The sequence below is a fragment of the Staurois parvus genome, unplaced genomic scaffold (genome assembly GCF_062004578.1).
Source record: "Staurois parvus isolate SC_StPar_1 unplaced genomic scaffold, SC_StPar_1.0 ptg000667l, whole genome shotgun sequence".
Classification (NCBI taxonomy): Eukaryota; Metazoa; Chordata; class Amphibia; order Anura; family Ranidae; genus Staurois; species Staurois parvus.
The window spans coordinates 688,784-760,872 of NW_028318463.1; the positions used below are offsets into that span (position 1 = coordinate 688,784).

The 72,089-nt window shown below is 43.1% G+C and overlaps 3 protein-coding genes across 3 annotated transcripts; all 3 read left to right on the forward strand.

Annotated features, from left to right (window-relative positions):
- The first annotated feature begins 2,000 nt into the window (after positions 1-2,000).
- LOC149447904 (olfactory receptor 5AP2-like) lies at positions 2,001-7,001 on the forward strand. The gene is made up of 2 exons (XM_089651893.1): positions 2,001-2,032; positions 6,095-7,001. The coding sequence occupies exons 1-2, from the start codon at positions 2,001-2,003 to the stop codon at positions 6,999-7,001; spliced, it is 939 nt and encodes a 312-aa protein (XP_089508019.1).
- Positions 7,002-24,090: 17,089 nt separating this feature from the next.
- Positions 24,091-25,014, forward strand: LOC149447905 (olfactory receptor 5G9-like). The gene has a single exon (XM_089651888.1). The coding sequence runs from the start codon at positions 24,091-24,093 to the stop codon at positions 25,012-25,014; it is 924 nt and encodes a 307-aa protein (XP_089508014.1).
- Positions 25,015-49,660: 24,646 nt separating this feature from the next.
- Positions 49,661-50,569, forward strand: LOC149447906 (olfactory receptor 5AP2-like). Its single transcript, XM_089651889.1, has one exon. It carries the CDS (start codon positions 49,661-49,663, stop codon positions 50,567-50,569), a length of 909 nt encoding a protein of 302 aa, XP_089508015.1.
- Positions 50,570-72,089: the final 21,520 nt, after the last annotated feature.

Consider the following 72,089-nt stretch of genomic DNA (forward strand, 5'->3'; position numbering starts at 1 on the left):
CATCCCCCATAGTAATTCATCCCCCATAGTAATTCATCCCCCATATAGTAATTCATCCCCCATAGTAATTCATCCCCCATATAGTAATTCATCCCCCATATAGTAATTCACCCCCATAGTAATTCATCCCCCATATAGTAATTCATCCCCCATATAGTAATTCATCCCCCATAGTAATTCATCCCCCATATAGTAATTCATCCTCCCTATAGTAATTCATCCCCCATATAGTAATTCATCCCCCATATAGTAATTCATCCCCCATAGTAATTCATCCCCCATATAGTAATTCATCGCCCACCTAACTGACAACAACCTCCTTGATCCACTACAGTCCGGCTTCCGTCCCCTACACTCCACCGAAACCGCCCTCCTCAAAATCACCAACGACCTACTTACCGCCAAAGCCAAAGGCGACTACTCTGTCCTCCTCCTCCTGGACCTCTCCGCGGCCTTCGACACAGTTGACCACCCCCTCCTCCTTAATAAACTATTCTCCCTTGGCATCAGAGACACCGCTCTCTCCTGGTTCTCCTCTTACCTATCCCGACGCTCCTTCAGCGTTTCCTACAATGGTGCCACATCCCCTTCCCTCCCCCTCTCTGTTGGGGTCCCCCAGGGCTCTGTCCTTGGACCCCTTCTCTTCTCCATCTACACCTCCTCCCTTGGCAAACTCATACACTCCCACGGCTTCAACTACCATCTCTATGCTGATGACACTCAAATTTACCTCTCCACCCCTCACCTCACCTCCACTTTCTCCGCCCGCATCACTCACCTCCTAAACGACATCTCTGACTGGATGTCGCTCCATTTCCTCAAACTCAACCTCTCCAAAACCGAGCTTCTCGTCTTCCCTCCTGCCCGCGCCCCCCCCCCATCCTATCCATCACTACTAACATCACCACCATCAATCCCGCCCCGCATGCCAAAGTCCTTGGGGTCATTCTGGACTCTAACCTCTCCTTCCAACCTCATGTCAAATCACTCACAAACACATGCAGGCTCCACCTCCGCAATATCGCCAAAATACGCACCTTCCTTACCCCAGACACCGCTAAACTACTTGTGCACTCCCTGATTATCTCACGCCTTGACTACTGCAACTCCCTCCTCACTGGCCTACCCCAGTGCAAACTCTCCCCGCTTCAGACCATCCTGAACTCAGCTGCCAGACTCATCCACCTCACCAGCCGCTCCACCTCTGCCACCCCCCTCTGCCTCTCCCTCCACTGGCTCCCTATCGCCCAACGCATCAAATTCAAACTACTCACTCTGACCTACAAAGCCATTCACAACACTGCCCCTAACTACCTCACCGACCTGATTCCCAAGTACCACCCTACCCGTACCCTTCGCTCTTCACAGGACCTCCTTCTATCTTGCTCCCTGGTCTCCTCCTCACACGCACGTCTGCAAGACTTCTCCAGGTCCTCCCCCATCCTCTGGAACTCACTACCCCAATCCATCAGACTGTCACCTTCCCTCCTCACCTTCAGGCGCTCCCTGAAAACCCACCTCTTCAGGGAAGCCTACCCCACCCTCACCTAACTGCTGCTCTCCTTCATTCCTCCTACCACTCCATCCCCCACAGCCACTTCCTCCTGTACCACTACCCCCTCCCTCCCAGATTGTAAGCTCGAAAGAGTAGGGCCCTCTTACCCCTCGTGTGCTGTTCGTAGCTGCTGTAATGTTTCATGTATTGTCCCCCCCTCTATTGTACAGCGCTGAGCAAACCCTTTGGCGCTATATAAACTCAATGTAATGTAATGTAATGTAATAGTAATTCATCCCCCTATAGTAATTCATTCCCCATATTAAGTCCCCAAGTCCCCCCTATGTCAATTCACTTACCTTTGCTCCGCGTGTTCCTCTCGCCGTGTTCCCGCGCCGTTCCGGTGTAGCATGAAAATCTGTCTCCTATGAGGATCTGTCCCCCTCGACGTATCTGCGCATGTGCCAGTTTCAGGCATTAGCAGCCGATCGGCGATCTCCGGCACATGCGCAGATACGTCGAGGGGGACAAATCCTCATAGGAGACAGATTTTCATGCTACACCGGTCTTCAGGGCGGACTGTGAGAGGAGCCTAGCTCCCCTCACGTTCTCTGCGGGCCGTAGTTTGCCCATTGCTGATCTAGTGCATATTTACATAGTGAAGCTTCACTGTATTTACTAAGCTCTAGACTAGAGCAACTGCACTTTCAAAATGCACAGTCTATTCCTACATGGAAGAAAAATATATTTTAAATATATATTAAAAATATATTTCCCAAATATATTGACATATATTTGAAGTACTACAATTTGAGCCGTATTTAATATATTTCAAAATATATTTAAGATATATATATTATATATACTGTATGTTGAAATGTGTTTTTATATATTACAAAATATATGAAAAGTATTTTTAAAAATACATTTTAAAATATACTGTATGTCTTTAAAAATACATTTAATCTACATTTTTTGGAATGCATTTATAAATATATGTAAACATATATGTTAAAATTACTTTTTTATATGTTAAAAAAATTGAAGAATATACTTAAAAAAAATATTTTTAAAAATATTTTTCATATATTTTATAATATATAAAAAACGCATTTCAACAAATATATATATATATTGAATACGGGCAAAATTTTAGTATTTAAAATATATGTCAATATATTTGGGAAGAATATTTTTAAAATTGCCTTTTGGGGGATCAGGAAGGAATTTTTTTCCCAGCAGGAACAAATTGGATCGTGCTTTGCTGGGTTTTTTTTTTTTGCCTTCCTCTAGATCAGTGGTTCTCAACCTGTGGGTCGCGACCCCTTTGGGGGTCGAACGACCCTTTCACAGGAGTCCCCTAAGACCATCAAAAAACACATATTTCCGATGTGTAAAGAGCAGCTACTGTGTAGAAAGCAGCTGCTGTGTTGAAAGCAGCTACTCTGTTAAAAGCAGCTACTGTATTGAAAGCAGCAGTATTGGAGGTAAAACGACACTTCATGAATTATAATTGCTGGGTAAATAATTTTATGGTTGGGGGTCACCACAACATGAGGAACTGTATTAAAGGGTCACGGCATTAGGAAGGTTGAGAACCACTGCTCTAGATCAACTGTGGGTGTAGGATTATAACTTTTTTTTTATGGTTGAACTGGATGGACTTTTGTCTTTTTTCAGCCAGACTAACTATGTAACTATGTAAAATATATTTTTCTTCCATGTGGGTTTGCCCTTAGTAAATCAACCCCAAAGAGTAGGCAATAGAATCAGCAACATCAGGCAAAGGGGTCAATGCATCGGAGATGGTTGATCTCCAACCAACTAATTGATGGTTGATTACACCCCAAACAGCCAATCCTGATGCTGATGACCACCAACCATTTAAATGGATATGACAGAAGGTTGATCTGTGACAGTTGCACTCTGAATATTGTATCTGCCTAGGGACTTCAGCTTTGCCCTGTTTCATCTTCTGTAGGCTTTTGAGATGCATTTTTGTGGCAGCATAAATTTGAAGCCACTGAGCAAACTGGAAAAGACTTCTCTATTCTTATGTCCATTGTTGATATTCTAAGAGGCCCCTGACAGCAACTCAGTTATGCGTTCTCCTGCTCTCCTTTCCCATAGCTAGTCTGTCTCTTCTGGGATGATCAATACTCCTGCAGGTCCACCCCATCCATTGAGCTCCAGTAGTACATTTGGCAACTGTAGCTCTTTAAGAAATGGAAGATTAGACAAATGGGTGGCAGGCAAATAAAAAAATAAAAACATTCCTTTTTTAGCAGGGTGATTTTTATTAATTTTTTTTTTTTAGCAACTTTTTTTTGGTTCAGTTTGATATATGCCACTCATTAGGATGGCTATGTCCTTGGCAGGTAACACAAGGTCTGCTGCCCTAAATTGCTGGGTTTAGCGTCCTTTAGGGCCTGTTCACACCACAAAAATGCAGTCCAGATGCGTTTCGGATGCGTTTTTGCTTACAGTTCACACCACACTCCGTTCCAATGTGTTTCTGATACATTTTGCTGTGTTCCAGTACAATTCTGGGCAGAAAAACATGCAGCATGTTCTACTTTTTTTCTGCACTGGTGTGAACTAGGACCATTGGAATACATGGAAAACACTGTGCATGCATTTTTGATGCAGAAAAAAACCGCACTGGACTGCATCTAGTGTGAAATACCCTCAAGGCACTAGATGATTTATTTTTTCTAGGTGCTCTCAATTTATCGCACAACTCCAAAAAAAGAGGCTCATTGAACTAAGCCCTAATTGTAAATCATCGTCTTTGGCAAAAAACAAATCTATACTGGACGAGGGTGCGTTTCCCTATGCACCATCTGGCCAATTGATGAATCTCAAATATATAACCTTTATTCAAATATATAAAAAATGTATGCCGAGCTGTAATTAACCCCCCGGTGGTATTCCCGAGTGTAGCTCGGGGTTAACTTTCAGTACCAGAAGCGGTAACCCCGAGCTACACTCGGGAATACACTGCAGCGCTTCTCCGGTGATCCCTTTAGCACTTACCTTGTCCTGCGCTCCCACGGTGTCCCCCCTGCAGCGTCCCCAGCCATCTCTCGCTGGCATCCGTCTTCCGGGTTCCGTTCCCTGCGACGTCGGGACGTACGGCGGACAGAACTGGCAGGAAATTCAAAAATGTCAAAAAGTGACATTCACTAAATACACTAAAATCACATCGTATAACATTCCTGTATCAAACCATTTCACATACATTTTGTCCCGAGTGCTTTGTCCTGCCTGCATTTTTACTGTTCTTTCTGCCTGGAAACTGAGAAACGTCCATGGTGTCCAAAAAGCGTCCCTTTAGGTCAAAAGCGGTTTTAGACCGGCTAGAGAACAGCGATAGTAAATCAGAACCACTTGCAGAATTGAGTGATAATGATTCGTGGGGGAAATTCCTCATCAGACACTGAAAACGATTCTGCGACTTTGCTCAGCGATGTGCGAACTTGGCGCTCTATTTCACATTTCAGTGTTTTTGGTTTGATTATATTATTGAATTACATTTATTATTATTTTTTATGATTATTTATTATATTACAATTTATGATTTCATGTTTCAAATTTTATCATCCCCGGGATGTTTACTAGACCCTTGTTCGGACAGATTTCAGTGAGTTATTCCTAAGAATTACAGGCCTACAATAAAAAAATACATATTTCCATGCAAAAAAATGTACCGCTTTGAGCACAGAAATATGGACATAATCAGACCGCTAGGGAGGTTAATGCCTATTGGGGTGGAATGTACTGCGCACAACAATATAACTGGATACGATTTCATTTATTTACCTTACATCCAGGGGCGGACTGACCATTTGGAAACTCGGGCGCTGCCCGAGGTCCCGGGTCAGTAAGGGGCCCCATGAGATGCCCCTGATACCTTTTTCATAGGCTTTTTTGAGTTTGGGCAAGGACACAGAGGCCCCATGATCCCCTACTGCCCGGGGGCCCCATGAGTTGTCAGTCTGCCCCTGCTTACATCCAAATGGTTAATAACACCAGACCAAATCAAATACCATACTGTTTTAGATGACGTGACGGAATCAGTAAGGGGCCCCATGAGATGCCCCTGGTACCTTTTTCATAGGCTTTTTTGAGTTTGGACAAGGACACAAGGGCCCCATGATCCCCTATTGCCCGGGGGCCCCATGAGTTGTCAGTCCGCCCCTGCTTACATCCAAATGGTTAATAACACCAGACCAAATCAAATACCCTACTGTTTTAGATGAAGTGACGGCATACAAAGAGGCACTGTAGTTTGATCGTACGTCTATCAACTTGAATATATAATCTCTGTTAAGGAAATGGAGTTACCCCATGGACACAACCAATAGAGGCTCATTGGCTTCAATCTATAAACTAGACTAACTGGTTTTATTAATATAGAAGACTGGGGTAGGGTCATTAGACTGTAGGTGCTTGTGGGGTGATATGAATAATACAAAGCACTGTAGAATTGGAATAAGCATCTTTTACCAGAATATCCCTTTGGTCAGGTATTCACAACATTTATCTTGCTTATTAAACAGATGGAGAACATTTACATTTATTGGAGATGAATAGGACTTCTGTAACAGAATTTATACTCACTGGGCTCACTGACAATGCCAAACTGAAAATTCCTTTGTTCGTCCTATTTCTGCATGTTTATATCACAACCGTAGTTGGTAATGTTGGCTTTATGTTCCTAAACATAGCAAACAAACGCCTTCACAAGCCAATGTACTTGTTTTTGAGCAATCTTTCCTTTGTGGACTTTTCATGTTCCTCAGTGGTCCTGCCTAAAATGTTGACGGACCTTCTAAGTGAAACCAAAGCCATCTCTTTTGCTGGCTGTGCCATGCAGTTTTTCTTTTTCGGGTCCTTCGGAAGTACAGAAAGTCTTCTTCTAGGAGTCATGGCCTACGATCGCTATGTGGCCATTTGTAGTCCATTGCTATACCAGGCTCACATGAGCAGTGTTTTGTGTCTCCAGATGTTGATTGCTGCCTATTTTGGAGGCTTTTGCAATTCTTTTGTGCACACGGTGGCCGCATTCCGTCTGAATTTTTGCGGATCCAACATTATTGATCATTTCTTCTGTGACCTTCCACCACTCTACAAGCTATCCTGTTCTGATACATCCAAGAACTTTATTGCTTTGATTATTTTAGGTAGTTTGGTCAGCGTAAGCAGTATCATACTCATCTTTGTGTCATACACCAATATTGTCAGGGCCATTCTGAATATACAATCAGCCCGTGGTAGATACAAGGCTTTTAATACGTGTACTTCTCATATAACTGCTGTCAGTGTCTTCTATATAACTGTCTTCTTTGTGTATTTTCGTCCATCCTCTAGCACTTTACATCAGGACTGGGTGGCTTCTGTCTTCTACAGTATAGGTATACCTATGTTAAATCCTCTGATATATAGCATTAGGAATGCTGAGGTCAAAGAAGCGTTAAAGAGTTCTTTGAAATGTTTTAAATAATATATATTGTTTCAGGACACAAGAACTGTGACTCCTGAGCTCAATCTAGGTTCAAACTACTGCGGGTGGTTGTAGGAATCGCAGCTGTTCCCACTCCCGCAGCCACCCGCAGCCAAAGGATGAAGTGAGGTGCTAAGAAAAAAGGCAGCTCTGGAAAGGATTGTCAGCAACAACTACCCGCTGTACTGTTATCACCCCAGCAAAATGGTGTACTTTAAATAAACGTAGCACCCTCCTACCTAGGTGCTACTAGCTGTAGGCAAATTTAGTTTGGGCTCCTCTGTAGCCTGAGGAGCAGATTGATTACTTCTGGATGTTCTGGGTTTCAAAGGTTGCACGTTTGATTGCTCCTCCCTGCATTTCAGAACTCTGTGGGTGGTTCTGGAACATAGGCATGGAGAAACCAAATGGGCAGCCTGAATATTTATGCTGCTTCCGCCAATTCCTGGTTGGGAGGGTGACCAACAAGGGGCTAAGGTGTACATAAATAGTATGGGGCCTAGAACAGCAGGGTCCTTTGCCTGGTGGAGAGAGACCAGGCCGGGAGGGTCTGTCTGCCCTCCTGGTCCATTCAGTGGAGCCTGCAAATGGTTCAACACAGTCCCAGCTCAGGGAGAGTTGGTTCCAAGCAGGGGAGAACAGTCTGGAGTAAAGTCTGCTGAGGATCTGGCTGGGAGGCTCATAGTACAGGGTCTGGCTGATACAGGAAAGAGGCGTCCATGTATACAGGGACACAGTGAATAAAGGCCTGAGAGAGATCCTGGAGAGGCTGTTGCTGATTTTCCTCTTTTGTTAGAGAATATTTCAATGTTGCTTGATCAGGGCTGTTACCAGTATGGGCTACTCCTATTATTATTATTTCAGGTGTTTATATAGTGCAGCAGTTTACATATATATATAGTACATTCACATCAGTACCTAACCCTCAAGGGGCGTACAATGTAAGGTCCCAGGCACAGGGAGAACATGCAAACTCCAGGCAGGTGGTGCCGTGGCTGGGATTCTAACCAATGACCCTAGTACTGCAAGGCGGAAGTGCTAACCATTTAGCCACTGTGCTGCCCTGTACTCCTGTAGCTGTATGTCCATATCCTCCTTTATTACAGGCCTACTTTGAAGACCTTAGTTTTACTAGTGTGCACAGTTCATGTTGCACTAGTTCTGGAGTATCCCAAGGCTCATCCCATTCACCATCCAAGTTCTTCAACCAATAAACCCACAAAAGAAACTCTGCCTGGTTATTAAGTGGAAAGACAGAGAAACTGCTGTGTGCCTGACTGTTGTGCACCCAATCAGGAATAGAACCTGGGACAAATAGCAGTAGCAGTCAGGGGTCTGTGCTACAAAAAACCCCCAAAAGGCCCCAAATAAAAGAAAAAAAAACTAGTAAATGTGCGGACAAAAATTTGTCCCTAAAAGTACAGTTGTGTTCAAAACAATAGCAGTCAGACATCACTAACCGGATCAATCACAGTTTTTGGTAGAAATGATATTTCTACATGGCAAATAATTTCCTAGCAGGTGTAGTAGAGTGATAGAAATCCAACAGACCCAACAGTCATGCCATGCATGCTGCTGATTCTGTGTCATTGAATCACTCATTGAAAGGGGCGTGTTCAAAATAATAGCAGTGTGGAGTTCTATTAGTGAGGTCATTCATTCTTTGAAAAACAGGTGGCAATTATTGCCCTTATTTAAGGAAGGAAGGCAGCAAATGTTGTACATGTTGGTTAAAGAGCATTTCTCTCTGAAATTCTGAGGAAAATGGGTCGTTCCAGACATTGTTCAGAAGAACAGCGTACCTTGATTAAAATTGGATTGGAGAGGGGAAATCATATAAAGAAGTGCAGAAAATGATCGGCTGCTCAGCTAAAATGATCGCAAATGCTTTAAAATGGCAACCAAAACCTGAAAGACGTGGAAGAAAGCGAAAAACTACCATTCAAATGGATAGAAGAAAGGCCAAAATGGCGCGGACTCAGCCAACAATCAGCTCCAGGAAGATGAAAGAAGGTGTGACGTTCCCTGTGAGGACTGTTACAATTAGAAGACGCCTATGTGAAGCCAAGCTATCTGCAAGAAATCCCCGCAAAGTCCCACTGTTGGGAAAAAGACATGCTGAAGAGGTTACAATTTGCCAAAGAGCACATTGACCGGCCTGAAGAGAAATGGCGCAACATTTTGTGGACTGATGAAAGTAAGATTGTTCTTTTTGGGTCTAGTGGGCGGAGACAGTTTGTCAGACGACCCCCAAACACCGAATTCAAGCCACAGTACACTGTGAAGACAGTGAAGCATGGTGGTGCAAGCATCATGATATGGGGATGTTTCTCATACTACGGTGTTGGGCCTATTTATCACATACCAGGGATCATGGATCAGTTTGAATCCATCAGAATACTTGAAGAGGTCATGCTGCCTTATGCTGAAGAGGAAATGCCCTTGAAATGGGAGTTCCAACAAGACAACGACCCCAAACACACCAGTAAACGTGCAACATCTTGGTTCCAGACCAACAAGATGGACGTTATGGAGCGGCCAGCCCAATCCCCGGATCTTAATCCAATAGAAAACTTGTGGGGTGACATCAAAAATGCCGTTTCTGAGGCAAAACCAAGAAATAGAGAAGAACTGTGGAATGTGGTCCAATCATCCTGGGCTGGAATACCTGATCACAGGGGCCAGAAGTTGGGTGACTCCATGCAACACAGATGTACAGCAGTTCTCAGAAACAGTGCGACTACAACCAAATATTCATGAAGTCATTCAAAGGAAAGCAAAATCTTCAAACATTTCTCGGTTTATATAGCGAATGTTTGAGTTTGTAAAGAAGAATACAAACACTGCGATTTTTTTGAATCGTCTAATATTCACTTTTCTTCCATTTTTTTAGAGGAACAACACAAATTTGATGTATTTTTCTTCATGTTTTGATTTGGAATAGAATGTGTCGTGTTCCCAATGCATTTGTGTGGATGGAAATAAAAGCTATTAGAAGGATTTTGAGCTTTATTCACTTTTTTCAACACACTGCTATTATTTTGAACACAACTGTATATTTGGGAGTACAAATCTGTGCACACAGGTAGGGCATTACAATTCAAAGAACTCAAGTATAGCTTGTTAAAGTACATGTAAACCCAACCACTAACATCTCATATAAGCGTATGCATGACAATATCATTTGGAAAGCCTATTTGTATTTTAATCTCTAGTTTTCATGAAAATCACAACTAGTGACACTGATACAAAGGTGTGTAGGCACTTTTGTGATATGGGGTGACAATAATGCTCCCTTTGCAATGGGCTGGAGCGCACACCCTTGGGAATTTGTGTTCCCAGCTATCCCAGGAGGTGCAGTGAAGTCCCCTGCATCTCCCGAATGTGTTGGAAGTCAGGGCCAAAGTAAGCAATTATACAGTGGGGCAAAAAAGTATTTAGTCAGCCACCAATTGTGCAAGTTCTCCCACTTACAAAGATGAGAGAGGCCTGTAATTGGCATCATAGGGAGATCTCAACTATGAGAGACAAAATGAGAAAACAAATCCAGACAATCACATTGGCTGATTTGGAAATAATTTATTTGCAAATTATGGTGGAAAATAAGTATTTGGTCAATATCAAAAGTTCATTTCAATACTTTGTTATATATCCTTTGTTGGCAATGACAGAGGTCAAACGTTTCCTGTAAGTCTTCACAAGGTTGGCACACACTGTTTCTGGTATGTTGGCCCATCCTCCATGCAGATCTCCTCTAGAGCAGTGATGTTTTGGGGCTGTCGCTGGGCAACATGGACCTTCAACTCCCTCCAAAGGTTTTCTATGGGGTTGAGATCTGGAGACTGGCTAGGCCACTCCAGGACCTTGAAATGCTTCTTACGAAGCCACTCCTTCGTTGCCCGGGCGGTATGTTTGGGATCATTGTCATGTTGGAAGACCCAGCCACGTTTCATCTTCAATGCCCTTGCTGGTGGAAGGAGGTTTGCACTCAAAATCTCACGATACATGGCCCCATTCATTCTGTCCTGTACATGGATCAGTCGTCCTGGTCCCTTTGCGGAGAAATAGCCCCAAAGCATGATGTTGCCACCCCCATGCTTCACAGTAGGTATGGTGTTCTTTCGATGCAACTCAGCATTCTCTCTCCTCCAAACACGACGAGTTGTGTTTCTACCAAACAGTTCTATTTTGGTTTCATCTGACCATATGACATTCTCCCAATCCTCTTCTGGATCATCCAAATGCTCTCTAGCAAACTTCAGACGGGCCCGGACATGTACTGGCTTAAGCAGGGGGACACGTCTGGCACTGCAGGATCTGAGTCCCTGGCGGCGTAGTGTGTTACTGGTGGTAGCCTTTGTTACGTTGGTCCCAGCTCTCTGCAGGTCATTCACTAGGTCCCCCGTGTGGGCCTGGGATTTTTGCTCACCGTTCTTGTGATCATTTTGACCCCACGGGGTGAGATCTTGCGTGGAGCCCCAGATCGAGGGAGATTATCAGTGCTCTTGTATGTCTTCCATTTTCTAATTATTGCTCCCACAGTTGATTTGTTCACACCAAGCTGCTTGCCTATTGCAGATTCAGTCTTCCCAGCCTTGTGCAGGTCTACAATTTTGATTCTGGTGTCCTTCGACAGCTCTTTGGTCTTCACCATAGTGGAGTTTGGAGTGTGACTGTTTGAGGTTGTGGACAGGTGTCTTTTATACTGATAACAAGTTCAAACAGGTGCCATTGATACAGGTAATGAGTGCAGGACAGAGGAGCCTCTTAAAGAAGAAGGTACAGGTCTGTGAGAGCCAGAAATCCTGCTTGTTTGTAGGTGACCAAATACTTATTTTCCACCATAATTTGCAAATAAATTCTTTCCAAATCAGCCAATGTGATTGGATTTTTTTTCTCATTTTGTCTCTCATAGTTGAGGTCTACCTATGATGCCAATTACAGGCCTCTCTCATCTTTTTAAGTGGGAGAACTTGCACAATTGGTGGCTGACTAAATACTTTTTTGCCCCACTGTATTTTTCTTTTTTTTTTTTTTAGAAAAGTTTAATTTCTACATCACTTTCGCAGGACTTTGGGGAGGGGTTCAATAGAGAGGGCCTTCCATTTTCATGCAAGGTCCACTTTAGATGCCCATCTACCACAGTCTCCTGCCTGTAAATCACCGTGTCACATGTTGTCAACATTTGAAGTGGACCTTGCACAAAAATGGAAGGCCCTCTCTATTGACAAATGTGAAATTACCTGTGAGCCACTAGAATTATAAAATATATATAATACAAAAACTATATATATATAAATAAAAAGTGAGTTCGCCAGCTCCTCTTTACATCCTCATATATGTATACTAAAATAAAATAAATATGTGGTGCCGCGCCCTCTATGTGAACAAGTGTCTAAATATTAATAATAATGGTATTAATCATCAATAATCAAAAAAAAAATACTAAAAATAAAATAAAAAATATATAACAAATTGCAATAATGAATATGAGATCTTAAAATATATAAAAGAATATTCATAAAGCAAGTACTAGCTTTATGAATATTCTTTTATATATTTTAAGATCTCATACTCATTATTGCAATTTGTTATATATTTTTAATTTTATTTTTAGTATTTTTTTTTTTAAATTGGCCCTCTCTATTGAACCACCCACCAAAGTCCTGCGAAGGTGATTTAGAAATAAAGATTTTCTAAAAAAAAAAAAAAAAAAGAGAAAAATATAATTGCTTACTTTGGCCCTGACTTCCAACACATTCGGGAGGTGCAGGGGACCTCACTGCACCTCCTGAGATGGCTAGGCACACAAAATCCCAAGGGTGTGCACTCCAGCCCATTGCAAGAGGTGCATTATCATGAATGAGTATCCAGCTATTTCAGTAGTCCGCAGTAAGTCATGGAGACACCACCCATTCCTCCTAGAAACGTCAGAAGCCTGGGCCAAGCTAAGTATTTACTCACTACGCTTTTACATTTTCATTCTGGCTTTTATAATAAGGGGAATGGCTTATCCAATGCCTATTCGGAGCCAGATGACCCAAATTCAATGACCAGACAGTCCATTATGGTTACTATGGTGAATTTCTGAATCAATTCACCAGGTCTGTTAACTATGAACCTATGATAGAGTTGAACCCAAACCTCATCCTTACAGATTAAACTTTAACTCTACACGGGGGGTAAATGCCAACTAGCACTGCCGAAAACAACTTGTAAAGTAATTGTAAACCCTCACCTTGTAAAATAACCCAATCAGTTTAAAATAGAAATGAAAGGCAAAACATTTGTGCATAGATATAAAGTGATCACATTCCCTCTGTTCTCAGCTACATAAGAGCTGGGGGAGGAGAAACAGCAGTACACTGACCTTACCAGTGAAAGGCTGTGCAGGGCGGGTGTCAAGGCAAGTCTGATCATTGGAGGAGAGCAGGCTGAGTTCCAAGCACAGCTAGATAACTGACTACACTGTGCTCTCATGTCTAGTGTAGTCAGTTTTTAATAGGAAAGCAACTGGCAGGATTACTAGGGAATTCACACAAAGGAAGTGATATAAAGATAACAGGAGACTTTTTCATACAAGTACATGGTACAGCAGGCACATAGCAGGAATATGAAATGTTGGGTTTATATATTCTTTGTCATGAAAAATATAATTAATGCTAGCTCTACTTTACATTCCACCTCCCTCCTGTTGGTTATGTGTTAGAGAAGACACTGGTAGTGATGAGGCAGAATTATGACTTTACTTGTGTGGCTTAAGTTACAAACATACAGAGCACATTTTACAGACAGATTACTTCCTGAAGATGATAGAGAAGAGGAAGAACCAACAAGTTTTCAGATATACACAACTAGTTACCTTTAGTGTATAGTGCCATCTACTGGTCAAGTGATATTAACATACAATACATGCTGTTGCATTCCCAACACCTCCCCCCCAGTATGTTGTGTGCCGTTTCAATCAGAGGGAGCCTGCAGAAAAGCAGGTTTCCTTTAGAAACCTCTGTAAATTCTATGTAATGCTTGCATCTCAGATTAATGGTTTACTAGTAAAAAAAATCTCCATAAACAGAGCTGTAGTAGAATATTGTACTGTGTCAACCATCAACTCCTTAAACTTCCAATCCTTTATACATATTAACAAAACAAATATTGGCATAAATCATATTTTAAAGCCCAATGAAACTTTCTGTATAAATTGGATAACCCTACTCCAGGTGCATCAAAACAAAAGGTATGCTAAGTCTTACAGTTTATTCAGCCACAGCCTGAGCAGTAAAGTCTGTAAAGAGTGAGAACCTTGCTTTTCATGGAGGAGCAGTGGTCTCTCTGTAGAGGTCCAACTTGCCCATGGCTAATTCAGACCCAGAGCTCTCCTGTCCCCGGAAAGCAAGAGTGTTGCTGATTGTAGAGCTATAGGTTTGAGTCAGTAGATCAGGGGTGTCAAAATGGCAGCCCTCCAGCTGTTGTGAAACTACAACTCCCATCATGCCTCTGCCTTTGGGAGTCATGCTTGGAACTGTCAATCTTGCAATGCCTCATGGGACTTGTAGTTTGACAACAGCTGGAGGGTCGCTAGTTTGACACCCATGCAGTAGAGGGTGTGAGAGACCACTGCTCCTCCAAAAAGAGCAAGGTTCCTATTCTGCACCATGCTGGCAGGGGACCGCTTTTTGACTCAGGTTGTGACCTATACCCAGTGAAGTGATTGGCCTCAGGTGAATACACAGAGATGAAACAAATCCTCCTACATAAGTTGTACCTGTTTATCTGAGGCTATTTGTCCTATCATCCTTGTAAAACTCAAAGACGAAAAGGATTTTTTTAAGACTCACAAAGCAGGGGGCAGGTTACACACTGTACAAGAGCTCTTAGAGCTGATTGGAGGGAAGCGACACCCCCCTGTTCACATGGCACACAGGAACAGAGCTGAGGCTGTCAATCACAGGCTGTGTGCTGGAGTTCCCTCCCCTGTCACCATTTTAGCTCTTGGTGTCAGAAAAACCCGTCAGAAGTGACTCAGTATCATGTACCTGGTAGCAGAGCCTAATATGATGAGGAAGGCCTCTCATACACCTCTGACTCAGGGTACATAATAGTGTAAACAGAAGGTGCAGAAGTGCAGAGTGGTTCCAGTGCATGTAACTCTTGCTAGCAGCAGAGCAGGGGTCCACGCTGGGCAGGTGAAGTCATAAAGGGTCTTCTGTAAGGCAAGCAACAGACTGAAGTAGACTGGTACTGGCGACAGTGGGCAGATGAGAGAGTTGCTGGTAGCAGAATGTAGATCAGCAGGGACAGCAGAGTAGTAGGCAGGTACTGGTGACAGCAGGCAAAGTAGCAGAATCAGACGGGCCAGGTCATACACAGGCAGGATGGATCAGGTACAGGGGCACAGGCACAAACACTGTCAGGGTACAAGCCGGTTCTGGACCAATCAGTGAAGCAGAAGCCAATGGAACAGACAGGAGCAGAGATCGGAGACAAGCCGAGGTCAGTGCAGGCAGAGTTCAGAGGGTAGTCAGGACAAGATGGGTCTGCAACTGGAATCAGGATACAGGATCACAGGATACACTGGAGGCTAAAGACAAAGCAGTACTGACCCTGAGCACTGGCACAGTTCAAATAGCCCGCCTGGTGCCAACATCTGTCATAAGTGCATGTGAGCATGCCTATGCGTGTACCATTGTGAGCATGCGCCCAATTCTTGCATGCACGGAAAGGAACAGGTATTAGCCTGTGAAGGTGCACAGATGATTGTCCAAAGGAGCCATCACATTTACTGGCATGCCCTTCCTGACAGAGGAACGTGACAGCAGATGAAAATGACTCTTAGTGCTTTGGAGAGAGGCAAGTAAACACTATAGAAATATGTGCTTCAGATTTCATGTCTGAGGTTTACAGCCACTTTAAGGAAATTAAACTGCAGGAAGCAGTGGTCTCTCTGCAGAGGTCCAACATGCCCCGGTTGAGTTATAGCCAGAGGTCTCCTGTCTCCGGAAAGCATGAGTGTTACTGATTGAAAAGCTATAGGCCTGACTCAAAAAGGGGCGTGAAAGTATATATAATGAAGCTTCCATGCTACCTGCCACTTACTTCAAAACTGTGAACTAATCAAATAATTGTGAATAATGTATTCTGCTCCCAATGTCTAAAATGAATTGCACAAATTAAAAAAATGTGAATGTGTATATAAAGGGTGATGCACACATCAAATACGTTCCTGATGAAGTCACGTGGCATGTGACATAACGGGTGGGAGGAGCCGGGTGACGCTGATGCCGCAGGAGAGCCGATTTGCAGCCGGACAGTGAGATTTTAGAGAAGTTTTTACCGTTTTTATCAGATTATTGTAAGTGCAATAGTATTAATAAAAATGCTTGGAATAGTGTTTACTACACTATGAGAGGCCATTATGTGTTTTCTTGAATATACCGGCAGCACAGAAGGCAGAGACCGATAGTCTCTCAACCACTTGCCGTCCGGCCGCTGTATATAAACGGCGGGACGGTGGCAGTCCAGGGGCGGGTTGCTGTTCACAAACGGCGCCCACATTTTTAAGCTGTGCGCGCTCACTGGAAGCGCGCAGCACTGCGATCCGGTGCCCGCTGTGTCCTCCGCACACAGTGGAACACCGATCGTCGTATGGGACCTCTGTGTGAGGTCCCAATCATGTGATCACCGATTGGCCAATCAGTGATCACATGAAGAGTGGTAAACTAGATGTCACTTCTGACATCATTGCTTACTACTAGTGAAATCTGTGAATGATCACAGAGGTCACATGGTACAAGGCTATTCACAACAGCCTTGTACCATGTGACAAGCTGTGACCAATCACAGCTCACACAGCATTTCTCAATGGCTGCAAGAATGCAGCCAGAGAGAAGGAGAAATTATTGATTTTACATCCTTTATGGGTGTAAAAGCAATCAATGTGGAAAAAAATAAATAAATCTTCATCACCCCCCACAAGTAATACAGTGTCACCATGGTGACACTGTACTGCTAGGGTGACAGTATGTAAAAAAATACCCACCCATAAATAATATAAAAAAATTAAACAAAAATTTAAAAATGTTTTTTTAAATTATAATTTTTGGTTATAAAATAATTTGGGTTATTTTTTTTTTACTAAAAAGATAACTGAATACATTTTGGCCAAGATTTATGATGAAATATTATTTATTTGCAAAATTCTATAAGAAAAACACTTTTTTTCAAAATTTTTGGATGTTTTCATTTATATAGCAAAAAAAAAATAAAAATCCCAGTGGTGAATAAATATCACCAAAATAAATCTTTATCTGTCTCAAAAAAATGCTAAAACATTCATATGGGTACAGTGTTGCATGACCGCGCAATTGTCATTCAAAGTGTGATAGCGCTGAAAGCTGAAAATTGGCCTGGACAGGAAGGGGGTGAAAGTGTCTGGACCAGGGGCGGACTGACAATTCATGGGGCTCCTGTGTCCTTGCCAAAACTCAAAAAAGCCTATGAAAAAGGTACCAGGGGCATCTCATGGGGCCCCCTACTGACCCCGGGGCCTCGGTCAGTGCCCGAGTTTCCAAATGGTCAGTCCGCCCCTGGTCCGGACTTGAAGTGGTTAAAGAGACATCCCCCAGGATTCATGAAAGGAGAAAATCAGCCATAAAGATAACCAGGAAGATAACGACCATTACACATATACCCCTCTGAGAGTAAACTATCCATCTAGACGTAATAACAAACACTATATTGCCTAGAGTATAGGGACACCGGCCTTTACATGCATATGAACTTTAATAGCATCCCAGTCTTAGTCCATAGGGTTCAATATTGAGTTGGCCCCGCCCTTTGCAGCTATAACAGCTTCAACTCTTCTGGGAAGGCCGTCCACAAGGTTTAGGAGGGTGTCTATGGGAAGGTTGGACCATTCTTCCAGAAGCACATTTTTCAGGTCAGGCACTGATGTCGGGGGAGAAGGCCTGGCTCGCAGTCTCCGCTCTAATTCATCCCAAAGGTGTTCTATGGGGTTGAGGTCAGGACTCTGTGCAGGCCAGTCAAGTTCCTCCACCCCAAACTGGCTCATCCATGTCTTTATGGACCTTGCTTTGTGCACTGGTACGCAGTCATGTTGGAACAGGAAGGGGCCATCCCCAAACTCTTCCCACAAAGTTGGGAGCATGAAATTGTCCAAAATGTCTTGGTATGCTGACGCCTTAAGTGTTCCTTTCACTGGAACTAGGGGGCCAAACCCAACCCCTGAAAGACAACCCCACACCATAATCCCACCTCCACCAAACTTTACACTTGGCACAATGCAGTCAGGCAAGTACCGTTCTCATGGCCACCGCCAAACCCAGACAAGTCAATCGGATTGCCGGAGAAGCGTGATTGGTCACTCCAGAGAACATGTCTCCACTAATCTAGAGTCCAGTAGCCGCGTGCTTTACACCACGGCATCCAATGCTTTGCATTGCACTTGGTGATGTAATGCTTGGATCCAGCTGCTCGACCATAGAAACCCATTCCATGAAGCTCTCTACTCACTGTTGTTGGGCTCATCTGAAGGCCACACCAAGTTTGGAGGTCTTTAACTATTTACTCTGCAGACAGTTGGTGACTTCTGCGCACTGTGCGCTTCAGCATGCGCTGACCCCGCTCTGTCATATGACGTGGCCTACCACTTGGTGGCTGAGTTGCTGTTGTTCCCAGTTGCTTCCACTTTGTTATAATCCCACTAACAGTTGAGCGTGGAATATTTAGTAGCCAGGAAATGTCACGGATGGACTTATTGCACAGGTGACCACCTATCACGGGACCACGCTTGGAGTCACTGAGCTCCTGAGAGCGACCCATTCTTTCACCAATGTCTGTAGAAGCAGACTGCATGCCTAGGGGCTTGATTGTATACACCTGTGTCCATGGATCGGATTGGAACACCTGAATCACATAATTTGGAGGGCGGGGCCAATACTTTTGGCAATATAGTGTATGTTCTTAGGTCAACAACTAGAGGTGAGCACATAGGAGGAAAGGTGGTGGGACCCACTTGCATGTTGGTGTGGAATTCTGTTAATTGTGCACAGAGGGAAGGAAGATTTCTATTTTTTACGTTTTTGGATTGGAACTATATTAAGTATTATTACTAAGGAATCCTGTTTAAGTTTATTGCATTGTTTTAATATATTGATTTTTACTGATTATTGGAAGTGGTTTAAGCAACATGAATTAATTAAGATATTAGTCACATATGTAGTCAGTAGGGGGTGTGCTAGACCTCTGCAGAGAGACCACTGCTTCCTTACAGAGAGCTAGGGTCCTTCTCTTCGGAATTCTGGAATTGGACAGGCTTTTCCTCACAAGGCTGTGGCTGTTTTAGAAAGGAAATTAACTGTAAGAGTTTGCCCACCTCTTGTTTTGATGCACCAGGAATATATTTGAATAATTGAAAATTAGGGTTCAGTTGGGCTTTACAAATGTGTAAAAAAAAATATATAAAATAGAACAGATCCAAAATCCATTATAGTTCTTCTTTAAATTGTTACCACATCTGTTGTCATTACAGTAAATTTTATTGTTTTGTTAAATCTCAAGTATGATTTAATAAGTCTCGGAGACCCAAAGCAATTATGCAGCAGATGTATAAAGCAACATGGACCAATCCCCGTGAGGTTTAAAAACATATATAAATAGGTTACCTGAATGGAACATTTGATACATCTCTCGACATTTCCACCACAATTACTCCAGTAGGTTCACCACTTTAGTTGTGTTACAATAGGATAGGAGGCTACATTAAAGTGTATTTTCACTTTTGCAGTCAAATTTGAGAAAACCCCACTGTATGTTTGTCGTGTGTTCCTATTCACAAATCATATAAAAAAAAATAAACACATAAGTAGATATATTACTTACCTTTCCAGGAGAAGGTGTCATGGCATTTCCCAGCTAGTTCAGAGTGGTCTGTCCCAATAGCTGGGCTGGGGGCTGACTTTGTCCAGTTCTCATTACCATACAATGAAGAAACCCAGCCCTGAAATCTTTAACCCTTTGGTAAGACACACAGTCAGGGGTGGACTGACCATTTGGAAACTCGGACACTGCCCGAGGGCCCGGGGCCAGTAGGGGGCGCCATGAGATGCCCCTGGTACCTTTTTCATAGGCTTTTTTGAGTTTGGGCAAGGACACAGGGGCCCCATGATCCCCTATTGCCCGGGGGCCCCATGAGTTGTCAGTCCGCCCCTGCACACAGTGTTCAAATCTAGCGCAACTGATGAGACGATATTTGCTTGCACAGTACAGACAGGGCTAATAATGGCAAATGCAGCTCCCCAGCCCCCACATAATAAAGAGAAATAAGTAAACACCTTTCCTTGCTAGAGGTTACAGACTAGAGCATCTAAAGAAGGTAAGCTGCAATTTTTTTTTTTGAATTTTTATGTTTTTGTTGAAGTTTTGTAAAAGATTAGTACAAACTTCAAGCGGTTCAGCCCACACAGGGAAGGTCACTTGTAAAAACAATTCTAATTTTTTTTTTTCCCTGCAGAAGCACATTGGATCGTGCTTTGCTGGGTTTTTTGCCTTCCTCTGGATCAACTGTGGGTGTAGGATTACAACTTTTTTTTTTAATGGTTGAACTGGATGGACTTTTGTCTTTTTTCAGCCAGACTAACTATGTAACTGTGTTATAACAAAGAAAACATTAGAAACAAAAAAAAAAAAAGAAAGAAAAGAATACATTACAATACAATACAACACATTACATTACTTCCGAAGTTGCATTGTGTCATACTAGAATTTTCGTAACTTTAGTAACCTATTCATTTTTTATATGAGACTAGCATGCAAAAGACGATCATTCATCCGACAAGCTCACTGTGTGTACCAGGCTTTACTCTTTTGAACTGTTGTGTCCAGCTCCTTGCTTAACCTCCCTAGCGTTCTGATTATGTCGGTATCTCTGTGCTCAAAGCGGTACTTTTTTTGCATGGAAATATGTCATTTTTTTATTGTACGCCTGTAATTCTTAGGAATAACTCACTGAAATCTGTCCGAACAAGAGTCTAGTAAACATCCCGGGGATGATAAAATTTGAAACACGAAATCATAAATTATAATTTAATAAATAATCATAAAAAATAATAATATAATAATAAATTTAATTCAATAATATAATCAAACCAAAAACACTGAAATGTGAAATATAGCGCCAAGTTCGCACATCGCTGAGCAAAGTCGCAGAATCGTTTTCAGTGTCTGATGAGGAATTTCCCCCACAAATCATTATCACTCAATTCTGCAAGTGGTTCTGATTTACTATCGCTGTTCTCTAGCCGGTCTAAAACCGCTTTTGACCTAAAGGGATGCTTTTTGGACGCCATGGACGTTTCTCGGTTTCCAGGCAGAAAGAACAGTAAAAATGCAGGCAGGGCGCCGGACAAAGCACTCGGGACAAAATGTATGTGAAATGGTTTGAAACAGGAATGTTATACTATGTGATTTTAGTGTATTTAGTGAATGTCACTTTTTTAAATTTCCCGACGGTTCTGTCCCCCGTACGTCCCGACGTCGCAGGGGACGGAACCCAGATGACAGATGCCGGCATCGGCCGGAGGACATTGCCAGGGACGCTGCACGGGGGACATCGCGGGAGCGCAGGACAAGGTAAGTGATCGAGGGATCCCGGAGCAACGCTGCAGTGTATTCCCGAGTGTAGCTCGGGGGGGGGTTACCGCTTGTGGTGCTGAAACTTTACCCCGAGCTACACTCGGGAATACCGCCAGGGGGGTTAAGCAGTTTCAAAGCAATGGAATTAGCTAGTCTTCGTCTCTTAACCTGCGAAGGTTGGAGCTGTATGCTCTGTAAAAGATGTCTAAGGTAAGTAATATAGTTCTTAAAACAGAATAATAACATCATATATAAAGGAACTTCCCCTTTTGGGTGGAGCTCAGCTTTAAGTCCTGGTAGATCACTTCATGCTGGCCCCTTTTGCAGGTGTAAAACTTTAAAAATAAGTGCTCATACTGTTTAAAATTCAGCAATACCCTGTCTCATCCTGCTCTGCACATGCTCAGTTGCTCTCCATTTTAGGCACTGTTGAATTTGTAGAGGCCTATCTGCTGACAGCCTTTAAGCGGAATTCAACCCTCCTACCCTTTACAGCCATGGAAGCTGCTTCTGTTTGATCTGCAACTGACATGATGCTGCACATGTGATCACGTATGATAACAGCTATTTGATGGTTTGACAGCTTGGTTGAGGACACAAGGAAATGTTACCGTTAACAATCTTAGCATTCCAGGAATGCAACTGTTTTTTGAAACCATGAAATTGATGGGTTTAGTTCCTCTTTATGATTTACTGCTGCTCAGGGGCTCTGGGCTTCAGCAAAATGGCAGCCTCCAGCAAGAAGAAACAGGAACAATGGTGGAGGCAATTTACATAACATACCAATTTTGGTAGCACGATTATTAATGTGGAATGTATATTCCTTAATAAAGAACATTATTTTTTGGGTAAAATTCCGCTTTAAGTGAGTTTTGCATTAACATTAGTTTCTAGTCAGACCATCTCAGCTATAACAAAACTGTTGAGTTCCGATTTACTGGAAAATATGTACAGGCGTACCTCGGTTTACGAACGCCTCGGTTAACATAATTTTCAGTTTATGAATGAAAATCCATTGAGAATAATGGCTCAGTTTACAAATTTATTTTGCAATACAAATGAATTAATTGGTTTTCAATGCATTTACTAATTTTTCTTTTACATGTCCCTGTACAGTACTATGTCTTTAAAGTGCACTTTATAAAGAGTTTTGAACAGATAAGACTTTTTTTTTACTTTTTTCTGGCCTCCGGAACAGATTAATTGGTTTTCAATGCATTTACGATTTTTTTTTAATCATGTCCCTGTACAGTATTTATGCCTTTAAAGTTCACTTTATAAAGAGTTTTGAACAGATAAAACTTTTTGGACTTTTTTCTGACCTCTGGAATGATTAATTGGTTTTCAATGCATTTACAAATTAATTTTTAAACATGTCCCTGTACAGTATTTATGCCTTTAAAGTGCACTTTATAAAGAGTTTTGAACAGATAAAATACTTTTTTTTTAACTTTTTTCTGACCTCCGGAACGGATTATTTAGTTTTCAATGCATTCCTATAGGAAACCGCGTTTTGGTTTACGAATTTTCCACAATATGAAAAGTCTTGGAGAATTAAAGCATTAAATTCGCAAACCGAGGTACCTCTGTAATCTCTAAGAAATGAGAGTATTATCAGCTAGTTTCGTTCTCACTACATATGCAAACTATTAATCTATGACTGGCTACAGCTTGGCTAACACCTTACGTTGATGTTATACAAATATGTAACTTGCCGAATAAAATTTTAATATTGAGCTGAAACACCACGCTGCTGTTTCCTGTGTCTTTTCATTATCTCGAGCTTGTGGGGGAATTGTACCCAGCAAAAGAGAAACAAACGTATGTGGCAGATTTAACCCCTGGGGGATAATCGAGTAACCCAACACCACTTGAGTTTGACAGGCAGTGAAAAGGCAATATGTTGACTGTGTTAACCCTGTACAGTCCATACCACGTGCATTGCAAGGTGGTGGTAAAAAGGCAGCTCAGCCACCTATTTTTACCATCCTTTACAAGCCCTTAGAGTGAAGATCACATGGACCTGAATTTGCTTGACCTGCCTTCTTTTTCACAAGCTGGAAGAATTTATATAAAATTTAGGGTCAAAATGATGTTTTTGAATGATGGGACAAATACTGCTTGGACCTTAAAGGAAGGATATTAAAGGAAGGGGCACCAGGTTGATGTTTTTCATATTTGACCTGAATCTGCTTGACCTGCCTTCTTTTTCACAAGCTGGAAGAATTTACATAAAATTTAGGGTCAAAATGATGTTTTTGAACGATGGGACAAATACTGCTTGGACCTTAAAGGAAGGATATTAAAGGAAGGGGCACCAGGTTGATGTTTTTCATATTTGATTGGAGAACTAGTGTCTTCAAGGGTTAGGATTACTGACAGTTATAATATACCTCTTGCTTATTATACAGATGCAGAATATTTGAATTGGTTGGAAATGAATAAGAGTTCTCCAGTGGAATTTATTCTCTCTGGACTTACTGACGAGACTGAACCCAACATTCTATTATTTGTCATATTTCTGCTTGTTTACATCACAACTATGGTTGGCAATGTTGGCCTTATTTCTCTAAGTATAGCAAAGAAGCATCTCCACAAACCCATGTACTTCTTTCTGAGCAATCTTTCCTTTGTGGATCTTGTGTATTCTTCAGCCATCACCCCTAAAATGCTGAGGGACTTTCTGAGTGAATCAAAGACCATCTCTTTTCTTGGCTGTGCCATGCAGATGTACGTCTTTGGATCCTTTGCAAGCACTGAATGTCTTCTTCTAGGAGTCATGGCCTATGATCGCTATGTGGCTATCTGTAGCCCATTGCACTACCACATCTATATGAGCAGTATGTTGTGTTTCCGCATGGTGGTTGTTGCTTACTTTGGAGGTTTTTTTAATTCTCTTGTGCATACAATTCCTGCGTTCCATCTTAACTTCTGCAGAACCAACATTATTGATCATTTCTTTTGTGACCTTCCACCACTCTTTAAGTTGTCCTGCTCTGATATATCAATGAATGTAGTAGTTTTGATTATTTTAGCTGGCCTGGTTACTATGAGCAGTATGATACTTATCCTAGTCTCATACACCAACATTGTCCTGGCCATTGTGAAGATAAGGTCAGCCCAGGGTAGATACAAGGCTTTCAATACATGTGCTTCTCATATTACTGCTGTTAGCATCTTTTATGGGACTATCTTCTTTATGTATCTTCGGCCGTCAATCAGCAATGTCTTACAGCAGGATCGCGTGGCTTCTGTGTTCTACAGTATAGTTATACCTATGTTAAATCCCTTGATATATAGTTTAAGGAATGCTGAGGTTATAGAAGCATTAAAAAGTTATTGGAAATATTTTAAATGTTAACTAATGAGTCAAGATTATTATTATTATACAGTATTTATAAAGCGCCAATAGTTCGCTCTGCGCTGTACATTACAAAGGGGGACAGAACATGTGACAGAACAATACCAATACAATGCAAAACATGAGGGGATTGAGGGCCCTGCTCTTTCGAGCTTACAATCTAGGAGGGAGGGGATGGTGGCACAGGAGGAGATAGCTGTGGGGGATGGAGTGGTAGGAAGAGTGGAGGAGGTCAGCAAGTTAGCAGGGGGTGGAGTAGGCTTCCCTGAAGAGATGGGTTTTCAGGGTGCGCCTAAAGGAGAGGAGAGTAGGGGATAATCTGATGGGTTGGGGCAGGGAGTTCCAGAGGATGGGTGACACCCTGGAGAAGTCCTGGAGGTGGGCATGGGAGGAGGAGACCAGGGAACTAGAGAGAAGGAGGTCTTGTGAGGAGCGGAGTGTGCGTGTTGGGTGGTACTTGGATATTAGGTCAGTGACGTAGTTCGGGGCAGTATGGTGGACAGCTTTGTACGTCAGTGTTAGGATTTTAAATTTGATCCGTTGCGCAATCGGAAGCCAGTGGAGGGATTGGCAGAGGGGGGTGGCGGAAACGGAGCGGTTGGAAAGGTGAATGAGTCTGGCAGCCGTATTCAGGATGGACTGAAGCGGGGATAGCCAGCGGCGAGGCAGGCCAGTGAGGAGGGAGTTGCAGTAGTCGAGTCGTGATATGATGAGGGAGTGGATGAGCTGTTTAGTGGTTTCTGGAGTTAGGAACGTGCAGATTTTGGCGATGTTGCGGAGGCGGAGTCTGCACGAGTTTGTTAAAGAGTGGACTTGGGGCTGGAAGGATAGGTTGGAGTCCAAAATGACACCAAGTACTCTGGCCTGCGGGGTGGGTTTGATGGTGGCGTTGTTTGATGTGATAGAGAAGTCAATGGGGGTGGTGTCCGGGCTGTGGGGAAGACAAGAAACTCGGTTTTGGAGATCCCGTCAAGTGCTACCCCCATGTTCTTGGTTGCTTCTACTTGAAAGTCAACTTAAGCTAACATTTTATTTGGTTTTGGATAGAACAGGGAAAGGTTAAAGAAGGGGCCTCAGATGTTTTAATAAAAAGGCCAGTTCACTGTTCTTCAAGCTGCGGCAATTGGGAGAAATGGTGTATTGGCATTGAATCGTGCCCAGGTGTCCAAGACGATTGGAGGAATGGTGCTTCTGTGTCAACGGAAGGAATGGTGCCCCATCATCGGTGTCAGAAGGAAAAATTGTTTCTCTGTTTATGGTGCCAGTGGGATTCAAAAAGCCCTCAAAAAATCGATGTTCAGTGGTCACGTACCTTTGCTTATGCTTCTTGAATGGCACTACTTCTCTACTAACCGAATAATGTTATAGCTGGAACTATGCAGGCACCATTGTGTAGGAAATAACACTGCTGGCTGTGGTCCATTGTTGGGAGCTGGAGCACTCTGTGCTGGTAGCTGCTACCACTAGATCTAAAGGGGAAACAGGATTGTGAGGGCTTTGCCCTTAAATCAGCCCTGCTACTTGAAAATAAATAATTTAAAAAAAATCATAAAAATTGTCACAATTTTTAAAAAATGAAAAAAGCCCCACAAATTTAATAAAAGATTATTATTTTTTTTATTTACACACTGTCGCCAGTCAGTGTCTCTGATCAGCACAGCGTCGGTTATATGATGACTCTGCACTGTAATGGTGAAAAATGTTAAAAAAAATTGTGAACCTATTTTTTAATTTCCTCATTTTCCACAAAATTATGACAAAAAATGACAACTTCAAAAAACATGCAATGCCTCTTACTAAATACATCAGACTGTCTACTTTCCAAAAAGCAGTCATTCTGGGGTTAGTTGTACTGTCCTGATGTTTTTGGGCTTCAGGAAACGAGATCCGGCCAAAAAGTTCAATTTTAACCTCATTGGTCCACAGAACTTGTTTCCAAAATGCATCAGGCTTGTCTATATGTTCATTTGCAAAGTTCAAACGATGATTTTTGTGGTGAGGACGTAGAAGAGGTTTTCTTCTGATGACTCTTCCATGAAGACCATATTTGTACAAGTATCTCTTTAGAGTGGAATAGTGTACCACAACTCCAGTGTCTGCCAGATCTTTCTGGAGGGATCGTGCAGTCAAACGTGGGTTTTGAATTGTTTTTTTCACAATCCTGCGAGCTGTTCTGTCTGATATTTTTCTTGGTCTTCCAGATCTTGCTTTAACTTCCACTGTTCCTGATGACTGCCATTTCTTAATTACATTCCGAACAGAGGATATTGACATCTGAAAACGCTTTGCTATCTTCTTGTAGCCTTCTCCAGCTTTGTGAGCGTCAACTATTTTCAGTTTCAGTTTTCTAGACAACTGCTTAGAAGAACCCAAGGTGCTGATTGTTGGGGCAAGGTCAGATGAGTCTGGGCATTTAAAACCTTTGAGATTGACATCACCTGGTCTTCCCAGACGATGATTGAGAACAATCCATGACACTGGCAGGTCTCAGCTTTGCAAAGGGGGCAGTGCATGCTATAAATTCTGCAGGGTGCCCAAACTTTTGCAGACGCCATTTTTGTGTTTTCTGTTATTTTGAAAGTGTAAATGATGGAAATAAAATCTAACCTTTGTTGACATATTATAAGAATGTCTAATCTGTAATTTGATGCCTTTTGGAGATTTTTCCATCTTTCCTTGGCTTCTTTATGCACATTAATACAAATTTTTAGCTGGGGTGCCCAAACTTTCGATCCCCACTGTATACCACAGTTTGTGGACTCTATAACTTTCCTGCCAACTAAATAATAAACACTGTTATAACAGAAACAAAGGAAAACGCATTTTTTTTTTCAAAATGTCTGGTCTCGTTTTGGTTATAGCACAAAAAATAAAAAACCCAGTGGTGAATAAATACTGCCAAAAGAAATCTCGATTTGTGTGATAAAAATTCTAAAAAATTCATTTGGGTACAGTGTTGCATGACCGTGCAATTGTCATTTAAACTGCAACAGTGCTGAAAGGTGAAAATTGGTCTGGGCAGGAAGGGGGTAAAAGTACCCAGTTCAAGTGGTTAAATTAGGGTCCTCATCAGAGCCCCTTTTAAATCACATTATGCCTTAGATGTCCCCCCTTACATCACGGTCCCCATCAGAGTCCTCTCTTACATCAGAATCTGCCTATATCAGAATCCGTGTATATATTAGACATGTATGCCCCAGCTGTGAGCCAATATTCATAGTGTCCAGTATATCACAGTTTATAGGTGAAAGTACCACAGCACAAATGACATTGATGGTATTATACTGTAAATAAATAGGTACAGTGTGCTGAGTGTATATCCCACTCATAGACTGCATTTAGTACGGTTTTACCAGACATTCAAGTCATAAACAGTGTTTAGAGCTTTGAGCTTCACCCATCCGAGAATGTAGAGTAACGTCCATTGTCCACATGAAGAATGTAGGATGCAAGCTCATTTAACTGAATATAAGGGAATTCCCGTGAGACGGCTGGTGAATAGACGTGCGCATGTGCACAGAAATGCACGATCACGCACGGTGAAGATTGGCCCAAGATGGACTATTTAAAAGGTGCTTCTGCCTGTGCTCAGTGCTGACTGGTCTTTAGCTGATCCCTGTTTCCTGCTCGTTCCTGTGTGATTTCCTTGTTGCTGACCCGGCTTGTTCCTGACATGACTCTGATTCCTCTCCTGCTTGATACTGGTTCCTGACTTCGGCTCTGTTCCTGACTTTGGCTTGTTTATGATTTGGTACCTCACTGTCCGCCCGTTGATGACCCTGGCTATTCCTTTGACACTGCTCCTGTCTCCTATCCCTGCTTCCTGCCTTGCTCTGGTGCACACCTGGCGATCTACCATACCAGCTCTGCATATCACTACGGTGCCTGAATCGGAGGTTCATCAGTCTTCCAAAGTCTCCAACTGCAAGAGCTGCAAACAACATCTGGAGCTCTTGTCCCCCTGGTCCCTAGACACCCTCTGTTCCAATTCCAGTGTGGTCAGGGCTAGTGACACAAGTGAGGCCGACCTCGTCATTTCAGTCTACAATCAGATACGTGACACTGAAGCTTGGCAGTAAATTTCTGGGAACTGTAACACAATAGAGTGTAGATGCAACTATAGAATTCCTGCTATGGCTGTAACGAGTTTCATTGCCACCTGTGGCATATAGGCTAGTTGGGAATATTAACCTAGAGAATAATGACCTATTTTAATATGTCTTTTTTACTTCTGCTAGTTAAAGAAATGGCAAATATATTGTGAAGTCATTTGATCAAAACCCTATAATCCAAGTGAGAGAAGAAGGGTTATCGCTTCTCTCTTTAGGATCATCTAGATCATGGGTTTCAAACTGGCGGCCCTCTAGCTGTTGCCAAACTACAAGTCCCATGAGGCATTGCAAGATTGACAGTTACAAGCATGACTGCCAAAGGTAGAAGCATGATGGGACTTGTAGTTTTGCAACAGCTGGAGGGCCGCCAGTTTGACACCCCTGATCTAGACACTGACGGACAGGCTACCTGAACCATCAAAACACATGATGATGCGCAGTCTAGCCGCCTAGCCTAGGATAGATGGGATAGAGCACCATCAGCCATTGTTACTGGAGGCAAACCGGGCAAAGATGTTTACAGTCATCCTACCGCCACTACTTACATTTTTGTTTTCACATACCCCTCCTTGTCCTGGCATGTATCGCTGAGGTTATGCATACTCCAGGTTTGTCCTCTGCTGTATTCTTTGGTCGCCCCCAATGACCTATGAACAGTGTGTTTTTTAACCTCCCTAACGGTATTCCCGAGTGTAGCTCGGGGTAAAATGTCAGTACCAAAAGCGGTAACCCCGAGCTACACTCGGGAATACCATGCGGTGCTGTATAGGGAGTCCCTGCAGCACTTACCTTGTCCTTCGCTCCTGCGATGTGTCCCCTGCAGCATCCCCGGCCATCTCCTCCGGCCAATGCCGGCATCCGCCTCCTGTGTTCCGGTCCCTGTGACGTCGGGACGTACGGCGCCGCCGGCGGCGGGAAATTTGAAAATTTTTAAAAAATTTCATTTTTTTCAAAACGATTTTACATGGTAAAACATTGCTGTTTCAATCCATTTCACATACATTTTGTCCCGAGTGCTTTGTCCTGTCTGCATTTTTACTGTTCTTTCTGCCTGGAAACTTAGAAAAGTCCATGGCGTCCAAAAAGCGTCCCTTTAGGTCAAAAGCGGTTTTAGACCGGCTAGAGAACAGCGATAGTAAATTAGAACTACTTGCAGAATTGAGTGATAATGATTCGTGGGGGAAATTCCTCATCAGACACTGAAAACGATTTTGCGACTTTGCTCAGTAATGTGCGAACTTGGCGCTCTATTTCACATTTCAGTGTTTTTGGTTTGATTATATTATTGAATTAAATGTATGATTTAGAATCTTGTTCAGACAGATTTCAGTGAGTTATTCCTAAAAATTACAGCCTACAATAAAAAAACGACATATTTCCATGCAAAATAATTGTACCGCTTTCAGCACCAAAAATATGAAATAATCAGACCGCCAGGGAGGTTAATGGACTTCCACCCAAAATCTATACCTAACATGTCTATACGGGACATTAAAAGATGTTATACTTTCAGCAGCTGTGGGTCAGGGACTTATACGAATATAATAAATAGCAAGGTGTATGACCATGTGATCATGCCTTTTATCACAGGCATTTCAAGGCAAGCCTGCACCATTCCAAGTCCAAATAAAAATTGGTGTTTGGACATACGGTTCTTCCTTTGTTCTTAAAGAGATATAGAAATATAACATTTGTTGAACATGGACAAGAGTTCTGTGTTAGAATTCATTCTCACAGGGCTCAGTGATAAGACCAAGCTCAGTATTCTAATATTTTATGATATTTCTGAATGCCTACATCACAACTGTTCTTGGCAATGTTCAAACATCTTCACAAGCCCATGTATTTGTTTTTGAGGAATCTGTCCTTTGTGGACCTCATACATTCTTCAGCCGTTACCCCTAAATTGCTGAGGGATCTTTTACATAATACAAAGGCTATCTCTTTTGTTGACTGTGCTGTTCAGATGTATGTTTTTGGTGCTTCTCATGTGACTGCAGTCAGCATCTTATATGGGACTTTTATCTTTATGCATCTTCATCCATCCACAAGCTATGCCCTACAGCAGAACCAGGTGGTTTCAGTCTTCTACAGTATACTTATACCAATGCTAAATCCCCTCATTTACAGTCTTAGGAATGCAAAGGTTAAAAATGCAATGAATGGTTCTTTTAAATATGTTAAAAGGTGATTAAAGACCAATCCTATGTAAATGTAACCCCAACCCCCCAACGTTTCACAAATAAAAAAGATTAAACTGAAAAAATTAAAACTCCTTTACTCACAAGTCTGCCATCATGTGAACCTCCCTGGTGCCTCTTCTGAGAGTGGAGACCAATGATCCACCACTGTAGTTCAGGCTTGCCATCAAGTGGTAATGTTGCCTCCCCTTCTGCTGCCTGAGGACACCATTGCTGGACAACCAATGGGATGTGTCCACATTACACAGGCAAAGACATTGGCACATGAAAAGGGACCTTCAAACCCTGAAATTCACCAGAAGGAAGATTCAGACCCTGGTGCATCACCTAACCATGGAATGCAGCTAAGGAAAGGTAGCTTTTTTAATTTTTTCAATTAAACCTAGTGATTCATTAGAGGTGGGAGGGAGATAAAGGGTGTGTGGGTGTGTGTGTTTAGGGTTCCAAAAACATGTCTTAATCTTAACAAAAAAGCCTTTCTGTAGGGTATGCCCGACATCTCCTGGAATACAGAGTGGAATAGACTCCTTCAAGAGTTGGTTCTGGCCAGCTCAGTGGATTGCTTCAAAAAAGTCCTGGATTCTTTCTTAGATACACACAATATAACTGGGTACTAACATTTATAGGTAGAGTTGATACAGGGAATATCTGATCACCTCTCGGGGGATCAGAGAGGAATTTATTTTTTTTCCCCTGCAGGTGCAAATTGGATCGTGCTTTTCTGGGTTTTTTTTGCCTTCCTCTGGATCAACTGTGGGTGTAGGATTATAATTATTTTTTTTTTCTATGGTTGAACTGGATGGACTTTTGTCTTTTTTCAGCAGGACTAACTATGTAACAGAGGTCATATGTTATAGGCCATCACTATTATTTTCGTTACGATAATAGAGAGCTCATATGCTACACCCTACCTCCGACACTAGAAAAAAAATGCATGTTTGTGTTTGGTTCAGTGACCCATGCTAAGTTCTCTTGCATCTGGTGACTGTAGGCACCTTAAACCTGGCATCACACTAGAAACACATGCATTAACAAGCATTGCATTGACATGTGCTTCATGTGTTTTTTTTCTCTAAATATTACATTTTGTTTTTGTCTAATTATTAAATGCAGGTTAACTATTCAATCATTCATGTAAAGCTTTTTCCCCCAAGGCACCACAACACAAAGCAGTGGTGCAGACAGTTTCTTTATAAAACAATGCTTTTTATTTATTTATTTTTTAGTGTAGTTTTTAGGACCCATGGGCCACAACTTAGCTACAACTCATTTCATGTAGCCACCCTTCTCCTTACCACATCCTCACTGGACTCATAGGGGTTTATTTACTAAAGCTGGAGAGTCCAAAATCAGACTCCCTTCTGCATAGAAACCAATCAAATTCCAGGTTTCATTGCCAAAGCTTCATTGAACAAGCTGAGGTTAGAAGCTGATTGGTTTCTATGCAGAAGGGAGTCTGATTTTGGACTCTCCAGCTTTAGTAAATAAACCCCATATGGTCCAACTTTCATTGTGTACTTACATTATGTGCAAAGAAAGCAGGCATTGAAGCTCTACTGCAGCCAGTGGACATGACACCACAATCTTCTGAGCTTCTGGAACCAACCCCATATGCTCTACTAATACACTGTATTGAAAACTGAGCAGGAAACTTCAAGTAGCTGGAATGTGTTCATCATATGATGTGGAATGCTCTTTGTAATGTGGTGTTCAGTTTCTAAAGTGGGAATTCAATGTGTTATGTGCAGTAAAATTAAGTTTGGGATATATTGCAGATGGAAACCCATCAGGTCAGGTTACTGGTACAAGTGAACTCAAAAAACAAATATGGGTCTACGAAAACAGACCTCACCAAAACCTCCGACCCTGCAAAGTTGGCCTATATATGAGAAACGAACAACCATGTGACAGCGGGAAAAGGAGAAATCAAGGATAAAAGGATGAGAGCTCAAGAAAGACACATGGAATGTTTGAAAGAAAAAGGAAACAAAAAGAAAAAAACTGGAAGGCCAAAGACTTACAACGCATTTGAATCCAGTAAAGTTTGTTTGCTTTTTGAAAATGTATATGTATAGCTGTTTTTCATTGTATTTCTTTCATTATCACAGTGAAGGCTGAAAAAACAAAATAATTAAAACATTTTTAGTCAGATGATGATGAAATATTGTATATGAATATTTTGTATTTTCATTATTATTAGGCAGGTTGGGTTCTCAGCTACTTTTCACATATTTACAAGTAGTCGAGCCCTACTTTCCAGAAAAAAAAAGCCTATTTGATGACAGGTCAATGTCCGCTCAGTTTATGCAGAAAGGACACAGACACAGCTTGTTCTACTCTATGGGCAGTTGGGTGTAAACAGGCCAGCTGTCCATTTTCACCAGACTGTCCTCCAATCCGATCCACCTAGACGGAGGAGAACAGATCCCTTCCATTTTTCTTTTACACCTTCCAGTCCACAGGGATACATGGACCATCTGATCAGGTCTGTCTGAAAAAACTGACAGACGGACCTAACGGATCATGTGAAAGGGACCTAATAGGTAATTTCTACAGAAAGAAATATGGTTGTGCTATGGCAGGGGTGGCGAACAAGTTAGACACAAAGAGCCAAAATTTTAAACTGTGAAAGTCAGAGAGCCACACCACGCAGTGACCGGCCAAAACAGACAAACACTCACACAAAAACACATAATTAAAACCATATTATTCACCATAACACTTTCTTCCCCTTACAAAACACAGGGATGACCAGAGACTGCGGACAGCACAGGGATGACCAGAGACTGCGGACAGCACAGGGATGACCAGAGACTGCGGACAGTACAGGAGATGACCAGAGACTGCGGACAGCACAGGGATGACCAGAGACTGCGGACAGCACAGGGATGACCAGAGACTGCGGACAGCACAGGGATGACCAGAGACTGCGGACAGCAAAGGGATGACCAGAGACTGCGGACAGTACAGATGACTGCTGACCTTTGGGGAGGTGGGGAGCAGGTACCTGAATTTGACAGGTACCCGCTCTTACTTCCGCAGAGTTTTTGTTTGATCTTACCTGTTCCTCGATCCAGCCGCGCGCTGTCTTCCCGGCTTCTGTATTGGCGTTCGGCATGACAGCCGGGTGCCCAGTGCGCATGAGCGAGAAGCACTTGCGCTTTGTGATTGGTCCGGCGGCTTCTGGGATCTGTCATGTGTCCCAGGTACCGCCTTACCATTCACAAAAAGCACCGCTTCTTGCGCATGCGCACTTGGCACCCGGCTGTCATGCCCAGTGCCCACACTACAGAATCCGGAAGACAGCGCGCCGCTGGATAGAGGAACAGGTAAGATCAAAGAACAAAGAAGTAAGAGCGGGTACCTGTCAAATTCAGGCACCCGCTCCCCACCTCCCAAAAGGTCAGCAGTAAGAGGCAAAGAGCCGCATTCATTTTGGCCGGGAGCCGCGTGTTCGCCACCCCTGTGCTATGGGATCACTTGTGTCTCCCATTGTAGGTAACCTGTACATGGCAGAGGTGGACCTTGAGGGGAATAAAACCAAGTTATTGGTTCAGGTATGTGGATGAATCATGGTTACAATAAGAACATTGTAAATTCAAGTTATTATTGAACACATAAACATAGTATAACAAAGGACCCTTTTTGGACTGTGTTACACATCAAGGGGAGGGGGTGACTTGGCCACTGCAGTGTACAGGAAATCTACCCACACATACCAATATCTGCTTTTTGACTGCCACCATCCATTGGAACATCAACTAAGGACTATAAAGACAAGGAACGCAGGCACCTTGAACGTTTGTGGCTACCCAGACTTGGCCTTCAATAAAACATCCACAAGGTCAAACAAAAACTCTGAACCATGGAACAGAAGATAGAAACAGAATACACAAGAGTAATATAGTGATGTATGTAGCATCACATCCTTGTGTCCTTCAAGCTCAGCAATACACTAAGACATAAACTGTACCCACTGACTCCAATTTCAGATAAGGTAGCGCCATAACAACAATTATCCTCAAAAAAAAAGAAAAGAAAAAAGCACCCAATATCCACACATGATTTTACTTAACCTCCTTAGCGGTTATCCCAAGTGTAGCTCGGGGTAAAATTTCAATACCAAGAGCGGTAACCCCGAGCTACACTCGGGCTTACCATGCGGCGTTGCTCAGGGGGTCCCTGCAGCACTTACCTTGTCCTTCGCTCCCGCGATGTGTCCCCTGCCATGTCCCTGGCCATCTCCTCCGGCCGATGCCGGCATCCGGCTTCCGTGTTCCGGTCTCTGTGACGTCAGAACGTACGGGCGCCGGGAAATTTGACATTTTTAAAAAATGTCATTTTTGCTGTCATTGCTGTTTCAATGCATTTCACATATATTTTGTCCCTACTGCTTTGTCCGGCGCCCTGCCTGCATTTTGAATGTTCTTTCTGCCTGGAAACTTAGAAAAGTCCATGGCGTCCAAAAAGTGTCCCTTTAGGTCAAAAGCGGTTTTAGACCGGCTAGAGAACAGCGATAGTAAATCAGAACCACTTGCAGAATTGAGTGATAATGATTTGTGGGGAAATTCCTCATCAGACACTGAAAACGATTTTGCGACTTTGCTCAGCGATGTGTGAATTTGCCTCTGTATTTCAAATTTCAGTGTTTTCGGTTTGATTATATTATTGAATTAAATTTATTATTATTATATTATTATTTTTTATGATTATTTATTAAATTATAATTTATGATTTCGTGTTTCAAGTTTTATCATATCCGGAATGTTTACTAGACTCTTGTTCAGACAGATTTCAGTGAATTATTCCTAAAAATTACAGCCTACAATAAAAAACTACATATTTCCATGCAAAATAATGGTACCGCTTTCAGCACAAAAAAATCGGAAAGAATCATACCGCCAGGGAGGTTAATAAAGTCCAAAACAAATATTAAATAAAAATAAACAAAATTCTTCATGTGTTATGTCCTCTTCTGCACTTTATCACGTTCTTCAGTGACACCCACTCCCCGCATGACAGTCACTCACCAAAATGTATTGCTTCTCATTTTCGTGATAGGCTAATTACACTTTTATCTATGTACCACCAATCATTATTTGGTGAGTGACTGTCCTTCAGGGAATGCGTCACGTGTGAACAGTGAGTGTTTTTTACTTGAGGATAAACATTGTTGTTATAGCGTTACCTTACCTGGAACTGGAGTCAGTGATTGCATTTGGAAATTTTTTTTAACTCTTCCATTTCCAGATGCTGTCCAGAGCCTTTTTTCATCATGAATAATGCATGCAAAGCGTTTTCCCGATACTCAGATGGACCCGGTACACCATACTTTGAAAGAAAATATGTTAGACGCTGCTGCAATAATTTCTGCACAAAAATGAGCCGGAACACATCCAACACCACAAAAAAGACAGCTAATCTCAACAAATACTGCTCTCTCTTTTGCGCTCTCTATTTCTCTCAAAATGTCTGAAATAGTTAATTTTGTACTGTTTTTCAGTGCATTCTGGGCATTTTGGAAGGTCTCCGGAGGTTATCTAAAAAAAGGTTTCCAAAAAAACGGTTCTAAACATAAACGCTCATAAACGTGCATAAACGCGGTATGCAAACACGGCTAAACAGACATTTTTAACCTACGTTTTCCAGCAGTCAGTTTCCATTGTTCAGAAGTGTTTTCCAAATGTCCTGTGTACATGGAGCCTAAGGCATAAGTTTGTACATCCAAAATTCCCAACACCCAAACACAAGAAAAATACCTGCAATACAAGTGAGGAATGAAAAGACCTGTACATTGGGGGGACAAAACAATCTCTCATTCAGAAAAATATTTTGAGAACAGCGAGGTGAACATTTTGGACAGAAAGTACAACTGGCTTGCAGGAGGCCTGAAAGAGGCCATCTATGTCAAAATAGAACAACCATCTGAACAGGGGCCTTTGTCATCACCTTTCTTCCACATATACAGTAATGCAGGTTTAGTATCTGTACCCTGATGATTTGACAACATTTCACACCTTTAGCCATGTATGTCAAGAAACTAACTCCTACGCAGGCTTCCTGACACCAACACTGGGGTTATACATGGAGATCATATCCCCCCTTAATCTCCTCTTCTCAGTAGAGAATACATTCAGTTCCTCTAATCTTTCCTCATAGCTGATCTCCTCCATGCCTCATCAGTTTGGTTGCCTTCTCTGTACTTTCTCCAGTTCCCCAATGTTCTTTATGTGAATTGGTGCCCAAAACTGAACTGCATATTCCAGATGAAGTCTTACTAATGATTTGTATCGGGGGGGGGGGGGGGGATGATATCTCTCTCTCTGGAGTCTATTCCTCCTTTAATAATAATAATAATAACATAAATATATTGTGTTTGATATTTTACTCAAAATACAGATTTGATAAATAGTAGCACAAATATTGTGTGACAAAAAATTGCAATTGCCACCGTTTTATTCTACAGGGTTCTCTGCTTTCAGGAAATACTGTATATGTTTTAGGCTTTTAAGTACAACTGCATGTGAAACAAATGTGTATTTTAAAATATGTGCATAAACTAAAGAGAAAAAAAAAGAAACGCTTCTAGCAGCGAAAGCGTTACATTGTTTTTGTATTTGTTGACATTTCGGAAACTAATTTCATGATTGTTTTGTTAAATCTTGAACTTAATTAAAAAGCCTCAGAGACCCAGAGCAATTATACAGCAAATCTAAAAAGCAACAAGCAAATTCCCAAGAGGCAAATAAACATATAAACATAACTGACTACCTCGACGGAATATTACAGTTTAGCATTTCTGACAAGTCTTGACTTTTCCACCCGGATCATGCCCATAGGATTACCATTGTAGTTGAGTCACAATGGAATATGGTGTGGTGTTAGAGGAAAAAATCAACTTCTACCACATTTATATGTCAGACCTATTGCTTTTAATTACTTATGTGGTTTTGGTATATTTGCGAAAAGTTTACCTTTTTTGTTGAGCAGCTTAAAAGCTATGAGATTGGTTTGCTTCCCAACCCGGGAGCTGAGGTCATGTCGGAGCTGTGAGTTTCTATAAAAGGATCATGGTAGGTTAACATTCTATTACTAACATCAACAATACTAGACATGTACTGATCCTTCCTTTTACAGTTGTGTCTTTAACCCCTCGCCCTCCTGAGGATTTCCCCCCCTTCCTGACCAGGCCTTTTTTAGCGGTACGGCGCTGCATTATTTTAGCTGACAATTGCATGGTCATGCAACGTTGCACCTAAATGAAATTTACGTCATTTTTTCCCCCACAAATAGAGCTTTCTTTCTGTGGTATTTGATTGCCTGTGTGGTTTAAATTTTTTGCGCTATAAAAAAAAAGGCCGACAATACTAAAAAAAAAAACCTATATTTTTGACTTTTTGCTATTAACCATTAGCCGCCCGGCCAATGGCCGTTTGGCGGCTTCAAATGTGTCTCTGCACTCCGGGTGCACGCCATTTGGCGTGCTCCCGCACATGCGCCGTTTGCGCTAATGCAGAGCGGCGCAGCAGCGCGATCTGTCACCGGCCGTGCACCTCGGACACGGCCGATGACAGATCCGAGTACCGGCTCCCGTTGCTGGTACCATGTGACCTGCTGTGACCAATCACAGCAGGTCACATGACAGTTGTATACAATGGATGGCTTCATTCATGATGCCATCCATTGTATACTAGTGCCTAGCTGTGAATGGTCACAGCTAATCACATGCACATGTCATGTGATTAGCTGTGACCAAATCACAGCTAAGCACAAAAAAAAAAAAAAAAAAAAAGAAAAAAAAAGCTGAATGAATCGATGTCATTCAGGTAAATGCTTGCTTGTAGCAAAGTAATTCTTTGCTATAAGCAAATTGTGTAAAAAAAAAAATACTGATCACTTCCCCAAAGTAGTACAATGTTACTATGGTAACATTGTACTACTTTGGTCATAGTAAAATATGAAAAAAAATCTTAAAAAAAATAAAAAAAAATGTAATAAAAAATTAAATATAATAATAAAAAAAAAAAATATATATATTTTTTTTTTTCATACTGTCACCAGTCAGTGTCCCTGTTCACCGCCATGCCAGTTATATGATGACGCTGTACTGCACTGGTGACAGTATGTAAAAAAAAAAATAGTGAAAATATTTTCTTTAATTTTTTCATTTTCCAAAAATTTGGACAAAAAAAATACAACTTCAAAAAACTCGCCATGCCTGTTATGAAGTACGTCGGACTGTCTACTCTGCAAAAAGTGGTCATTTGGGGATATCTGTACTGTTCTGACATTCTTGGACCTCAAGAAATTAGATTGGCTGTCAGTACTTCAGGATTGATCAATATTCAGATCTATATCATAGTTTGTGAACTCTATAACTTTCCTACAAACTAAATAATACATCCTAATTTGGGTTATTTTCACCAAAGACATGTAGCAGAATACATCTCGGCCTAAATTTATGAAGAACAATTATTTATTTGTAAACTTTTATAACAGAAACAAAGAAAAACGTGTTTTTTTTTTCAAAATTTTTGGTCTTTTTTTGTTAATTTAGCAAAAAATAAAAACCCCAGCGGTGATTAAATACCACCAAAAGAAAGCTCTAGTTGTGTGAAGAAAATGATAAAATTTTAGTTTGGGTACAGTGTTGTATGACCGCGCAATTGTCATTCAAAGTGTGAGAGCGCTGAAACCTGAAAAATGAAAAGGAAGGGGTAAAATTGCACGTTATTGAAACGGTTAAACATGTCCAGTAAAAATATTTAAAAAAATCAAATTTCGTCATAAATTTAGGCCAAAATGTATTCTGCTGCATGAGGAAAGAAAAAACAGAGGGCGCACAGGCCTAGTGCATTACCATAAAAAATGTTTAATAAAAAATAAAGTATGTGTTGTACTCACAAACAACAATATAGTCAAGGCACATCATAAAGAACAGCTGGGTCAACACCGCGCTGAGTAACAGTCCGCAATAGGGAGTATAGACATCCAAAAGGCTGACGCGCTTCGAGGACTTGCCTCTTCCTCAGAGCCCCAAGTCCTCGAAGCGCGTCAGGCTTTTGGATGTCTATACTCCCTATTGCGGACTGTTACTCAGCGCGGTGTTGACCCAGCTGTTCTTTATGATGTGCCTTGACTATATTGTCGTTTGTGAGTACAACACATACTTTATTTTTTATTAAACATTTTTTATGGTAATGCACTAGGCCTGTGTGCCCTCTGTTTTTTCTTTCCTCATTCAGTATATTTGGATTTCCCCGGTCCATTTGAGGGCAGCAAGGTGTGCATGTTCCAGGACATTCCTTATGTGGTTGTAGCATCGAGTCCATCCCCAAGCGCAGGAGCATTTGTGTTTGCTGGTTCTTTGTATTCTGCTGCATGTCTTTGCTAAAAAAAATCCCAATACATGTAAATTAATTGGTTTAAATAAAAGTTATAGCGTTTACAAATGGCAGTATATGCTGGGATTTTTCAGTTTATTTTTACTAGTAATGGTGGCGATCAGCGACTTATAGCGGGACTGTGGCGTGCATTCTGACACTGGGGGGGGGGAACTGACTTGGTGTCACTGACATCCCCAGTGACACCAATACAGTGATCAGTACTAATAAAAAGCTCTAACACTGTACTAATGGCACTGGGCAGGAAGGAGTTAACATGTGGGGCCATCAAAGGGTTAACAGTGTGCTGTTTTACTTTGGGGCGGTGTCTGTGTGCTTCACTGTAAGCACATTGCTTTGTATGGCTCTGCTATGCAGAACCATGCAAAGCAGTGTGCAGGAGCTGACTGTCAGGGATCCCCGCGATCCGTCCCTCGATGGTCCCGGCGCAGGCGCACTGCTCCTCCCAGTACACGGGCACTAGGTCCGGGCCGGCCGCGGCGTTTGAGTTCGCGCATGCGCAGTAGAAGCCGCGGCCGCCCGCTGGGCACCAATGGCAGCGCAGGGCGGGATATTTAAAGGTCCCTGAGCTGTCATTTCGTTGCCTTCTGGTCTTACCTGCATTCCTGATCCTGTGAACCTGTATCCTGTAAGTTATTGACCCGGATTGCTCTTGACCTTGCTGATTTCTCCTGCCCAGACCCTTGCTTGCCTGACCTCTCTCCCTGGATGCCCCTCTGTAGATCTGACCTCCTGTTGCTGACCTGGCGTGTGACCCGACGATTCTCTGCCTGCTCCCTTGTACCTTACCGTCCTCTACATTACCGACTCGGCCTGTCTGACTACGCACTTGCTCAGCCATCCATCCATCCATCCCATCAGGGTCACCCGACCTCCTCACATTTGGCTCTCCCTGGTTGGAACCCCTGGCGGACACCCCTACCACTGACAGGTGTGCTCAGTAGAGGCGACCTGGTCTCAGGGTACTACAAGTCCATCCCCACCATCAGGGGCCCTGGTGAACAAGTACCCTGGGGCTTAGATTCCGCGCTCTGGGCACGCCTGACCGGTGGAGTGCTAGTGGTGCCGCTCGGCGGTCCCTCACACTGACAGAGGAGAGAACTGTTTTGTATTCATTTAACCATTAGCCGCCCGGCCTATAGCCGTTTGGCGGCGGCAAAAATGCTTCACCTTTCCGGGTGCACGTCATTTGGCGTGCTCCCGCACATGCGCGGTTGCAGAGCCGCGCAGCGGCGCGATCTGTCACCGGCCGTGTACCTCGGACACGGCCGATGACAGATCTGAGTACCGGCCCCCCTTGCTGGTACCATGTGACCTGCTGTGACCAATCACAGCAGGTCACATGACAGTTGTATACAATGGATGGCTTCATTCATGCCATCCATTGTATACTAGTGCCTAGCTGTGAATGGTCACAGCAGGTCACATGCACATGTCATGTGATTAGCTGTGGCCAAATCACAGCTAAGCACAAAAAAAAAAAAAAAACCTGAATGAATCGATGTCATTCAGGTAAATGCTTGCTTATAGCAAAGTAATTCTTTGCTATAAGCAAATTGTGTAAGAAAAAAAAAAAAAATACTGATCACTTCCCCAAAGTAGTACAATGTTACTATGCTAACATTGTACTACTTTGGTCATAGTAAAATATGAAAAAAAAATCTTAAAAAAATTTTTTATATATATATATTTTTTTTTTTTCATACTGTCACCCGTCAGTGTCCCTGTTCACCGCCATGCCAGTTATATGATGACGCTGTACTGCACTGGTGACAGTATGTAAAAAAAAAATAGTGAAAATAATTTTTTTAATTTTCCGAAAAATTATGACAAAAAAAAATACAACTTCAAAAAACTCGCCATTCCTCTTATGAAGTACGTCGGACTGTCTACTTTGCAAAAAGGGGTCATTTGGGGGATATCTGTACTGTCCTGACATTTGGGGGATATCTGTACTGTTCTGACATTTGGGGGATATCTGTACTGTTCTGACATTTGGGGGATATCTGTACTGTTCTGACATTTGGGGGATATCTGTACTGTTCTGACATTCTTGGACCTCAAGAAATTAGATTGGCTGTCAGTACTTCAGGATTGATCAATATTCAGATCTATACCATAGTTTGTGAACTCTATAACTTTCCTACAAACTAAAAAATACATCCTAATTTGGGTTATTTTCACCAAAGACATGTAGCAGAATACATCTCGGCCTAAATTTATGAAGAACATCTATTTATTTACAAACTTTTATAACAGAAACAAAGAAAAACGTGTTTTTTTTCAAAATTTTCAGTCTTTTTTTTTGTTAATTTAGCAAAAAATAAAAACCCCAGCGGTGATTAAATACCACAAAAAGAAAGCTCTAGTTGTGTGAAGAAAATGATAACATTTTAGTTTGGGTACAATGTTGTATGACCGCGCAATTGTCATTCAAAGTGTGAGAGCGCTGAAACCTGAAAAATAGCCTGGGCAGGAAGGTGTAAAATTCCCCGGTATTGAAATGGTTAATGAATGCTGCAGAACTAAATGATTGAAAGCAACCTTTGAAATTACATAAAGCTTATATAAGATGTTAGTGTCTGGGCTGAGGTCTACTTAAAATTAACCACACAGTATTGGTTTGAATGGTGAGAGGAAGCTTAGGAACTCAAAAGAAACCCTAACAAACACTGGGAGAACATACAAATCCCATACATGAAAACTGACCTACCATGATAACGGTCCTGACCACTATGAGACCTTCAAAACAGAAGATGAATAATATAGACAGCATTTCCCTTGTTCATCTGAAAGAATCCCATGAGGGAGTGAAAACCTGGAAGGAAAGACACAATACTGCAGTTATGACTATCTGATAGGACTTTTTAGTGGATAAGGGTCACTTGTACTCACTCCAAGCCACTGCTGGTGCCAAAAGGGCAACCTTGTTTAAGGACATGCATAGAATACTTCTGTCTTCAAAGTCAGAGTTGGTCAATGCAAGAAGGTGCCAAGGTTGCAAGGTAGAAGATATTTCACCATTTGGAAAACGCAGGACAACAAAGTTTTGGGATCCTGGAAACAGATAAATATTTTATTTTTCAGCATGTTATCTTGATACACATTGAACGCAGAAGTACAAGCAGCCACATAGAGAAGAAGAGCAAAGCATGAATATCAAGTGCCCAGCGATATGGGATGTTTTAATGAGAAAAATAAGTAGTCTTTTTAAATTTCCAGGAATTCAGCTCCTTTGTAAAAAAAAATGAAGGGGCACTATGAGTTAGGTCCAGCGAGATGCATGGCACCTCCTATTATTTATACCGGACAGCTTTATAGTACTCCTGGAAGACAGCAAAGCTGATCCTTCTGAGCTATGCATCTTGAACTGAAGAGTCACTGCAGCTGCTATGCTAGCCACTCCTCTCCTCCTACCCATTCACAGAAGCCTTTCTATTATGTGAACACATAGACAAAACACAAAGGCTTTTCTGAATGGGCAGCAGAGGAGATGGGCAGGCATAGCAGCTCTCTATGCCTCTCTACTCTCTCACAGCCCTGAGTACCTCAAATGTAAATCCTGGCAGAGCAATAAACCTGTGAGATATAAATAATAGAGATAAGTGCATGAGGTGTCATGCAGCTCCTTGGGCTTAACTCACAGTGTGCCTTCGCTAATTACAAAGTGGCTGAATTTCTGGAATTCAGCTTTAAAGCCATTTTTTGGAAACTGTGTATTGTTTGTCAGGTTTTTTTTTTATTTCTTTTAGATTTAATTAGGGGTATCATTCCTGAGTATAATGTAATAATATAAAGAAAATGGGACTCTCTGTCTCATGAAGCCTGTAAAGTGCCACTGATTGCTCCTCCCAGCAGGACTCAAAAATGTCAGAGTACGACTATGTTCCTGTTCAATTGTTATTGACAAAAAGCAGCAGCATTACAGTGCAAGACTGCTTATGCATTCCGGCTCTACAGCTGTACTGTTCTGTTCTTGGACTTTTCTTGAACTGTTTTGAGTAAAACGAAGTTATAATGGCATAACTGGATAAAAAGTATACCTGATCCAACTCAGTTGGGAGAGCACTGGGAAAGGTTTCCATGACTGCAAAGTATATATGAATGACCCATTACACAGTCCAAGGTTCCAGAAAAAGTTATTTATCCATACAAAGACATACAAGGTATTAAAATCATATATGTGCCATAAAGATACCATTGGAGGAACTTAAAAACAAAGGTTGGTGCCAACCAGTCAAAATATTAGCTTTCACAGACAGGTAATTGATTCTAGAAGTTTCACGTGCACCCACCCCCACATATGTACACACGTACAAATATAAATGGGGCGCCTACGCCCGAAAACAACTATTGTGATACACGTTACATATCATTGCGCTCGCCAGAATGAGAGCAATAATTATAGCACCAGACCTCCTTCGTAACGCTAAACTGATGACCTATAAGGGGCTTTAAAAGCGTAAGTTATAGAAAATATAGGGTACTAAAGTTTGTTGCCATTGCACAGGCGCATGCAAATGTAAGATTTGACATGTTGGATATCTATTTACTCGATGCAACCTTGTCTTTCGTATTTTACAAAGAAAATTGGATAATTTATTGCTTTTTGTGCCCTAAAATTAACTTACCGTATTTTTCGCTTCATAAGACGCACTTTTTTCCCCCCAAAAAAGGGGGGAAAATGTCAGTGCATCTTATGAAGCAGCCGGTCCGGTATTTCCACCGCCGCCGTGTCAGAATACCAGGCCGGCCACTCAGCTCTGCAGTGGGACCTTACCTGTTCCTCTATCCAGCGGCGCGCTGGCTTCTGTAGTGTGCGTGACAGCTGGGTGCCAAGTGCGCATGCGCAAGAAGCGGTGCTCTTTGTGAATGGTAAGGCGGTACCTGGGACACATGACAGATCCCAGAAGCCGCCAGACCAATCACAAAGCGCAGGGCTTCTTGCTCATGCACACTGGGCATCCGGCTGTCCGCCGAGCGCCCACACTACAGAAGCCGGGAAGACAGCGCGCCGCTGGATAGAGGAACAGGTAAGATCAAAGAACAACTCCGCGGAAGTAAGAGCGGGTACCTGTCAAATTCAGGTAACCGCTCCCCCCCCCTCCCCAAAGGTCAGCAGTCATCTCCTGTACTGTCCGCAGTCTCCGGTCATCTCCTGTACCGTGTCCGCAGTCTCTGGTCATCTCCTGTACTGTGTCCGCAGTCTCTGGTCATCTCCTGTACTGTGTCCGCAGTCTCTGGTCATCTCCTGTACTGTGTCCGCAGTCTCTGGTCATCTCCTGTACTGTGTCCGCAGTCTCTGGTCATCTCCTGTACTGTCCGCAGTCTCTGGTCATCTCCTGTACTGTCCGCAGTCTCTGGTCATCTCCTGTACTGTGTCCGCAGTCTCTGGTCATCCCCTGTACTGTGTCCGCAGTCTCTGGTCATCTCCTGTACTGTGTCCGCAGTCTCCTGTACTGTGTCTGCAGTCTCTGGTCATCTCCTGTACTATGTCTGCAGTCTCCGGTCATCTCCTGTACTATGTCCGCAGTCTCTGGTCATCTCCTGTACTGTGTCCGCAGTCTCTGGTCATCTCCTGTACTATGTCCGCAGTCTCTGGTCATCTCCTGTACTGTGTCCGCAGTCTCTGGTCATCTCCTGTACTGTCCGCAGTCTCTGGTCATCTCCTGTACTGTCCGCAGTCTCTGGTCATCCCAGTACTGTCCGCAGTCTCTGATCATCTCCTGTACTATGTCCGCAGTCTCTGGTCATCTCCTGTAGTAGATCCGCAGTCTCTGGTCATCTCCTGTACTATGTCTGCAGTCCATTAGTTCAGAATTTTTTTTCCCCTGTTTTCTGCCTCTAAAACCTAGATGTGTCTTATGGTCAGGTGCGTCTTATGGAGCGAAAAATACGGTAAGTGCATTTTTTACTGAAAAGTTGCTTTGCTAGACCTTTGTGATAATATCGTGTGACATAAAGCATTGGAACTACTGCCATTTTATTCTCTAGGGTCTCTGATTTCAGAAAATATAATGTTTTGGAGTTTTGTGTAATCTTCAGGCCTTAAATGATTTTTTAAACGTGTATAAAAAACGCAAAAACAGCTCTGGCAGCGAAAGGGATAAAGGATAAGCCTGACACTCCCCTTTCCTGATGAGCACCCAATCGGTGCTCATTACACTGCAAGGTCTCTCTCCTCCCTGCTAGTCCCCGGGTTCGGTGCTGGAGACAGGCAAGGAGGGGAAGAGGAGATAAACAGCACAATGTTAAAAATAATAAACGTTTCGGTCGCCATAAAGACCCTTTTGTTTTTAATAGCCCCAGACATTACTTAAGGCAGATTTAAATACGATTTTGGTTAAAAAAAAAAAATTAAATCAGGACAAGTAGATTGTCATGAGGGACAAGTAGATTGTCATGAGGGACAAGTAGATTGTCATGAGAGACAAGTAGATTGTCATGAGGGACAAGTAGATTGTCATGAGAGACAAGTAGATTGTCATGAGAGACAAGTAGATTGTCATGAGGGACAAGTAGATTGTCATGAGGGACAAGTAGATTGTCATGAGGGACAAGTAGATTGTCATGAGGGACAAGTAGATTGTCATGAGGGACAAGTAGATTGTCATGAGAGACAAGTAGATTGTCATGAGGGACAAGTAGATTGTCATGAGGGACAAGTAGATTTTCATGAGGGACAAGTAGATTTTCATGAGAGACAAGTAGATTGTCATGAGGGACAAGTAGATTTTCATGAGGGACAAGTAGATTTTCATGAGGGACAAGTAGATTGTCATGAGGGACAAGTAGATTGTCATGAGGGACAAGTAGATTGTCATGAGAGACAAGTAGATTGTCATGAGAGACAAGTAGATTGTCATGAGGGACAAGTAGATTGTCATGAGGGACAAGTTGACTGGAACACCGATTTAGACCCCGGACAAGCAGTTTTTTCAAAAATTTCCATTTTTTCAAAAAGTACATCTAACTCTCCAGTTTAAACAATTCCTTTCCCAATATCAATGCTAAAATTCTGCCAACAGAATTCATTTCTTTGCCACTTAGGTGTCCGTTTTTGAACCAGCAGTAATAGATCGCTGCTCAGTTCTCCGGCATTCTCGGAGAACACAGTTCTCCAGTGAATGCCGTTTATGAAGCATATGTAGATCAGTTCTCCAAACGAAGGGAGAACGGTCTAGAAACGCTGGAAAACGGCTGATTTTACTATAATCTCGCGAGATTACAGTAAAAGATCAGTTTATTAAGCAGAGGTAAATTATCTCTGCTTAGTTTTCGGTCCCTCCGATTCTCCAGCTCTGGGCTGGAGAATCTGGAGGGAGAACACAGATCTCCAGAGAAGGGCTGAACATATTCTCCTGGGTGTCATAAACTGTGAATGACCAGAGAATAGCTGCGATCCTTTGAATCTCAGCTATTCTGTGTGTCATAAACGGACACCATAGTCTCTAGTTTAATATGTTTCCTACCCATGTAGCGCTGATTTTCTCCCAGGTTCTCCCAGGTTATTTTCCCACTAGTATAGCAGCAACCAAGTAAACAGCAGCATTCATTCTTCTGGCTCAGTAAAGTGTAGGCGTTGCCTTTTTAACCACTTGCCCTCTGGAAGATTTACCCCCCATCCTGACCAGGCCATTTTTTGCGACAAAACGATGCGTTACCTTAACTGACAATTGTGCGGTTATGCAACGCTGTACATAAATTAAACCTATGTAATTTATTTTCCACAATAGAGCTTTCTTTCTGTGGTATTTGATCACCTCTGTTTTTTTTGTGCTATACAAAAAAAGACTGAAATTTTGAAAAAAACAACATTTTTGCCTTTTTGCTATAAAATATATCCAATAAAAAAATAAAATAAAACTTCTTCATACATTTAGACAAAAAATGGATTCTGCTACACATCTTGCTAAAAAAAAAATCCCAATAAGTGTATATTAACCTCTTTGGCGGTATTCCCGAGTGTAGCTCGGGGTAAAATTTCAGTACCAAGAGCGGTAACCCCGAGCTACACTCGGGCTTACCATGCCTTGCTCAGGGAGTCCCTACAGCACTTACCTTGTCCTTCGCTCCCGCGATGTGTCCCCTGCAGCATCCCCGGCCATCTCCTACGGCCGATGCCGGCATCCGGCTTCTGTGTTCCGGTCCCTGTGATGTCAGGACGTACGGGCGCTGGAACCAGCGGCAAATTTGAAATTTTTAAAAAATGTCATTTTTTAAAAAATGATTATTATATAGTAAAACATTGCTGTTTCAATGCATTTCATATATATTTTGTCCCGAGTGCTTTGTCCGGCGCCCTGCCTGCATTTTTACTGTTCTTTCTGCCTGGAAACTTAGAAAAGTCCGGCTAGAGAACAGCGATAGTAAATCAGAACCACTTGCAGAATTGAGTGATAATGATTCGTGGGGGAAATTCCTCATCAGACACTGAAAACGATTCTGCGACTTTGCTCAGCGATGTGCGAACTTGGCGCTCTATTTCACATTTCAGTGTTTTTGGTTTGATTATATTATTGAATTAAATATATTATTATTTTTTATGATTATTTCTAAATTATAATTTATGATTTTGTGTTTCAAGTTTTATCATATTCAGAATGTTTACTAGACTCTTGTTCGGACAGATTTCAGTGAGTTATTCCTAAAAATTACAGGCCTACAATAAAAAACTACAAATTTCCATGAAAAAAAATGGTACCGCTTTCAGCACAAAAAATCGGAAATAATTAGTTTACGTGAAATAATTGGTTTACGTGAAAGTTATAGCATCTACAGATGGAAGTATATACAGTATATTGGAATTTTTATTTATTTATTATGACTTTACTGACAAGCTAGTGTCTTCAGGTTCTGGGTCACTGACATTTATTTACAATATTTCTCTTGGTTATTAAACAGATGATGATCATTTGAATTTTTGGGAATGAATAAAAGTTCTGTGATGGATTTTACCTTCAGGGGGCTCACCGACAATGCTCAACTCAACATTCCATTGTTTGTAATATTTCTTCATATATATTTTACAACTGTAGTAGGTAATGTTGGCCTTATCTCTCTGAATATAATGGACAAACATCTACATAAGCCCATGTACTTGTTTCTGAGCAATCTTTCCTTTGTGGATCTCACATACTCTTCATCAGTCACCCCCAAAATGTTGTGGGACTTTTTAAGTGCAACCAAGACCATCTCTTTTCTTGGCTGTGCCATACAGATGTACATCTTTGGGTCCTTTGCTACAGTTGAATGTCTTCTTCTTGCAATCATGGCCTACGATCGCTATGTGGCCATCTGTATTCCATTGCTGTATCAGGTCCACATGAGTAGTATCTTGTGTCTCCGGATGTTGGTTGCTACCTATTGTGGAGGTTTTTTGAATTCTCTTGTGCACACAGTTTCTGTTTTCCGTCTTAACTTTTGCCACACTCACATTATTGATCATTTCTTCTGCGACATTCCACCGCTCCTCAAGCTATCCTGTTCTGATGTATCAATGAACTTCGCAGTTCTGATTATTTTAGGTGGCCTGGTTACCACAGGCAGCATCATACTGATCTTTGTCTCCTACATCAACATTATCCTGGCCATTCTAAAGATCCGGTCAACCCAGGGTAGATACAAGGCTTTTAACACATGTGCTTCTCACATGATTGTTGTCAGTCTCCTATATGGGACTGTCCTCTTTATGTATTTTCGTCCATCTACCAGCTATGCCTTGCAGCAAGACCGTGTTGCTTCTGTGTTCTACAGTATAATTATACCTATGTTAAATCCTCTCATATATAGTCTTAGGAATGCTGAGGTTAGAGAAGCATTAAAGAGGATATTTTAAATAGTTACTAATGTCCCCAGGCCTCCTAAACCACTACTACCATGCTTTTGTAGGCTTCATTTTAGAGCAAAGGGTTGGTCATCTGAAAGTAGTTCTCCATGGTCCTACAGCCTATATTGGCTTGCATTGCTGATATGGCAGGGATTTTTTTCAGTGCGAACTTGAAGGAACACAGTTCCAGCACTACATATATGTAATGGCCAGGGGCGTATTTACCACAAGGCATTTTTCAGGGGGGGCAGCACTGAACCTTGGTAGAAGGGATGGAAGAAGGGACATGCAGCATGGGGACCTGGTGGGTTCTGAGAGATGCTGTGGGTTTTATGACGGTGTATGCACAGCCCGACTCTCGTTCCTGGGGATGTCCGGAGGAGGGGCGGACTGACCATTTGGAAACTCGGGCACTGCCCAATGGCCCGGGGTCAGTAGGGGGCCCCATGAGATGCCCCTGGTACCTTTTTCATAGGCTTTTTTGAGTTTGAGGACACAGGAGCCCGATGATCCCCTATTGCCCCATGAGTTGTCAGTCCACCCCTGGTCCGGAGCTGTGAAAGTGAGTGTCTTTCTCTCTCTCGCCATGGGGGATGGTGGCTGGTGTATGGGACGCAGTGGCAATGGAAGGCTTGGGTGGAGGGCAGAGGTGCTCTTGGTCAATGTCAGACTCTTTCTACGGGGGGAAGGGGGGGGGCGCCAATTTTTGTGTTGCCTAGGGCAGCAAAAAACCTAAATACACCACTGGTAATGGCAAGGTGTGCTGGAGGGTTTATCGATGCTGGCTGCTGAGGGATTTATTGTTGCAGGCTACTGGAAGATCTTTTGTTGCTGGAGGGGGTCTGTTGTTGCGGGGTGGATCTATTGTTGCTCAGGATGGTATTTTGTTGTGGGTTGTCTATTGTTGGTTGGGGGATCTACTGTTGCTGGGTGGTTTATTGTTGCTGGATACTGTTCTGTAGTCTCTAAAAGGGGCAGTGCTGGGAGGTGGGTCAAGAGGCGGTGTGCAGAGATGGGCAGGGGGCGGAGACAAGGGGTGATTCAGAAGGGGGGTGTACCTGCAGCTATTCTCTGAGGAAAAAAAGGGTAAAGGCATGCTAGGATTGTAAAAGATGTAGGACTCCTTGGGGTATCAACTAAAACTCAAATGACAGCACCTTTGTGCATTGTGGTAAAATTTAGGCATGACCAAAATATGGCTGAGGGCTTATGGGTTTGATTATGTAATGGCAGACTATTCAACTTTATATAATATGGGAACTGTGAGCTATGACCCACCAGGGCCACATTGCCCTCCTTCTCCAACATGTGCCTTCAGTGACAATATATGACGTAAACACCTACAAAGTGGGGGTGATTTACTAAAACTAGAGCACTCAGAATCCGGTGCAGCTGTAAATGAGAGCCAATCAGCTTTTAACTTCAGCTTGTTCAATTAAGCTTTGGCAATAAAACCTGAAAGCTGATTGGTTTCTATGTAGAGCTGCACCAGATTTTGCACTCTCCAGTTTTAGTAAATAGGCCCCACTGTTTACATTCTATCTCATATGTAGACGGATTATCATGGCTGATGGTCCTCCTTATGGTAAAGAAGTGGCATGGCACAGTCATGCTTCCAAGTTTGAATTTTTACAGTCTCTCATTTCATATCTAGCTTAGCTGATTAACCGCTTCAGTACCGGACATTTTTACCCCCATCCTGCCCAGGCCAAGTTTCAGCTTTCAATGCTGTCACACTTTGAATGAAAATTGCACGGTCATGCAACACTATATCCATATGAAATTTTTATCATTTTTTTTTTCACACAAAAAGAGATTTCTTCCGCTGGTATTTAACAACCCCTAGGTTTTTCTATTCTGTACTGAGTAAATGAAAAAAAAGTGTACCGTATTTTTCGCTTCATAAGACGCACTTTTTTCCCCCCAAAAAAGGGGGGAAAATGTCAGTGCGTCTTATGGAGCGAATGTAAAGCGGCCGGTCCGGTATTTCTGCCGCCACCATGTCAGAATATCGGGCTGGCCGCTCAGCTGTTCTCTCCTGCAGGACCTTACCTAAACTTGGAACAGTGGTGAACCTTCCCAGGAGTGGCTGGCCTACCAAAATTACTACACAAGCGCAACGACGACTTATCCAGGAGGTCAAAAAAAGAACCCAGAACAACATCTGCAGGACTTACTTGCCTCAGTTAACCACCTCCCGTTCGGCCGATGTATATAAACGACCGGATGGTGGCAGTTCAGGGGCAGGTGGCCATTTATAAATGGCCTCCCCCCCCCCTGCTTGTGCGCGCTCCCTGGGAGCGCGCATCACCGCGATACAGTGCACGCTGTGTCCTCCTCCACAGTGGAACACCGATCGTCGTACGGTACGTCTGTGCGAGGTCCCGATCATGTGATCACTGATTGGCCAATCAGTAATCACATGCAGAGTAGTAAGCAAGATGTCACTTCCTGACATCATTGCTTACTATGTGTGAAATCTGTGAATGATCACAGAGGTTACAAGGTACAAGGCTATTCACAACAGCCTTGTACCATGTGACAAGCTGTGACCAATCACAGCTCACACAGTAGTTCTCAATGGCTGCAAGAATGCAGCCAGAGAGAAGGAGCCATGATTGATTTTACAGCCTTTATGGGTGTAAAAGCAATCAGTGTAAAAAAATCTTCATGCTGACACTCTACTGCTAGGGTGACAGTATGTAAAAATAAAAATAAAAATAAATAAATAATATAAAAAAATAAAATAAAAATGTAAAAAGAAAATGTTTAAAAATTATAATTTTTGGTTATAAACTAATTTGGGTTATTTTTTTTATTACTAAAAAGATAACGGAATAAATTTTGGCCAAGACTTATGATGAAATATAAGAAAAACACTTTTCAAAATTTTTGGACTTTTTCATTTACATAGCAAAAAAAATAAAAATCCCAGTGGTGAATAAATACCACCAAAAAAAAAATTTTATCTGCCTCAAAAAAATGCTAAAACATTCATATGGGTACAGAGTTGCATGACCGTGCAAAGTGTGATAGCACTGAAAGCTGAAAATTGGCCTGAACAGGAAGGGGTGGAAAGTGTCCGGACTGGAAGGGGGTGAAAGTGTCCGGACTGGAAGGGGGTGAAAGTGTCCAGACTGGAAGGGGGTGAAAGTGTCCGGACTGGAAGGGGGGGAAAGTGTCCAGACTGGAAGGGGGGGAAAGTGTCCAGACTGGAAGGGGGGGAAAGTGTCCGGACTGGAAGGGGGTGAAAGTGTCCGGACTGGAAGGGGGTGAAAGTGTCCGGACTGGAAGGGGGTGAAAGTGTCCGGACTGGAAGGGGGTGAAAGTGTCCGGACTGAAAGGGGGTAAAAGTGTCCGGACTGGAAGGAGGGAAAGTGTCCAGACTGGAAGGGGGTGAAAGTGTCCGGACTGGAAGGGGGTGAAAGTGTCCGGACTGGAAGGGGGGGAAAGTGTCCGGACTGGAAGGGGGGGAAAGTGTCCGGACTGGAAGGGGGGGAAAGTGTCCAGACTGGAAGGGGGTGAAAGTGTCCGGACTGGAAGGGGGTGAAAGTGTCTGGACTGGAAGGGGGGGAAAGTGTCCGGACTGGAAGGGGGTGAAAGTGTCCGGACATGAAGTGGTTAAGGTCAGTGTTCATGATTCAACAATAAGAAAAAGACTGGGTAAAAATGACCTCTATGGGAGAGTTCCGAGGTGAAAGCCAACACTGACCAAAAAGAACACAAAGGCTCGTCTCAGATTTACAAAAAAAAACCTCGATTATCCCCCAAAATTTTGGGCAAATATTCTGTGGACTGATGAGACAAAAGTTGAACTTTTTGGAAGGTATGCGTCCCGTTACATCTGATGTAAAACTAACACAGCATTTCATAAAAAGAACATCATACCAACAGTCAGACATGGTGGTGGTAGTGTGATGGTCTGGGGCTGCTTTCCAGCTTCAGGATCTGGACGACTTGCCGTCATTGATGGGACTATGAATTCTGCGCTCTACCAGAAAATCCTGAAGGAGAATGTCCGGCCATCGGTTTGTGACCACAAGCTCAAGAGCACTTGGGTTATGCAGCAGGACAATGATCCAAAACACACCAGCAAGTCCAACTCTGAATGACTCAAAACAAAAAAAAAATTAAGGTTTTGGCAGGGGTGGACTGACAACTCATGGGGCCCCCGGGCAATAGGGGATCATGGGGCCCTTGTGTTCTCGCCCACACTCAAAAAAGCCTATGAAAGGTACCGGGGGCATCTCTTGGGGCCGCCTACTGACCCCGGGGCCCTCGGGCAGTGCCCGAGTGCTCGAATGGTCAGTCCTCCCCTGGGTTTTGGAGTGTGCTAGTCAAAGTCCGGACTTAAATTCAATTGAGATGCTGTGGCTGTTCATGCTCGAAAAAACCCTCCAATGTGGCTGAATGAAACAATTCTGCAAAGAAATGTGGCCACAAATTCCTCCACTGCGATGTGAAAAACTCATTGCCAATTATCACTTGATTGCAGTTATTGACACCAACGGTAGCACAACTGGTTATTAGGTTTAGGGGGCAATTACTTTTTCACACAGGGCCAGGCAGGTTTGGGCAGCTTTTTTCCCTTAATAAATGAAATCATCATTTAAAAACTGAATTTTGTATTTACTCGGGTTATTTTTGTGTAATATTAAAATCTGATGATCTGAATTATTTAAATGTTACAAATATTTCACAGCACTGTATATGTAAAACATTGTAAAGCAACACATTGCGTTTAAAATAGAAATGCCAGGCAAAACATTTGTGAATGCATAGAAAAACATTACGAAACTTTTTTTCTCTTTTTTACGTGATCACATAACCTCTGTTCTTAGCAGCATAAGGAACTCAGAGAGCTGGGGGAGGAGAAACAGCAGCGCACTGGTCTTCCAAGTGAATGGCTGTGTGGGGGGTGCAATGTCAGCAGACGTCTGATCATTGGAGGAGAGCAGGCCGAGTTCCCAGCACAACTAGAGAACTGACCACGCTGTGCGATCATGCCTAGAGTGGTCAGGTTTTTTTAAAATCTGAAAGCAGAGGGACTGGCAGGAACACCAGGGATTTTACACAAAGAAAGCAATACAAAAGAGATCAGGAGACTTTTTCATACAAGTACATGGTACAGCAGGAATATGAAACTTGGAGGAAACATATTTATTATTATTTATTTCAGGTACTTATATAGCACCATCAATTTACACAGCACTTTACATATATATTGTACATTCACATCAGTCCCTCACCCTCAAGGGGTGTACAATCCAAGGTCCCTAACCCTCAAGGGGTATACAGTCTAAGGTCCCTAACTCACATTCATACATACACATACTAGGGCCACTTTGACAGGAGCCAATTAGCCTACCAGCATGTCTTTGGAGTGTGGGAGGAAACCGCAGTACCTGGAGGAAACCCACACAGGCACAGGGAGAGCATGCAAACTCCAGGCAGGTGGTGCCATGGTTGGGATTCAAACCGGCAACCCCAGTACTGCCAGGCAGAAGTGCTAACCACTTAGCCACTGTGCTGCCCAACATATGCTTTAATAGAAAATGGTTTACAGACACTTCAAACATCTTGATCAATGCAACATAGACTGAAAGTTATCAAACAGGTTAAACCCGCATTAGACCTAATTTTGAATTGGTACCACATCTATCATGATTATGGCAATTACCTGGTTTTTAAATGATTTGCTAAATTATAAAGAGAATATACATTTGTTTAATAGATTGTTGTTATTTACTTATTCTATTCAATCAATAAAATCAAATATTAAAAAAAATGTTTTTCATTTTTCAGTCAAGTATATATTAAATATTGAACATAACTATTTCATACATACAACAAGCATACTTTTCAGGTGTTTACCTGACTATTTTTAGCTGCTCTGTTGCAAAACTCAAGCTGAAACTCACATACAGAACGTAAAGAGTTAGGCTTGGTTTGCACTCCTGCAACTTTGATTTCGACTTGTGAGACTCAAAGTCACAGGATATGCTGTACAATGCTTTTTTGGCTGTACTTCTCCTGTGGGTGACAGGAGTGTAGCTCGTTCTCCTGTGACCCGTTCTCAGCTGACAAACTGCTGTCGGCTGATGTCACTCCACACCTTTTTTTCTAAACTCTCAGACAAACTTTATAAATACAGCTGTGGACAAGGGAAGTCTGCAGATAAATGGGTACAACTTACAGTTGTGACCAAAATTATTCAACCCCCACTGAAATTGAGTGTTTTGGCCAGTTTGACATTGCTTTTGATCATTCAGTCATCTTGCTTACATTTACATTAAAGAGGCACTTGTAGGTCAGACAAATATAACATAACAGTTATAATGAAATAACCACAAATGTCTTTTCTGTGCTCACAGCATTATCAGTTTTATTCAACCCCCAAGTGACATTCAATCTTAGTACTTAGTACAGCATCCTTTTACAGTTATAACAGCTTTTAAACGTGAAGCATAGCTTGACACAAGTGTCTTGCAGCGATCTACGGGTATCTTCGCCCATTCTTCATGGGCAAAGGCCTCCAGTTCAGTCACATTCTTAGGCTTGCGCACTGCAACTGCTTTCTTTAAGTCCCACCAGAGGTTCTCAATCGGATTTAAGTCTGGTGACTGCGATGGCCACTCCAAAATGTTCCAGCCTTTCCTCTGCAACCATGCTCTAGTGGACTTGGAGGTATGCTTGGGATCATTGTCCTGTTGAAAGGTCCAACGTCTCCCAAGCCTCAGGTGTGTGACGGACTGCATCACGTTTCCATCCAATATCTCCTGGTACTGAAGAGAATTCATGGTACCTTGCACACGCTGAAGCTTCCCTGTACCTGCAGAAGCAAAACAGCCCCAAAGCATGATTGACCCTCCACCATGCTTCACAGTAGGCAAGGTGTTCTTTTCATCATAGGCCTTGTTCTTCCTCCTCCAAACATAGCGTTGATCCATGGGCCCAAACAGTTCTAATTTTGTTTCATCAGTCCACAGAACACTATCCCACAACTTTTGTGGTTTGTCCACATGGCTTTTGGCATACTGCAGTCGACTCTTCTTATTCTTTGGAGACAGCAAGGGGGTACGCCTGGGAGTTCTGGCACGGAGGCCTTCATTACGCAGTGTGCGTCTTATTGTCTGGGCTGAAACTTCTGTACCCACATCTGACAAATCTTTTCTCAGTTCCTCAGCAGTCACACGGGGACTTCTCTCCACTCTACGCTTCAGGTAGCGCACAGCAGTCGAAGTCAGCATCTTCTTTCTGCCACGACCAGGTAGCGTTTCAACAGTGCCCTTTGCCTTGAATTTGCGAATGATGCTTCCTAAGGTGTCTCTTGGTATGTTTAACATCTTTGCAATCTTCTTATAGCCATTGCCCTTCCTGTGAAGAGAAATCACCTCTTCTCTTGTCTTCCTGGACCATTCTCTTGCCTTCACCATGTTTGTAACCACACCAGTAAATGTCTAGAAGGAGCTGAGTATCACAGTCATTTTAAAGCTGCCTAATTGGTGCTTATTATGCTTGATTGCTGCTCGGTGACATCCACAGGTGTTTTCAATACCTGATGGAAAGCACCTGTATGAACCTCTGTTCTTCAGAGTGGTAGTCTTTAAGGGGTTGAATAATTGTGGCAATGAAGAAACCACATAAGAACCATTTACTACTGTATTACATAAACAATTGATGTCATTTTAGTTGCATTTGGGTAGTTACAACGTCCTTGTAGGATTTGATTCTGAATACAATTCCAAATGTACACTATAGTCCCTAAACCCCTTTACAGCATTGGGGGTTGAATAATTTTGGTCACAACTGTATATAGAAGGATTTGTCTCATCTCTGGACCTTTGGAAAATGTTTAAGCTGACCATACACGGCTTGAATTTTTGTCAAATGTTTTCAAGCCATGGTGGTGGGTCAGTGATGGTCTGGGGAGGCATATCCATGGAGGGACGCACAGACCTCTACAGGCTAGACAATGGCACCCTGACTGCCATTAGGTATCGGGATGAAATCCTTGGACCCATTGTCAGACCCTACGCTGGTGCAGTGGGTCCTGGGTTCCTCCTGGTGCAGTGGGTCCTGGGTTCCTCCTGCTGCAGTGGGTCCTGGGTTCCTCCTGCTGCAGTGGGTCCTGGGTTCCTCCTGGTGCAGTGGGTCCTGGGTTCCTCCTGGTGCAGTGGGTCCTGGGTTCCTCCTGGTGCAGTGGGTCCTGGGTTCCTCCTGCTGCAGTGGGTCCTGGGTTCCTCCTGCTGCAGTGGGTCCTGGGTTCCTCCTGGTGCACAACAATACCCGGCCTCATGTGGGGAGAGTATGCAGGCAGTTCCTGGAGGATGAAGGAATTGATACCATTGAATGGCCCCCACGCTCGCCTGACCTACATCCAATAGAACCCCTCTGGGGTATCATGTTTGGGTCCATCCGACGCTGCCAGGTTGCACCTCAGACTGGCCACACAAACTACTGAGGACCATTCTGAGTTGCAGCAATGAAAATTCAGCAAAATGCATAATTTTTTCACTTTGATTTTCGGGGTATCTTTGAATTCAGTCCTCTGTAGGTCGATCATTTTCATCAAACGATGGGCCATCCTTTCATTCCTAACACATCACCCGTCCATGTCAGTATAGAGATCCAGCAGGAGATTCTTCCCCATTGAGAGCTGATGTGTTTTCAACGTGTTCCTTTCATTTTTTTTAGGTGTGTATATACAGACTGCTCAAAAAAATGAAAGTAACACTTTAGGGTTTGTATTTCTGTCCATCCGGTTCTGAGAAGGAGACCTGTTTTTTTTTTCATGTGCAGTAATGTAATGGTGTACCCAAATGAAATATATATATATTTTTTTTTGTACTTTTGGAGGTATTTGATCGCCTCTGGGTTTTTGTTTGCTATATAAATGAAAACAAGACTGAAAAGTTTGAAAAAAAAACACAATATATTTTGCATTCTGCTATAAAACATATCCAATACAAATAAAAAAAAATAAAATTTTGGCCAAAATGTATTCTGCTACAGGTTTTTGTAAAGAAAAAAAGTGTTGATTGATTAGTTTGTGTGAAAGTTATAGCGACGGCAAACTATGGTATGGTATACTGGAATTTTTAAATTAATTTATTTTTTATACTACTAATGGCGACAATCAGTGACTTATCAAGGGACTGCGATAGTGCGGTGGGCAATCTGGCACTGGAGGGAAATGACTAACTGACACCACCAGTGACGCTAATACAGTGATGAATAATACTGTACACTGTGACTGTACTAATGACACTGGCTAGGAAAGGGTAAACATCTAGAGCAATCAAGGGGTAAAATGTGTGCCTATCAATGTGTAATGTGTGTATTATGTGTGGCTTTTACTACTAGGTCTTTAGGTTTCTCATCCCTGCTTTGCTGAATTGTGCTCCATCGTTGGTGTCATGGAGAGGAATGGTGCCCCTTCATTAGGGTCACTGAGGGGGAATTATTCCCCACTGTTGATATCAGTGGATGAAATAGTGCCCAAAGGGCTGGATAAAAACAAGCAACAGACAACATCTGGCCCCTGGGTTGCAGTTTGGAGACAACTGAGCTAGGATATTTTCCATTCCGCAGGGTCTAGAACAGAGCATTTAAAAGACATGGGATCCAATTTTTTTTAATGTTATGCAATGTGAATGGAGACATGTAACAAATATTAGGTAGACGCAGGGGCGGACTGACAACTCATGGGGCCCCTGGGCAATAGGGGATCATGGGGCCCCTGTGTCTTTGCCCATACTCAAAAAAGCCTATGAAAAAGGTACCAGAGGCATCTCATGGGGCCCCCTACTGACCCCGGGCCCTTGGGCAGTGCCGGAGTTTCCAAATGGTCAGTCCGCCCCTGGGTAGACGTTATCCCAATGTACCTGCAAAAGTGGAAATGCACATTAAATCTGAACTCCAACCATACCTTCAGCACAGTTGGACAGGCTCCTCCCTTATTCTGAACTTGATTACTCTGATTTCACTGCACACTGTAAGCTTCTCACAGCCTGCAGTAAAAGCTACAGCAAATCCAATATGGCCCACTTTATTTCCTGGCTAGAGGACATCCAGCATAATTTACGTCTTTTCCTCCCCGGTACAACTGTCCAAGGCCTAATGGAGACTCCGCATTACATATGGGCATTACCTTGGGCAGTCTACATGCAAATGCATTCTGCCCAGGAATGCCCAACCCTCCAGACTGACATCCATTCATCAAGGAATTTGCATAACTCCTTCCAAGAGTCCATTCACTGCATGCATATGGGCTGAGGGTCCTTCAGATAAGTACTGAGGCAGGGTGCTGTGATATATCCAGGAAACCATACACAGGCCCTTGCTGGCCACTCCCAGCAGCCATGATCTACTTACCTTACATAGAGAAGCACAGAAATCCAATGAAAAAATTCCATCAGTATTTTGATGAAGGGGAATACAAGAACCAGGGAAGACAATGTCCAATGTAAATCCCTGGCATGAGAAAAAAAATATATATCTCTAGCTTACAAGAAATTAATCTTGCCAATAGGAAAACCAGTGTACCCTATAACTGGATCAAAGGGGTACTTCTCGCTGCCATCTTCACACGTTAACCACTTGCCTACTGGGCACTTATACCCCCTTATTTACCAGGCCAATTTTCAGCTTTCAGCGCTGTCGCATTTTAATTGACAATTGCGCGGTCATGCAAGATTTTACCCATATGAAATTTTTATAATTTTTTTCTCACAAATAGAGCTTTCTTTGGTGGTATTTAATCGCCGCTGGGCGCTTTACTTTTTGTGCTATAAACAAAAAAAATTGCAAAAAATTAAAAAAAAAAGTTTCTTTGTTTTTTATTATAAAATTTTTCAAACAGGTAATTTTTCTCCTTCACTGATGTGCGTTGATGAGGCAGCACTGATGGGTACTGATAGGCGGCACTGATGGGCACTGATAGGCGGCACTGATGGGCACTGATAGGCAGCACTGAAGGGCACTGATAGGCAGCACTAACGAGGTGGCACGGATAGGCGGCACTGATAGGCAGCACTAATGAAGTGTCACAGATAGGCGGCACTGATAGGCCACACTAATGATGGCTACTGATAGACAGCACTGATAGGTGGCACTGACTGGCATCACTGCTGGGCACTGACTGGTGGAACTGCTGAGCACTGACTGGCACAACCGCTGAGCACTGACTGGTGCCACTGACTGGCAGCACTGCTGGGCTGCACTGATGGGCACTGGTGGGCACAGGTGGGTGGCACTGGTGGGCACAGGTGGGTGGCACTGGTGGGCACAGGTAGGTGGCACTTCTGGGCACACTTGTGTGACACTGCTGGGTGGCACAGGTGGGTGCACTGCTGGGCACAGGTGGATGCACTGCTGGGCACAGGTGGGCGGAGCTAGTGGGCACACTGCTGGGCACAGGTGGGCAGAGTTAGTGGGCACACTGCTGGGCACAGGTGGGCGGAGCTAGTAGGCGCACTGCTGGGCACAGGTGGGCGGAACTTGTGGGTGGCACTGCTGGGCACCGATCATCAGGGCACTGATGATCGGTGCCGATCCCTGCTCTAACAACTGCCGATTCTCGGCAGTACTTGCCTCACGATCTGACAGCGTGAGGAAAGTGCAGCAGAGAACCGGCAATTGCATTTCCCGGTGATCAGCGTGTCATTGGACATGGCTGATCACGTGGTAAAAGGCCGCTGTGATTGGCCTTTTACTACATCACGGAGATCGCCGGGTGCGCGCCCAGAGCGCGTTCTGGGAGGATGTCATATGACGCCCACCCAGAACTGGCCAGCCGCAGTGCAGCCGTCATTCGGCTATCTGCGGTCGGCAAGTAGTTAAAGGTAAAACAAATGCCTTCACATCCCAAGGTAAAAATTACAATTAATGGCGTCTGCAGCTGGTCTGGAACATATTCTACAATTAAGGCTACTTTCACACTGATGCACACATCTTTGTTGCAATTTTGCCGCAATTGCGGTGCATTTTTTGAAAAGGACATGTGACTCAAAAACTGCACCAAAAACACAACACAGGAGCGGTCTTGATGTACTTTTGCTGTGTTTTCCATTGATTTCAGTGCGGAGGTGTATATAAAAAAAACAAACACTTTTTTACCGCACCAAAAATGCAGCAAACAGGATTTTAAAATATGCACCTGACCCATAATATGAAGAATTCCGTAGGAATACATGGGCACACATTTTCTTCCGCAAAAGCAGAAGAGAAAAAACAGATTGGTGTGAAAGCAGCCTTAGTGCCCAGTCATAATGGGTGCAACTTGCCATGAGATTTGCCATGCCATGTTAGTTTCAAATCGCATGGCAAAGCGCACCCTATTGTCCGCAAATAAAGCGGTCATATCGGTGCGATTCCGACTTGGTCGGAGCCGCACCGATTTCTAAAGTAGTGCATGCTGGTGTGACTTGCATAGACATCTGTGTCCAATGTCTTGCAAACTGCACCCTATTGTCCGCAAATAAAGCGGTCATATCGGTGTGATTCCGACTTGGTCGGAGCCGCACTGATTTCTAAAGTAGTGCCTGTACTACTTCAGGTGCCACTTGCATAGACACAGATGTCTTGCATGTCGCACCTCAAGTCAGAATGACATCTGACTTTGAAATCATAAGACTTCACTGGAAGTCAGAGAATTTCAAAGTCGGATTAGTGTGACCGGGGACTTAGGGTAACTATAATGATTTCATGGAATTGTATTTTTTTTTACACATTTTAAACTGAAACTTTATAGATTTTTTTCTATTTATACTAACTGTTTATATGTATAAAATGAACCTGCAGCGCTCCTACAAATAATACAAAGCAAATACAAATGAAGGCATGTATATATTACTCTGAAAATGACATTAGGCATATGTATGTGCAAGATCTATCCCAGCATTTCAACAGGGTTTCCGAATAGCAGAGTTCTGATTGTAGACCACCATAGGGAGCCAGTGGTCTACAATCAGAACTCTGCTATTCGGAAACCCTGTTGAAATGCTGGGATAGATGCTGCCACTAGCGAGAATACCTGGGTCCAGATGCTCACACCTAGATGATATCATCATCTACATGCGTTTTTAAAAGCGCTATCTGGTTAGTGCAACCTATTCTCATTTTCCACACCATTGATGTCACGAATAATGGTCACCTACCATATATAGACTGTCACCCATCTTCACGTTTCTATGTTTGAAAATGAATTCATGAACTTATCCATGCATGGTGATCCATGGTTGTGTGCGTTATACACTATCTTGCACATATATATGCCTAATGTCATTCTCAGAGTAATATATACATGCCTTCATTTGTATTTGCTTTGTATTATTTGTAGGAGCGCTGCAGGTTCATTTTATACATATATGTCATTCTAGGAGGTTTTCTGAGGTTTTACCTTTTCTTGCTAGCGGCTCCATTACATAGATCTAGCGCTCGTTCTTTCTTGATATTCGTTTATACTAATTGTTTGCTTAACAAATACAAATTAGTGCACGGTGCACCCATGACTGTGGTTTCATAGAACATTAAAGTGGAGCTCCAGTCCCCCCCCCCCCCCCCCAAAAAAAAAATGCTGTAGCTGCTGACTTTTAATAAAAGGTCAGAAAAGGATACTTACCTGTCCAGGGAGCCAGTGCCGTCCTCACACAAACTGATTTTTCAATCGGCTTTAGGTGCAGGAGCCAGCATCTTGGGTTAGGGAAACCAGCAGTCTAGCCTTCCAGCTACACAACCAGTTCCCTGCTGTGCTGTGTGACTGGTCCCACGGTCTTCTCGGACCTGTGTGTGTCCCAGAAGGCTGGGGGGGGGGCCGTGGCTATGAGGAGGAGGGGCAGAAAGATCGCCACAGCAATTTTTATCTGGAAGTGGGAGCGGCACCTGTCAAAACCACGTGCCCCCTCCCCCAAAAAAAAGAAAAATGTGCTAGTGGAGGGGGGAGGCAAACAACCGGAATATCCCCTTTTGGGTGAAGTTCCACTTTAAGGACTTGTTCACACTTGACTAAATTTCTAACTCTTCAAAAATGCCCCTTAGTATAGGCGTTAATGAGCTTTAGTATGGGCCAGGGGCGGACTGACAATTCATGGGGCCCCCAGGCAATAGGGGATCATGGGGCCCCTGTGTCCTTGACCACACTCAAAGCACACCCAAAAAAGCCTATAAAAGGTACCGGGGGCATTTCATGGGGCCCCCTACTGACCCTGGGCCCTCGGGCAGTGCCTGAGTGCTCTAATGGTCAGTCCGCCCCTGAGTGCTACTGTGCAGAGCTCATACATACAGAATGGAATTTGTCCTTGCCCAAACTCAAAAAAGCCTATGAAAAAGGTACCAGGGGCATCTCATGGGGCCCCCTACTGACCCCGGGCCCTCGGGCAGTGCCCAAGTTTCCAAATGGTCAGTCCGCCCCTGGTATGGGCGGTCTACAAGCGTTAAAAACGCTCCCCAAACGCCCTATGCGCGGTTTTGAGGCATTTTATAAGCATTAAAATCACACCACAAACGCCTATAGTAAACTCTAATGGTATTAACGCCCCACAAACGCCTGCCAGGGCATTTCAGGAGAGTAGGAGAAGACAAGTCCTACTGTGCAAAGTCCATACATACAGAACAATGCTGTTTCACACGTTCATTTTATTTTTTTTTCCATCTATGCTCAACCCAGCAAGCTGAATAAAAAAAAACTGAGAGGTCGCCCTACTAGCTATGCGATATTAGTGCGGCAATCTACCTGCTGAGCTATTGTGTCCTGACAGGGGGACTGCCCCCCCCCCAACACCAATCACCAGAACACACTGACCAGCGCTTGCAGAAAGCGCTCATCAAGGCTGGTTTTCATCTTTTTTACTTTTGGAGTTGGGAAGGGTCAGCCGTACATCAGAACACGGCGTCCAGAAAATGCCACCTTTTGTCTGACCTCAGAACAGTAAACATGGAGAGCGGAGCGCAGAGCGATGTCAGCAGAAGACGCACTTTATTCAATAGAAGATAATCCTTCACTTCCATCTCAATTCAGGAGGATCTGCACAGTGATGGGCGGAGTCAGCAGCTCCCAGGATGCCCCATGATGACAGGTGGAGGAGGAGGCGATCCGGGATCACGGACATCTCTGCAGCAGAGCCTCAGCTTGAAGCCGATATATGGGAGCAGCTGGTAATAGCAGAATATGAAGTGAGAAAGCTCAGGGTGAGAGGCACGGCACCCAGCTATACAAGGCTCCTGGAATTACGGCAATGTGTTTCTGGGCATCTAGGTACTTTGTCAAGTCTGGGGACACACATTCTAGCGGAACAATTTCAAAACAAAATGGCGTTAAAAGGTGGGAGAAGCGGTGGCTGGTTCACAGTTTAAAAAAGGCCAAAAAAGTCATATATAACTAAAAAAAAAAAGAGGATGGTTGAAATGTGAACTTATAAGTAATATTAACCCCTTCCGCCGGCGCCTCCCGGCCCTTTAAGAGTTTCTGACGCCGGGAGGCGGGGCGGGTGGGGCGTGGTTTAGGAATCATGTGACCGCCGTGATGCGCAATCACGGCGGTCACATGATCAGGAAAGGTCCCGATCGAAAGAGCGGACCGGGACCTTTCTGTGAGTACCACACGTGTGCTGGGAGTGCGCTCTCAGTACATATGTTTTTGCTACATGAACGCAAATGTGCTGCCACTCGGCGCCAAGACCCAGACGCTGGGAGGCCGCACATTTGTGTGCGGTCGGCGCAAAGGGGTAAAAGTGGTTGTAAAAACTGCAGGTTTTTTTACCTTCTGTGTCCAGCAGCTTCCCCAGCCCCCTCAATACTTATCTGAGCCTCATTGCGATCCACTGATGTGAGTAACAGCCTCAGCTGTCATGGGTCTCTGCCTGCTCATTGGCTGAGGCAGCAAGCGGGAGCTATTGGCTCCCACTGCAGTCAATCACAACCAGTCAGCCAATGAGGAGGGGGGGGGAGCCACAGCTTCATGTGTGAATTGACACACGGAGCAGAGGGTGCCCCCTTAGCAAGCTGCTTGCTGTGGGGGCACCCGACAGAGAGCAGAGCCTACGTGGGACCCGAGAAGAGGAGGATCCAGGCTGCTCTGTGCAAAACCACTGCACACAGCAGATAAGTATAGACATGTTTTTTATTTTACACACAAAAAAAAAAATAACCTTTTGAATCGCTTTAAAAACTGAAATTCACAATATATGGTGTATTATTGGTGTTTTTCTAAAAGATAATGTAAACCAATACACACAGCATTACTAAAAATTATTATGTTGTCGTCTTCTTTTCATCTGATCCATTTTTAGTTCACATTTGCTGCATTTGTTTTTATCTATATTAATGTGTACATTTTCTTGATTGTGCCCCTTCTTTTTATTATATCTCCCCTCCTTTTTATTGTATCCCTTTCTCAGGTTAGGTACGGTCTCTTTTATACCATTTATTTAGCTTTCATTGATACAAGGAAGGGAGATTCACTAAGATTGGAGCACTCAGGATCTGGGCACGGGAGCCAATCAGCTTCCAACTTCAGCTTGTTCAATTAAGCTTTGACTATAAAACCTTTTGTTGTTGTACTTGCACTCCCTCTGCTGATCATTTTCTAGTAATGCTGTGTGTATTGGTTACCATTAGTGGAGGTTAAATTTCTTGACATGAGAAGTCTCCTCTGCGCCCCCCCCCCCACCCGACATCACTAAAGGGTGAATTTTCAGTGTCAGAGACAGAAGACACACATCAGGACATAACCAGACTGCAGACATGAGGCAAGAGATAGTCAGAGACTGCGGATATGCTATAGGAGTTGTTGGAGACTGGGGACATGCTATAGGAGTTGTTGGAGACTGGGGACATGCTATAGGAGTTGTTGGAGACTGGGGACATGCTATAGGAGTTGTTGGAGACTGGGGACATGCTACAGGAGTTGTTGGAGACTGGGGACATGCTATAGGAGTTGTTGGAGACTGGGGACATGCTCTAGGAGTTGTTGGAAGACTGGGAACATGCTATAGGAGTTGTTGGAGACTGGGGACATGCTATAGGAGTTGTTGGAGACTGGGGACATGCTATAGGAGTTGTTGGAGACTGGGGACATGCTCTAGGAGTTGTTGGAAGACTGGGAACATGCTATAGGAGTTGTTGGAGACTGGGGACATGCTATAGGAGTTGTTGGAGACTGGGGACATGCTACAGGAGTTGTTGGGAGACTGGGGACATGCTACAGGAGTTGTTGGAAGACTGGGAACATGCTATAGGAGTTGTTGGAGACTGGGGACATGCTATAGGAGTTGTTGGAGACTGGGGACATGCTACAGGAGTTGTTGGAGACTGGGGGCATGCTATAGGAGTTGTTGGAGACTGGGGACATGCTATAGGAGTTGTTGGAGACTACGGACATGCTACAGGAGTTGTTGGAGACTGGGAACATGCTATAGGAGTTGTTGGAGACTGGGGACATGCTACAGGAGTTGTTGGAGACTGGGGGCATGCTATAGGAGTTGTTGGAGACTGGGGACATGCTACAGGAGTTGTTGGAGACTGGGGACATGCTATAGGAGTTGTTGGAGACTGGGAACATGCTATAGGAGTTGTTGGAGACTGGGAACATGCTATAGGAGTTGTTGGAGACTGGGGACATGCTACAGGAGTTGTTGGGAGACTGGGGGCATGCTATAGGAGTTGTTGGAGACTGGGGGCATGCTATAGGAGTTGTTGGAGACTGGGAACATGCTTTAGGAGTTGTTGGAGACTGGGAACATGCTATAGGAGTTGTTGGGAGACTGGGAACATGCTATAGGAGTTGTTGGAGACTGGGGACATGCTACAGGAGTTGTTTGAGACTGGGGGCATGCTATAGGAGTTGTTGGGAGACTAGGAACATGCTACAGGAGTTGTTGGGAGACTGGGGACATGCTATAGGAGTTGTTGGGAGACTGGGAACATGCTATAGGAGTTGTTGGAGACTGGGGACATGCTATAGGAGTTGTTGGGAGACTGGGAACATGCTATAGGAGTTGTTGGAGACTGGGGACATGCTACAGGAGTTGTTGGAGACTGGGGACATGCTATAGGAGTTGTTGGGAGACTGGGAACATGCTATAGGAGTTGTTGGAGACTGGGGACATGCTATAGGAGTTGTTGGAGACTGGGGACATGCTATAGGAGTTGTTGGAGACTGGGGACATGCTATAGGAGTTGTTGGAGACTGGGAACATGCTATAGGAGTTGTTGGAGACTGGGAACATGCTTCAGGAGACATACAGTATTACATGAGAAATTCTGAAGGACCCTCTGCACACTGGTATATTCCCTTTCAAGCAGACTATGCAATAAATAGAGATATTTAGTTCACACATATTGCAATCCATGCTTAAGCTGGCCAACTGCATCAAAGTAATCCCTCTATGGGAGATTCACTAAGATTGGAGCACTCAGGATCTGGGCACGGGAGCCAATCAGCTTCCAACTTCAGCTTGTTCAATTAAGCTTTGACAATTTACAGTTTTTACATTTACTGGCTGCTCCCAAATACCAACTTCATGCTGAAGCTCTGCTGCAGAGCTGTATGTGATCCCAGATCTCCTCCTCCTCCACCTGTCATCATGGGGCATCCTGGGAGCTTCTGACTCCGCCCATCACTGCGCCGATCCTCCTGTATTGAGATGGAAGTGGAGGATTATGTTATGTTGAATAAAATGCGTCTTCTGCTGACATCGCTCTGCGCTCTGCTATCCATGTCTGGAATGAGAACAGACACTGAGAATTATACCCAGCAGGAGAAGAGAAGTGGTATTATGCAGAGTCCATGCATACAGAATGAGAACAGATACTGAGAATTATTCCCAGCATACAGGAGAAGAGAAGTGGTATTATGCAGAGTCCATACATACAGAATGAGAACAGATACTGAGAATTATACTCAGCATACAGGAGAAGAGAAGTGGTATTATGCAGAGTCCATACATACAGAATGAGAACAGATACTGAGAATTATACCCAGCATACAGGAGAAGAGAAGTGGTATTATGCAGAGTCCATGCATACAGAATGAGAACAGATACTGAGAATTATACCCAGCATACAGGAGAAGAGAAGTGGTATTATGCAGAGTCCATACATACAGAATGAGAACAGATACTGAGAATTATACCCAGCAGTAGAAGAGAAGTGGTATTATGCAGAGTCCATACATACAGAATGAGAACAGATACTGAGAATTATACCCAGCAGGAGAAGAGAAGTGGTATTATGCAGAGTCCATGCATACAGAATGAGAACAGATACTGAGAATGATACCCAGCATACAGGAGAAGAGAAGTGGTATTATGCAGAGTCCATACATACAGAATGAGAACAGATACTGAGAATTATACCCAGCATACAGGTGAAAAGAAGTGGTATTATGCAGAATCCATACATACAGAATGAGAACAGATACTGAGAATTATACCCAGCAGGAGAAGAGAAGTGGTATTATGCAGAGTCCATGCATACAGAATGAGAACAGATACTGAGAATTATACCCAGCAGTAGAAGAGAAGTGGTATTATGCAGAGTCCATGCATACAGAATGAGAACAGATACTGAGAATTATACCCAGCAATAGAAGAGAAGAGGTATTATGCAGAATCCATGCATGCAGAATGAGAACAAATACTGAGAATTATACCCAGCATACAGGAGAAGAGAAGTGGTATTATGCAGAGTCCATACATACAGAATGAGAACAGATACTGAGAATTATACCCGGCATACTGGAGAAGAGAAGTGGTATTATGCAGAGTCCATGCATACAGAATGAGAACAGATACTGAGAATTATACCCAGCATACAGGAGAAGAGAAGTGGTATTATGCAGAGTCCATACATACAGAATGAGAACAGATACTGAGAATTATACCCAGCATACAGGAGAAGAGAAGTGGTATTATACAGAGTCCATGCATACAGAATGAGAACAGATACTGAGAATTATGCCCAGCAGTAGAAGAGAAGTGGTATTATGCAGAGTCCATACATACAGAATGAGAACAGATACTGAGAATTATACCCAGCAGGAGAAGAGAAGTGGTATTATGCAGAGTCCATGCATACAGAATGAGAACAGATACTGAGAATGATACCCAGCATACAGGAGAAGAGAAGTGGTATTATGCAGAGTCCATACATACAGAATGAGAACAGATACTGAGAATTATACCCAGCATACAGGAGAAGAGAAGTGGTATTATGCAGAGCCCATACATACAGAATGATAACAGATACTGAGAATTATACCCAGCATACAGGATAAGAGAAGTGGCATCATGCAGAGTCCATGCATACAGAATGAGAACAGATACTGAGAATTATACCCAGCATACAGGAGAAGAGAAGTGGCATCATGCAGAGTCCATGCATACAGAATGAGAACCCTGCGCTCAAATACAGTATTACATGAGACTGCTAGAAATCATTACTATAACAGTACAATAGGGAAACACAGATTAGGGCATGCAGGGGCCCTAGGGGCGGCATGCAGGGGCCCTAGGGGCAGCAAGCGGCCCCTAGGCTTGTAGGTTGGACACCAGGGGATTACATTCTCCTTGTAAAAAACACCCGGGATACACCATATTTACTGAATTCTGTTTTTAGTATTCCTTAAAAGTTCAAACATCCTTTGTGTTTTTTAAATAAATTCCTTTTTTTTTTAAAGTTTTTTTTGACAAATCTTAACTTTTGTTTTAACTGTGACCCGGCCGCAGCTTCTCACACTCTTTCCCACCATTTAGTTTTTACATTTATTGGCTGCTCCCAAATACCAACTTCAAGCTGAAGCTCTGCTGCAGAGCTGTATGTGATCCCAGATCTCCTCCTCCTCCACCTGTCATCATGGGGCATCCTGGGAGCTTCTGACTCCGCCCATCACTGCGCCGATCCTCCTGTATTGAGATGGAAGTGGAGGATTATGTTATGTTGAATAAAATGCGTCTTCTGCTGACATCGCTCTGCGCTCTGCTATCCATGTCTGGAATGAGAACAGACACTGAGAATTATACCCAGCAGGAGAAGAGAAGTGGTATTATGCAGAGTCCATGCATACAGAATGAGAACAGATACTGAGAATTATACCCAGCATACAGGAGAAGAGAAGTGGTATTATGCAGAGTCCATGCATACAGAATGAGAACAGATACTGAGAATTATACCCAGCAGGAGAAGAGAAGTGGTATTATGCAGAGTCCATACATACAGAATGAGAACAGATACTGAGAATTATACCCAGCATACAGGAGAAGAGAAGTGGTATTATGCAGAGTCCATGCATACAGAATGAGAACAGACACTGAGAATTATACCCAGCATACAGGAGAAGAGAAGTGGTATTATGCAGAGTACATGCATACAGAATGAGAACAGATACTGAGAATTATACCCAGCAGGAGAAGAGAAGTGGTATTATGCAGAGTCCATGCATACAGAATGAGAACAGATACTGAGAATTATACCCAGCAGGAGAAGAGAAGTGGTATTATGCAGAGTCCATACATACAGAATGAGAACAGAT

Excerpts from the sequence above, each read along its gene's own strand:
- LOC149447905 (XM_089651888.1), top strand. The coding sequence starts at position 24,091 with ATGAATAAGAGTTCTCCAGTGGAATTTATTCTCTCTGGACTTACTGAC.
- LOC149447906 (XM_089651889.1), top strand. The coding sequence starts at position 49,661 with ATGAATAAAAGTTCTGTGATGGATTTTACCTTCAGGGGGCTCACCGAC.
- LOC149447904 (XM_089651893.1), top strand. The coding sequence starts at position 2,001 with ATGCGCAGATACGTCGAGGGGGACAAATCCTC. Across the intron at positions 2,033-6,094 it reads GTCGAGGGGGACAAATCCTC|TTCTGTAACAGAATTTATAC; the intron begins ATAGGAGACAGA and ends GATGAATAGGAC.